At 50.6% G+C, this 60,948-nt stretch overlaps 1 long non-coding RNA gene across 1 annotated transcript; it reads right to left on the bottom strand.

The window, feature by feature from the left end:
- Window positions 1-18,218: 18,218 nt before the first annotated feature.
- LOC141976506 (uncharacterized) lies at window positions 18,219-40,959 on the bottom strand. The gene is made up of 4 exons (XR_012636109.1): window positions 40,867-40,959; window positions 39,297-39,496; window positions 21,377-21,546; window positions 18,219-18,957 (listed from the first exon to the last, which is right to left on the bottom strand). It is a non-coding gene; the product is annotated as an uncharacterized LOC141976506 (long non-coding RNA).
- Between the last annotated feature and the right edge of the window lie 19,989 nt (window positions 40,960-60,948).

Here is a 60,948-nt window from a genome sequence, read left to right on the forward strand (position 1 = left end):
GAAAGGCAGGCTTAGGACAGGTTTCCTGATGGTGGAAGCCAGGGGGTGGACACGGCCTGTTCCCCTGACCGCTGTCCTTTCTCTCTCTGTCATCTTTGTCTTCCAGTCCCCAAAGGGCTGCTGTGTGTCTGCGAACCCTATTCCTCTGAACACAGACACAAGCCACCTTCTGCCTTTATTGGCCCCTCAGGGCATTTGGCTGTGCTTTCTGTCACTACAGCTTGTACGTGGTGGGCTGCTTCTAGCAGATCAGGTGTCTCTACCTGATAGGGACTGCCTACAGAGCTTCCTTCCCAGAGAAACACACCAGGGGTATAACGTTCACTATTAATGCACCGCCCAGGTATGGCCAATGTAGTCTCAGGTAAGGTATGTTACACACAGCATCACCTAGTGGCCAAACAGTATAATACATTTTAGGATTCCGTGACATCTTCCCTCTTTAAGTTTTACATTCCTTTGCAATATTTACATGATCATGTGGTCTTTGAAGTTCACGACATAACGGTCTGTTAAGCATCTCTGAATCATACCGGTTTTCTAATTACACAACCCAAATGCGTAACCCCTCAGTCAGCCAGCTGTCGATAGGTTGCAATGACAGTCTCTGGTTGGTTTGGATCTTTGAGTCATTGTCTTCTTGTTCTGCACCCAAGCTTGCTCTGTTATTGTTCATTCTGCAAGCTGTTGATGGTTTCTGTTGAACTCTCCACCGTTGGTCTCGATCAAAAATGATCTGGGCGCTGAATTTTTTTTCTTTACGGCAGCTGGAGTTGTCCTGCCTTTTCCTCCATCCCATTGGGCACAAACACAGCCACCCAGTTATAGATCCAAACAGTGGTGGATTAGCCACTGCACCAATGAGGCCAGAGCCCAGGGGCCCCGGCCAATTGAGAGGCTCCAGAAAACTGGGTGTTCCCGAGCTCCGACCTGCTCCACCCACCCAGGGCTCCTGCCGGGGAGTCAGGGAAGGCCCCATGCCAGTGTTTTCCCCAGGAATTGAAATTAGGGGAGGTGTTGGAATATTCAGGAGTGGTAAGGGCTGATGAGGGTTGAGACCGTGAGGGCAAAGGTGGGCTGCATGGCACCAGAGTAAAAACTGAAAAATGTTTCACAGCCATTTTATTAGATTTAACTCGTGTTATAAAATCATCGCAAAAATTTAAAGTTGGCTACTCAAGCACTATATCTACATCCTTCTTGGTTTCTTCTTGTAATTTGGCACTCTTTAGTGTCCTCTTATGTGTCCATTACTTCCAGTCTTTCATGATATGCTCATGATCAGGCAGAAGGTGACGTCTTTCAGAACACAAAATTCTGTTCAATGAGGAAAAAGAACACTCAACTGGAGCCATTGTGATTGGGAGTAGCAAGAGATGAATTTCTACTTCCTTCATCCCAGGAAACATAGCACAAAGATTGGGTCGAACCACTAGTGATGATAAAGGAGTTGAAGTTAAATCTTCATTCGTTCATCGTATGCTATTCCACTCTTGTGTTCAAAATTCTCTGTTCTGTCCTGATCACATGGCAGCCCTATTGCTGGTAATGCCCCATTCCACTCAACTGTCGGTGTTTTATAAGACAGGCATCTGTAAAACCTACGTGGAGGTTGAGTAGAATCCAGAAATCCAGAGTAGATTTGTAACAATCAAGTCTGTTGTACTTTTTCAGCTGGCTTAACAAACACTTCTTGTCCTTTTCACTTAAGGAGTCTATATAAGTACCTTCATGAGTCAACTTCTGGACCAAAGTCTTTGCTTCTTGCAGTACATTTTCAATGGATATTTCTGATAGATCCAAGGGTAGCTTCTATTGCTGGACAAAGATCTACTACTCTTGTAGCAGACGCCTGGATGGCATTGTTTAATGACCATGATGTTGCACTCCATATGTTTTATGAAAATATGCTAATGAGTGTGAATATAATGTAACTGGCATATGCTTCATGCAAAAAGTCTCTTGTAAGGTATCATTACAAAGCTTATAATCTGAGTGTGGTCATCCTATTTGTATAAATGTATCATTCTTGTATCTGAAACTAGAAATATGAAATATAACTCTGAAGTCCTATTGTAATTATGCAAAGTGTGGGCCATGGTGGTTTGGAATCTTGATGGCTCCCATCAACTAGGGCAACTGGTTGTAAATGGCTCCGTTTACTTTCAAGCCTTCCTGTGAGTCAGGCCAGGGAGAATGAAGGCTTGGGGTCTCACAGGACATGTGACCATGTCACGTGGTACTGAAATCCATCTTAAACCTGGGGCTTTTCCATTTAGAAGGAGGGAGGGGTGAGATTTTATCTGAAATTAGTTTCTTAATGTATTAGGCTTAGACTTGCGCATTTTGCTTGGTAACTGACTTTGTTCTGTCTGTTATTACTTGGAACCACTTAAATCCTACTTTTTATACTTAATAAAATCATTTTTGCTTATTAATTGACCCAGAGTAAGTAATTAATACCTGGGGGAGAAAACAGCTGTGCATCTCTCTCTATCAGTGCTATAGAGGGCAGACAATTTATGAGTTTACCCTGTATAAGCTTTAGACAGATTAAAACAGATTTATTCGGGGTTTGGATCCCACTGGGAGTTGGGTGTCTGGGTGCTGGAGACAGGAGTACTTGCTAAGCTGTTTTCAGTTAAATCTGCAGCTTTGGAGGACGTGGTTCAGGCCCTGGGTCTGTGTTGCAGCAGATCAGCATATCTGGCTCAACAAGACAGGGTGCTGGAGGCCCAAACTGGCAGAGAAAATGGGCTCAGAGGTAGTCTCAACAAATCAGGTGGCAATCCCAAGGGGATCTCCGTGATCCAACCTGTCACAATGACCCAAGTGGTTTCAACAGTAGACTTACGAGAGAGAGAATGGCGATAGTCTTCTCTGAACTTAGTAACAAAAGTAGCTCACCAGCCTCACTACTTAGATCTGTCCTATCTCGGTGGATACTTTCCGAAGCCAGTAATAACAGCTGCAGTAATTTTCAAGACAACAGCCAAGAATTGCTCATGAGAAAGCCAGCAGGTTTTCCCAGGTTGGACTAATTTGAACTTCAATCCCAGTGTACCTTCAATTTGTTTCCAAGACGTTCAGTCGCTTTGGACTCTTGCTGAATAAAAAGTGTAAAAAGCCGTTAAATTTCTGTCTTTTGAAGATTCTGCCACTTGTACTAGCGCTAGCTGGAGTAGACGGCCTCTGCAGTGCGGATAGGAGAGATGAGGGTTACTCTTTTCTCTGAGCAAAGCTTGTGCTCCACTATATGTTCCAGAGAAGTTTGTAGCTCCAGCAAATGCACCAGGAGCCACCTGGTTGGGGTTCAGCTGACAGGCATTTAACTCGTCTAAGATGTCACAGATGCAGCTGATGTGTCTTCTATAACCTGCACATCTAGAGTGCATCTACTGGCCCACCACGGACATCAAGATAACATACGCAATGACTTAATACGGGATGCCTCTTTGCATTGGCGCATTCATCAGCCAGGTGTGCACATATTTTGAATATGGTGAGAGAGTTCTTCACTTTTTCAACTGCTGAGTCTTCCACTGTTGCACCGCATGCTTCTAAAGAGTCAGCTGAGTTTTTTCAGAAAGAGAGCGAGCATTTCCCAGTCTTGATCGAAACCCGTGTCCAACTTCAGGATTAACAAGTGACAAAGCACTTAACATTGGCCTCCAGTTTGTAGGGTGTGGTATCTCTTGCTCATATAGGAAGTATGATGCAACAGCCGTGTTGGTTCACATAAACTGAGTTGTGTCTCCAGCATTCTTAACAGCCTCGTTAAGTTCTTCTAAAATTGGCTTTGACAGTGATGGGCTTATAAGGCTTTCTGCATGTTGATGCAGTCCAGAGGCCTGGTGTCTTGTAGCCTTTTCGTACAGGTTGTCAGTATTGGCTTGGCTTAGATCAGTCTGGCAAACCAGGCTCCTCCACTTTTACTATATAAATCCATGATATGCCCACATCTTGAATACTGCATGCAGTTCTGGTCATCCGATCTCAAATAAGATATAGTGCCATTGGAAAAGGTATAGAGAAGGGCAACAAAAAGATTAGGGGTTTGGAACAGATTCCACAGGAGGAGAGATTAAAAGAGTGGGGACTTTTCAGCTTGGAAAAGAGATGACTAAGAGGGGCTATGATAGAGGCTTATAAAAGCTTGACTGGTGTGGAGAAAATGAATAAGGAAGTGTTATTTATCCCTTCACTTAACACAAGAACCAGGGGTCACCCAATGAAATTAACAGGCAGCAAGTTTAAAACAAACAAAAGGAAGTATTTCTTCACACAACGCACAGTCACCCATGGAACTTTGTGCGAGGGGATGTTGTGAATGCCAAAATTATAGCAGGGTTCAAAACAGAACTAGATACGTTCATGGAGGTTAGGTCCATCGATGGCTATTAGCCAGGATGGGCAGGGATGCAACACCATGCTCTGAGTGTCCCTAGCCTCTGTTTGCCAGAAGCAGGGAATGAGTGACAGGGGATGGATCACTCAATGATTTCCTGTTCTGTTCGTTCCCCCTGAAGCACCTGGAATCGTCACTGTCGGAAGACAGGATACTGGGAGAGATGGACCATTGGTCTGACCCAATAATGCCGTTCTTACATAAAAATAATTATAATAATATAAAATTTTAGTACAGAAACTCCCTGTAGCAGGGCAGTTACCCGGCTCTGGTGGAAAAAGGCCAGGCTGACTGGGGAAGCAGCCACAGGGGGGCCATGGCCCAATCAGGCCACAGCTGGCCCTATAAAGGGGCTGTGAGGCAGGAGCTGAGTCAGTCTCTCTCCAGCCTTGGAGGGAGAAGGACCTAGCTGTCTGGGAGCAGGGTACCGGGAGCAGAGCAGAGCAGAGCAGAGCAGAGCAGGGCTGGGCTGGGCAGGGCAGGGCAGGGCAGGGCTGGGCTGGGCTGGGCTGGGCTGGGCTGGGCTGGGGAAAGGCAAGAGGAGCTGGGGAGCTCCAGCCTGGCAACTCCCCAGGGTGAGGCCTTGGGTAAGGCCAAAGCAGGTACTGGGGCTACAGAGGTGTAGCCTGAGAATAGGCAGAGGCAGCTGGTCCTACCCTCTTGCCAATGATGAGTGACCTTTAAAGACTGCAGTCTGCCCCAGTGATAGGGGGCTAGATGATGACTGGCAGTAGCCACTGAGGCAAGGTGGGCATAGGGGGAGGGGGTTCCCTGGGGAGGGGAGACCCAGAGTGTGGGGGTACTGCTGGGGAAAGAACCCTGAGGAAAGGGGTATGGGGGCCTGGGGCAGGTGAGACATGGGCCAGCAGGGGGCACTCCAAGGCTGGAAAAGAGCTAATTCCCAAACGACCAGCAGGAGGAGCTGTGCCAGTGAGTCATCGCTCTGTTACACTCCCCAAGATAATGACCTCTTGAGATAGCGATGATGTGAGATAATGACCGGGGCAAATAATGCATTTTAAAAATCTTGGCCTACTAGGAAACACAGTTATATAAGTTTCCCAGGCACAAATCTAGCATTCTGGAGCAAAGTCACTAAAACATAGTCCCTGGCTGCTGTTGTTTGTCGTGCCACCGTTCACCCTACTGCTGCGTCCCCCGTGGCCCTGCACTGTCACCTTCTGCTGCCACCTGCCCCTGTGACCTCTGCGTGTCGGCCTCTCGCGGTTCCCCCCGGCTCTCGGTGCGGGAACCTTGCGGCTAGTGCAGGCTGGGCTGTCTCCGCCACAGAAACACTGTCCCGCAGCAGGTCTCAGCACTTACACCTGATTGTCAGTGATTCCAGCTTGAGTGGTGACTTATGGAGCCTAATCAGCTCTCTCTCTAAACAGGAGAGAGGGGCAGGTCAGATAGTGCCTGTGACCCTTAGGCAGAGCCCACCCCACCAAGGAAAACACCTGTCCCCACCCTCTCTCTCTGCACTAGGATCTGGCCTCCAAACCTCCAGCCTGGGGAGTGCAGTTCAGCTGAGGGTGACCAGGGCTTAATTTGTAACGGAGGAGGTTCCGGGGCTGAAGCACGTTTGTTACTTTCATGGCTGATGTGACAAGCCCAGAGGTCCCACGGCTCTGAGCGGCCGAGCCTAGAGGTGCTGGGGTCAGCCCTGGCAAGCCCTAGCACAAATTAAGCACCAAGGGAGACCCCCTCATTAAGTCAGGCTCAGCTCAGTTCTGCTGCCCTTTACTCAGACAATAAGGAGAACAACAGTTCATGACCCGCACATTTAATAGTTCAGTGATTGGTAACCAAACACCAGCCAGAATCGATCCCTTGGGCCGCACAGCTCTGGCTGCTGGATACCGAGGCAGAGTAGGTGTGTTCATGTAAATACAGTCCGGCCCTGAAACCTTTCCCCACACCCCTGGCTCATCACGAGCTGTCAGGGGGGAGCTCATGCAGACCTTGCTTACAAATCATAACTTGAAACGATTAGGTAGGCCAAGACAGCCGAAACGAATGTGCCGACATTGGCATGAACAACAGCTGTATGAGGAAGCTAGTCTAGAGTCATACTTGTCAAACCCATTCTGCTTTCTCAGGTACAAGGATTTTCTCATATACTGTAGATGCTTTTAAAGTGTGTATTAATGGTTCAATTTCAATTCAAATGTCCAACCAATGACTAAATTGGCAACACTGCATGTAACTGGGGGGGTGTTGGGGAAATTCGGGGGGGTGTACACCCTCCCTAGGGGGAGGTCTGGGGAAATCCCTGTCCTGTGCCCTGACTCCGCTCCCTGGCAGGAGCACCAGGAGGGGCGAGAGGTGACTGCAGGCGGAAGGGGTGGGGAGGGGCCCCCCACTTGCTCTGGCCCATGGCCCCACACCGCAGTAATCCGCCTCTGGATCCAGCAGTTCTCTAACCAAATGACATCTGTTTAAAAGAACTTATGAATTTATTTTACGCCTTTTTTATCGGATTTGGCTACTCTTCATGTCCAGCCGCTTTGGAGAGTGGAAAAGAATCTAAGTCAGAACAGTAGCTCTGAGTTAACTTCCCACCTGGACTGGATCCAGTAGCTCTTACCGGTGTTGATCTGTCACTCAGAAGAGCAAGGAATGGGTCTGCCTGCTGTAGAATTTAATTTATTTATTTATTTATTTATTTTGGCTGTCTGTTGAGTTCTCCTCGCCTGTCCTTTCACTTGTGCATAATGTGGGCTGCTCGGAGTCTGACCAACATCGTATTTCATTCGGACTGACAAACTCTGCGGCAATTATTGCGGTTCGTTGTCCATCACTAGCTGTTCTGCAATACCCAAGTGAGCAAAAGGGCACATCAGTTGCTTCACAACACTGCAACATGTTGTGTCTTTCAAGCACATTATTTCGGTATACCTGGAAAAATAGTCCGATACAGCAGAACCTCAAAGACAGGAATACCAGAGTTACAGACTGACTGGTCAGCCGGCTCCCATGTGGAACCGGAAGTAACCAATTAGGCAGTGTCAGAGAGAAAAAACAAACAGCAAATACGGTCCTGCAGGGGTTCGCAACCTTTTTCTTTCTAACGCCCCCCTCCAACATACTATAAAAACTCCAGGGCCCAGCGGGAGGGCCTCGGGGCTTCAGTCCCATGGCTCTGTTCCCAGCTTCGGCCCCGTGGGGGATGCTGGGGCTTGGGCCTCTAGGGCTCCCTGCAGTACTGCTCCCTGTTTCATCTGCAGCGCTCCCCCCATAGCTAAAGCCCTGAGCCCCGGCACCCCCCACGGGGCTGAAACCAGGAGCAGAGCCATGGGGATGAAGCCCTGAGCCCCAGTGCTCCCCCCTGGTCTTAAGCCCGGAGCCCCCCACCTGGAGCCCCAGCACCCCGAGAGTCAGACGCCCCAAGCCTCACTCCCCGACCTGGAACCCTGACACCCCGACACACACCCTGTGGCTGCAGCCCCAACACCTTCCCCGCATGTCTGAAGTCTGTAATGTTTTGTTCGGAGTTACAAACATTTCAGAGTTACAAACAACCTCCATTCCCGAGGTGTTCGTAGCTCTGAGGTTCTACTGTACACCTAGGTAATGATGTCCTCTGAATCTGAATAAGTCTGCAGCTAGTCTCTTCCCAAGGTCTGTCTCGTAGAGGTGGCGTTGTTTCGGCATTGTTTCTTGAGGTTATTTGTACTGGATCTCTTTTCAAAAGGCCAATATCATCAAAGCCTCCGTCGAGTTCTTCCACCTTTCTCACTAGGCCCATCACAGCTGCCACACTGTGACTGACAAGGTCATTGGCTGTTGATCCTTTGATCACATGGGCTTTGAATTCAAAGCTTTTTTCGTTGGAAGTTGTTTCTGTGGTCAACTGGCCCGTGCAGTTCAGATAACTCCAGTTCAGATATCTGTGTCAGGTGACTTCAGCTCTGGGAGGGGTTGTAAGTCCCTTCTGAGATGACTGGTCAACTCCTGAGACCATTTTAAAGTTAGTCTTACCATGAATAGTCAAGTTCACTCTCCAGTCAGTGCTGTACATCATCACCAGAGCTAGATCCCAGAAACAATGGCTCTCGGTAGTCTGTAATACAAGTCAACTCCCTGACTGCCTCAATGGGGCAAACAGCTGCAAAAATGTGCCTGCAGTCTGAAATACTTGGTAGCTCTCCTGGAATTTGTCCCTCTTAGCATCAGGGGTAATGACTTTTAGGACTGATGCTTTGTCTGTTTACAACTTCTAGGCTAGCTTTAGGGTTTTCATGTTGCTCATGACTTTTGTTCTGCTGTTTGAGTTGTTGAGATTGCTTTGCTCTCTGGACAGCTGTGGGTAGATTTAAGTCTGTCTTTAGCTGTAGTTGCTGTGAGAGGCTTTTGGCTGTTAACCAGCCTGTTTCTGATATTTTCATGTTTTGCAGCCTCCCCCCCACCCCACCCTGCCCAAATAAATCTGTTTTCAGCCAGTGTCTGCAGAGCTCTTAGACAAGATTCAACATTTTCCCTTAGTTCTTGAATTCTCCAGTGAAAACACGCTCTTTCATGAACCACATTTCTCGGAGGTATCAAGTATGCACCATGCACAGCCAGAAACTTTTCATCATCCTCTTTGTGACGGTCTTTGGCAAAGGCAAAAAGCTTTCAGGATCTGCTCGGCCTGCTTCCCCATACCATAAATGAAAGAAGATGCCCCATTATCTCCAGGGTCATGGCAGAGTTTTGTAGCAATGCGAAATGTTGCAAATTACAGCTTCCAATCTACCCATTCTGAAGGCTCATCAAAGCTGGGGGTCTCTAGGGCAGAGAAGAGTGGCGTGTTGATGTGAACCTGCAAGCTTTCTTGCTTTGTTCCTTCTGTTTGCAACCTTTGTGGCTGTTGTCCTTCTGTTTCTGCTCTCCTCTGGCACTCATTTACTTCTGACACCATGTCATATGCTGCTTGTACATGGTAGGCTGCAGGGCTGCTTCTAGCTGGTCAGGCTTCTGTACCAGGTATGGACTGGCTACTCCAGAGCTTCCTTCCCAGAGAGAGACACTAGATGTATGTTCACTATAAGATCCTTTAATTCACTGCCCAGGTTTGGCTGATCTATTGTCAGATAAGGTATGTTACACATAGTACTACCCCCCCCCTTTTTTTTTTTTGCGCCTCGGTCTTCACAGACCAGGTCAGCTCCCAGACTGCTGCAGTGGGCAGCACAGTATGGGGAGGAGGTGAGCAGCCCTCAGTGGTGAAAGAACAGGTTAAGGACTATTTAGACAAGCTGGACATGCGCAAGTCCATGGGTCCGGATCTAATGCATCCAAGGGTGCTGAGGGAGTTGGCTGATGTGATTGCAGAGCCATTGGCCATTATCTTTGAAAACTCGCGGCGAACGGGGAAGGTCCCAGATGATTGGAAAAAGGCAAATATAGTGCCCATCTTTTACAAAGGGAAGAAAGAGAACCCGGGGAACGACAGACCGGTCAGCCTCACCTCACTCCTTGGCAAAATCATGGAGCAGGTCCTCAAGGAAACCATTTTGAAGCACTTGGAGGAGAGGAAGGTGATCAGGAACAGTCAACATGGATTCACCAAGGGCAAGTCATCCCTGACCAACCTGATTGCCTTCTATGATGAGATAACTGGCTCTGTGGATATGGGGAAAGCGGAGGATGTGATATATCTTGACTTTAGCAAAGCTTTTGATACGGTCTCCTACAGTATTCTTGCCAGCAAGTTAAAAAAGTATTGATTGGACGAATGGAATATAAGGTGGATAGAAAGCTGGCTAGATTGTCAGGCTCAATGGGTAATGATCAACGGCTGGTGTCTAGTTGGCAGCCAGTATCAAAAGGAGTGCCCCAGGGGTCAGTCCCTGGTGCTGGTTTTGTTCAACATCTTCATTAATGATCTGGATGATGGGATTAATTGCACCCTCAGCAAGTTCACAGATGACACTAAGATGGGGAGAGAAGTAGATACACTGGAAGGTAGGGATAGGGTCCAGAGTGACCTAGACAAATTGGAGGATTGGGCCAAAAGAAATTGGATGAGGTTCAACAAGGACAAGTGCAGAGTCCTGCCCTTAGGAAGGAAGAATCCCATGCACCGCTACAGGCTGGGGACCGACTGGCTGAGCAGCAGTTCTGCAGAAAAGGACCTGGGGATTACAGTGGATGAGAAGCTGGATATGAGTCAGCAGTGTGCCGTTGTCGCCAAGAAGGCTAACGGCATATTGGGCTACATTAGTAGGAGCATTGCCAGCAGATTGAGGGAAGTGATTATTCCTCTCTATTTGGCACTGGTGAGGCCACACCTGGAGTATTGCATCCAGTTTTGATCCTCCCACTACAGAAGGGATGTGGACAAAGTGGAGGGCAACGAAAATGACTAGGGGCCTGGGGCACATGTCGCACGAGCAGAGGCTGAGGGAACTGGGGTCATTTAGTCTGCAGAAGAGAAGAGTGGGGTGGGGGGGTTGATAGCAGCCTTCAACTATCTGAAGGGGGGTTCCAGAGAGGATGGATCTAGACCATTTTCAGTGGTAGCAGATGAGCAATGGTCTCAAGTTGCAGTGGGGGAGGTCTAGGTTGGATATTAGGAAACACTATTTCAGTAGTAGGGTGGTGAAGCACTGGAATGGGTTACCTAGGGAGGTGGGGAAATCTCCGTCCTTAGAGGCTTTTAAGGCCCAGCTTGACAAAGCCCTGGCTGGGATGATTTAGTTGGGGATTGGTCCTGCTTTGAGCAGGGGGTTGGACTAGATACCTCCTGAGGTCTCTTCCAACCCTAATAGTCTATGATTCTATGGGCGGCGGATATAATAGACCAGAGGAGGCTTAGCCTCCCCAAACCCAGGCCATGGCTCTGCCCACACTCCACCCCGAGACCCCTGCCCTCGCTCCCTCTAAGCTGGTGGGGGCTCAGCTCAGGCTGGTGGCCTGGAGCTCAGGGCTTGGATCGGCCAGCGGCTCAGGCTGGTGGCCTGGAGCTCAGGGCTTGGATCGGCCAGCGGCTCAGGCTGGCCGGCAGCAAGGGGCAGCTCAGGCCAGCGCCACTCATGGTGCTACCAGGAACTAAACAGTATAGTACAGTTAAGCATTCCACACATTTCCCTGCGGGGAAGTAACTTGCTCTGGGAACTGCATTTTAGTCACTGAGGCTTCCATTCCAATGTGTCGATTCCAGCCCAGACAGACCCAGCAGCTCTGTCTCTGAAACACCGGATCTCCCACCTCCTCCAGCGGAAAACAATTCTTCCCCTCCCACGGTGGGGTAGCACTGCCTAGAGGTTAGGTACAGAGCTAAGTTCCCGCTAAGCTGCGCGGCTATCAAGGGCCGTGGGAAGAGGCACCTCTCCCCCAGCACAAGGTTGCTGTGGTGAGAGAGGGCTGGGGGGAGTCCTCTCCCCCCGTCGCAGCCCTGGGGCAACCTTCACCCCAAACCCTCATCTCTGGCCCCACCCCAGAGACCGCACCCCCAGCCAAAGCCCTCACCTCCCCTGTACCCCAACTCTTCCCAGCCCCGAGCCCCTCCTGCATCCCAAACCCCTTATCCCTGGCCCCACCCCAGAGCCTGCACCCCCAACCACAGGCCTCATCCTCCCCCACCCCAACCCTCTGCCCCTGCCCTGAGCCCGCTCCCACACTCTGAACCCCTCGGCCCCATGCCCACCACACATCACCTCCATATTGGTGAACATAACAAAATTCATTCAGCACATGGATATAAAAACTTAGAGGGAACATTGGTCAGGCAGATAGTTCATAAAAACATCCCCCTTTGTGGCAGGCCTCATTAGCCTGGCATCAGCCTGTCTCAATGTTGATACAAGAGCTCTCACAGGTGTTACAAGAAAGACTGGAAGCCCCCCGCTGATCTCAGGGCCCTGCTGTGAACGGACTCTGGGTTCAGTCCTGCAAAGCCTCGGAGCATCGGATCGCGACCGGCAGAACCCAGCTCCTCACTCGTTCCCAATCTAACTGGCCATTAGATTGACTCGAGCTACGACAGACTAGTTATAGGTGGTAACTATAAGACCATCTGCAGGACCTGTGTGTGTGTGTGATTGAATGCATATGCTAACTGTTGTATTGTCAATAAATGCGGCATATTGCCTTTTCCCCTGAAAAAGATCCCGTGTGCTTCTTATAAGCATAACACTTTTGGTGGAGAAATGAGAAAGGGGGAAGGTATGCACTGTGGTTATTGATAAATGTTGCTGAAAGCGCTTGATCTATGATGTAACTGATAACTGAGTCTATGTATAAATTGATTGAGCATTCAGGTGTGCACATCCCCAGCTGTAGAAGCCCAGGTAAAGAGAGGAGGAAATTAGATTTCTCGCTCCCCTGGTTGTAGAGTTGCTGGCACAAAGTAAAGAAGGAGGGGAATTAGATTTTTCGCTCCCTGTGACGGGGTCTGGGTCTCACCACCGCAGCGCCTCCTGTTGGTACCACCAGGAATTAGCTCCATCCTCTGCGGGGCGCCTTCTGCCGGTGGTGTCCCGTCCGTCGTTTGCTCTGCTGCTCTGGGGACCCGCGTTGCTCCCCGCTCGGCAGCACCCTCTTCAGGACATTGCCCTCCGGCAGTGCCCACTACTCCGGTCTCACCCCCTTCCGGGGGTTTGATATTATCAGCAGTCTTTGCTCTACACCCGCCCTAGTGGCCGACTGCAGCATCAAAGCCTAGCCCCTTTGCCCCAGGGGCCAGCTACAGCCTGTATCCAGCCACGCTCCTCCTCAGCCAGGTGTAGTACAAGGGAGAAGGGGGAGACCCAGGCCCACCCGCTACTCTGGGTCCCAACCCAGGGACCCTCTAGCAGCAGCCTCTCCGCCCTCCTTCTCTCCCCTCATCTGTCTGTCCTCCCTGGGTCACTTCCCCTCTGACTCCTTTGCACCCTCTAGGCCCTTCTGGTCAGGCCCCACAGTCTGACAGGTATCGGGCTGGAGCTCTCCTCTGCTCCCCCAAGCCTGCCCAGCACTGCGCTGTCCAAGGTGATGGTGTCCTTAGCTCAGGAGACAGACCTTCCCCTCTGACGGTCTGGGAGAGACTCCCTACTTCTCTCCTGGACAGCCTTTATATAGGGCCTAGCCTGGCTCTGATTGGCTGCCCTCTGCTCAGCACTGATTGGCTTCCCCACAGGCCCTTACTGATTGGCTGCTGTTCCGTGCAGTCGTTCTGGCCTGTTGTAGCCCAATCTGGCCGGGGGGTGGGGCACCACCCCACCACACTCCCCTTCACTTGGCAAGGGAAAAGAATTGTCTTAAAGGTATACACACCATCGGTCGTAGCAAGGTCGAATAAGGAGAGGGGTTTAGTATTCCACGCTCTGACCCAGTCTCTGGGGAATAATTTATAGGTGGTATACCCTCGGTCGTAGTAGGGTCGAGCCCAAAAGAATGAAGCCTAGCACCTCCCATAGGCGCCGACTCCATGGGTGCTCCGGGGCTGAAGCACCCACGGGAAAAATTGGTGGGTGCTCTGCACCCCCCGGCAGCTCCCCACCCTGCTCCCCCACCCCAGCTCACCTCTGCCTCCTCTCCTGAGCACACATAACAAGCTGTGGGAGGGAGGGGGAGGAGCGGGAATGCAGTGCACTCAGGGGAGGAGGCGGGGAAGAGGCGGGGCCGGGACGGGGATTTGGGGAAGGAGTCCAATGGGGCGGGGGGGGGAGTTGAGGGGACTTTGGGGAAGGGGGCTGGGGACAGGGGGGCACAAGCACCCACTGGTGCCAGGAGAAGTTGACGCCTATGGCACCTCCATTCTACCCTCACATAGGGTCCGAGGGGGACAAGACAAATAAGAGTGAGGATTATTATTAAGTCCCAACAGGAGATTGGGCATATTAGAAAATGTTTAAACCATTTTACAGAGGTTCCATGAACCAAACTGCTAAAGTCTAAACCCAGCAATAGCAAAAGTTTGAGCCTTCCCACCTATTTGGCAGAATGACCAACCCAGAGCAACAAGAGAAAAAGGGAATGAAGGAAAAGGAACCAGGAGGGGTGGTGGCTAATTGAGGAGTCCACCCTCCTTGCTAAATGGTTAGTGGGACAAAGCCTGTGCCCATGGGAAGGAAATGCAGGAATGTCTGTAAATAATCCAGGCAAAGAGACTCTCTGATTGAAATCATCTGATTGTGGACAATTTAGTCAAATTTGCTAAAAAGAACATGAGGGGGTTCTACTGAACTTAACTGCCACAAATGTATAAAGGAATGTAATCTATGTACAGCTACGTAAAAACAGAGCCGTGTCAAAGGGATGTCAAGGTAAATGGGTATGTAGCTATCTGTGCATGTAAATATGTGAGGTTCTAAGGACCTAAACCAACACACCTGGTTTGTAAAACTCCTGTTTTGTAGGTTTAAGATAAATTGGTTTTGTTTTGAATAATGCCACTAAAAATCCATTGGACTCTTTCATTCAAAGTTGCAAAACTGACAGACCTGTTTGCTAGACACAGATAATTAGTGTTGTTTGGCTTTGGGATTTGGCATTTAACCCTTAAGGGGTAACTCAATGCTTTACAACAGTTAAAATGTTTCTAAATAAAGACCAAAGTCGTGGCTGCAGCAGGGCAGTCAAAATTAGGAGAGCAGGAAGAGATTCTGGATTCTTTTTGTTTGTTTTTTGTAACAGAATAGCAGAGGAGAGCTGTAGTAAAAAAATAAGATATAAAAGACAGTACACCTCTAGAACAACAGCAGGGGTGAGGTGCACAAAGAAGCAATGTTAGGAACACTGAACCTAAGGTGGCTCTGAGAAATCAGACTGTCACTTTGATAAAGGTACTTGAAAACTCTGAGCACAAAAGAAACAGTTACACCTTATGTAAAAATGGATATGGCTAATATAATGTTATAAAAGCTACACGATGGAAGGAATGTGCATTTTCCCCAGGACACGTGCAGTGTATCTTGAGAAAGGGGTAAAAGAAATGCACGCAAATCATGCCACTTAATTAATTCAGCATCTGAAAAACAATATAAACATCAGAAAAGGCGTTTATCGAAAACCCATTTCACACGTACTCTTCAAAATGGGGAATCTGTATCTTGGGAGTGGCTTCTTTAGTCTCCATCGACAGGGTCTGTTTTTTGTTTTGTGTGTCGATTGTTTGGCGATTCGGCCTCTCTTACAACAGCATTTAGTGGTTGTGGCGTTTATGACTGGTGTCAAGGTTCCTCCCCCACTCTGAACTCTAGGGTACAGATGTGGGGACCTGCATGAAAACCTCCTAAGCTTACTTTTACCAGCTTAGGTTAAAACTTCCCCAAGGTACAAATTAATTTTATCCTTGGAATATCCACTGCCACCACCAAACTCTAACTGGGTTTACTGGGAAACGTAGTTTGGACACGTCTTTCCCCCCAAAATCCTCCCAACCCTTGCACCCCACTTCCTGGGAAAGGTTTGGTAAAAATCCTCACCAATTTGCATAGGTGACCACAGACCCAAACCCTTGGATCTGAGAACAATGAAAAAGCATTCAGTTTTCTTACAAGAAGACTTTTAATAGAAATAGAAGTAAAGGAATCACCCCTGTAAAATCAGGATGGTAGATACCTTACAGGGTAATTAGATTCAAAACATAGAGAATCCCTCTAGGCAAAACCTTAAGTTACAAAAAAGACACACAGACAGAAATAGTCATTCTATTCAGCACAATTCTTTTCTCAGCCATTTAAAGAAATCATAATCTAACACATACCTAGCTAGATTACTTACTAAAGTTCTAAGACTCCATTCCTGGTCTATCCCCGGCAAAAGCAGCATACCAACAAACACACAGACCCTTTGTTTCTCTCCCTCCTCCCAGCTTTTGAAAGTATCTTGTCTCCTCATTGGTCATTTTGGTCAGGTGCCAGCGAGGTTACCTTTAGCTTCTTAACCCTTTACAGGTGAGATGATTTTTCCTCTGGCCAGGAGGGATTTTAAAGGGGTTTACCCTTCCCTTTATATTTATGACAACTGGAAACACACTGCAGTTTGTGTTGTTGAGCACAACATTTGTCACATAAACGCAGTGCTTACCTGGATTTCTTAGACACAAGCCAAAGGGCAAATTGAACTGAAAAAACAGTTTGAAACTGACCTTGCTTATTGGAAAGAGGTCCTCAGATGGGTTGTTGCAGTTCTTAAGTTTCTGGCGGAGCATGAGCTTTCTTTCAGAGGAGACAGTGAAACTGTTGGATCCCCCAATAACGGGAATTACTTGGGGCACCTTGGAATTATTGAGTCACTTTGATCCTTTTCTAAATGAACATATTAAAAAATATGGGAACGCTGGTAAAGGAAGGCCTTCATGCCTTTCTTCAACGATTTGTGAGGAATTTATAACTTTAATGGGACAAAGGGGGCTTTCAGAAATAAACAGTCAGTTGCAGATTGCAAAGTACTTTTCAATTATTGTAGATTCCACTCCTGACATAGCCCAAGTAGACCAGCTTACGTTCATTGTGTCGCAAGAGGGGCAGATTTAAGAGCGTTTTCTTAAATTTTTCGTAACAAGAAGTCATACTGGAGAATTGCTTTGTAATTCAGTTTTGACAGTTTTGCAGGAGATGGACATTGACATAGCAAATTGCAGAGGTCAGTGTTATGACAATGCTAGTAACATGTCAGGGGCATACAACGGTCTGCAATCACGAATTCAGGAGATTAACCCTTTAGTAGAGTGAGTACCCTGTGCAGCTCACACTCTCAATTTAGTTGGGGTTACAAGTGTAAACTGCTGCTTGGAGGCAAACATGTTTTTTTCCTTTGTTCAGTCACTTTTTAATTTCTGCTCGAAATCAACCACTCGCTGGCAAATTGTTACCGCAGGATTAGAGCCAAATGACAAGAAGCTAATTGAGACACTGGAAGGTCTTTCAGATAGAAGGTGGTCTGCTCATGTCCAGACTACAAAAGCACTATGGCTGAATTATGAAAATATTCAGGAATCTCTCCGAAAACTAGCTGACGAGGCAAATCAGACACCAAATATGCGCAACGATGCTCCATCACTGGTCGTGAAAACGGACAAGCTGGAAATTGCTTTTCTTTGCAACCTCTGGAACACAGTTCTGCAGAGATTTCAAGCAACAAGCACTGCAGGCTGTTGACCTTGACTTTGTGACCGGGATCCCAGTGGGGGCCAGCTGTGGTCACTCAATTAGGGTGAACTGCAAAGAATGGGGCAGCCAAACCCCCAAAAGCTGGTGGATATTCCAATACTTAGATTTACCAAACTAGCATAAAACAGCTTCTTTATTACCTTACTGGTTACTCAGAAGTCTAAACAACACAGTTCCCTTAAAGTGATCCAGCCTCAGGCCTCTATCCAGGTACCCACATCAAATATGATGATTTCTGAAAATCTTATCTCATCATATAAAAAAAACAGGTTCTACCAATCCCAAAGGATCGGACACATTACCTCTGAGGTTAATGAATGTTTCAGATCTTATCCAAATACATGCTACAACCAATTCTTATTAACTACACTAAAATTTATTAAAAAACAAAAGAGAGAAAGAGTATGGTTAAAAGATCAATATACATACAGACATGAGTTCAGTCCATTGAGGTTCAGATTCATAGCAGAGATGGTGAGCTTTGTAGTTGAAAAGAGTTCCTTTAGAATTCAGTTCATGGGTCATAGTCCAATGTCCAAATCTCATATTCAGCATAACTGGGACCTCAGTCTTGCGACTCAAACTTCCCCTGATGAAGCCTAAGCAGATCTGAGATGACAGAATCAGGACCCAAGGATCTTTTATACAATTTCATGTCTTTGACAAGTTGGGATTTCCTCGGGGAACAAAAGGTAATCAGGATGACTTTGAAGGAGGTCCATCACCGGTACTTTAGCTATATGCATTAACGTAAGGCCATTTGCTTGTTCCTCCACCATTCACAGTACATTTCAAAGAGAGATGAATACCAAGATATACCGTGTTTACAATTCATTTAAATGCTAGGCTGTTCTTTTGACCTCTGAATTATCAGAATACAGCATAGACAGGGACTGTTGATTACATTGCTGACCCTACTCATACATATGTAACTACACAAAAACACAAACATCATCTCCCCACATGTCTTTTGAGGGTTATTTATTTTGCAGGATGTTTAACCCTTGTTGCAGAATTGCATCGCAGGTCTGAAGCATACAAAGACGTATGCGGCTACTTCGGATTTATGAACAATCTTCATCTACTTTCCTCATCAGAACTACATGATTCAGCTGTTAAACTACAAAACAAACACAGGACCGACTTCCAAGAGGATTTTGCAGATGACCTGGTTCCATTTCGGGTGTTCACAAAAAACGAGGGAAACAAAATGGCAAAGACACCACTTCAGGTTTGAAGACAATGGAGTCTGTGTTTCCCAATGTTGACATTGCCTTACGGATTTTTTTGATGCTGCCAGGAACGAACGCTGGAGGGGAACGATCGCTTTCAAAATTGGCGCTAATAAAAAACAAGCTGAGGTCAAGCATGGATCAGATGAGACTGAATAATCTGGCTCTGATGTCAATAGAGTATGATTTGCTTCATCAACTGGATTTCAGAGACATCATCGAGGATTTCTCAGCCCTGAAGACCAGAAAGAAACTAATATAACAGCTGTTTTAGGTAAGAAATAGGCTATTTTGAATGAACTTAACTAATATTCTACATGTTTTAAGACTGAAATGGTCTTTATGGACCGCTTTATGGTCATTAAAAGGCAAGTTTAGTATAGCGTTAATAGCCTCAATGCCAATTGTGATAATTTTCTATTAAATTAGGAAAAAGACTTGCATACATGGGGTCCCCACAAAATCTAATAGCCCCAGGCCCACAGGAAAGTTAATCTGGCCCTGCACACAATCCAACAGGATATTAGTGGTCAACAGATCAAGATTTTGAAAAGGATACTCCACTAGGCATGCATTGTACAAAGCATATCATCACTATATGAAAGTGGTGAATATGAGGGAACCAGGATGCTACTCTGAGGGACAGAGTGTCACAGGGAGCTTTCATTGAGATCAAATGGAAAGTTCTAGGTACGGCTGATATAATTTTCAAAAGCTCTGGCTCGTTAAGAAATATTAAAATATTTTCTCAGACTATTAAAAAAGCCTGGAGTACCCATCAAAGGCAAGAAAGCTGCCGGACGTGTGATGGAACTGTTTCCTGTGATCTTAGCTGAAAGGTGGGCGGTGTTTAATTGAGACTTAAGGGACACATTGTTACTGAAAACAAACAAAGTATCCTATTTAACTAGCGGTTTAGACAAATCAGAACCGGGCCTCCCTCATGCGCTGCCCATTTGACTTCTCTCATCTCAGTCCAAATGTCCACTGCATAGCTCCATTTCCTCTTCCCGGGCCATGGTTTGAACAGAAAACTGCTTCTCTTGCTTGCTAAAAGATACAGGCCCAGCAGCTGAAATTCATTATACATGCAGCAGATCTGCCAAGCAGACACTGACCCGACATTGCACTGCTATGCAATTTCAAGGGTTCTGGGCTGTATTTTAGAAATGGCCCTAAAATACAGCTTTATTGCGGCTGATTCTGATTTTATCTTGTACCTGTTCTTTTGCTTGGGCTGTCTGGTGTTTTTCTTTTCAGTGCTTAAAAACTGCTAAGGCTAATTAAAGAAAATGTATTCAAATATTTGCAAAATACAGCATATGCCGGTGCACATCGGCAGGTGGACACTTCAATCAGTCAGTTTTTCCATATGTTTTGGTAAGTGTAATAAACCAAGCTACACACACAGATGTGGGTGTCCAAATGTGCTTTCTGCATCACTGACATTTTTCCAAACCATGATGGACTGACTCCAACCTCTGTGGTCCACCACAGCTGGCCTCCATAACCAGTCTGGACTCCCGCGGCTAGGGGAAGAGTGGCACAAATTGACCAGCAATTCTGCAGAGGAATCTGAATTCAGCTAATGCAGTTCACGAGTGGGCAGGGCCAGATGGGAAAAGCTGAGGTCAAGCTGCCTGTGAGCTGATTTCATTCACATCATTTGTTGGAAAGACCTCAGCTAGGCAGGTTCCTGGAAATGACCAGCTGGGATGTCAGACTTCCCTTCCCAATAGCCGTACTGCCACCTGTCCTCCCTCACAATATAACTGACCCAACAGAAAGAAAAGGAGGACTTGTGGCACCTTAGAGACTAACAAAATTATTTGAGCATAAGCTTTCGTGAGCTACAGCTCACTTCACCGGATGCACGCCTGTAGCTCATGAAAACTTATGCTCAAATAAATTTGTTAGTCTCCAAGGTGCCACAAGTCCTCCTTTTCTTTTTGTGGATACAGACTAACACGGCTGCTACTCTGAGACCCAACAGAGATATTTGAGTCTCCCGTGTGCCAGGAAATGAATGGGACTCTAACTCAAGAGTTGTAAGTTTGAAAACTTTCCTTCAACCTAGGGCTAAATCATCCTTGCTCCAATTACAGCATCCTGAAAAAGCCAAAGGCATTCAGACAACTCCAGTTCTTTGTATGCTTCAATAAGAATCAGCACATCCAAGACCAGGATCGAAAAAGGATTAGTAAATTCTAAGGACAGAAGGGACCCTTGTGATCACATGACCCCCCTGGATAACCCTGGCTGGAAACCTGCCCCACAGTAATTCCTAGAGCAGAGCCTTTAGAAACCCAGGCCACCTCAATTTAAACATTGTCACTGATGGAGACTCTGCCACAACCCTCGGTAAATTGTTCCCATGTTAATTTACACCTTATTTCTAGTGTGAATTTGTCCAGCTTCAACTCCCAGCCATTGAATTGTGTTAGACCAGTGGTTCTCAACCTGTGGCCCAATCAGCACACAGCTGAGGCCCATGTGACATCCTCGGGGCCATGCAGATTGTGTATTGTGTGGATGCGGCCCACGTAACACATAGGGAGCTGCACAGAGAACCACGGTGTTAGCTCCGTCTGTGCCAGATTGAAGAACCCATTATTAAATATTTGTTCCCCAGGGTGACAGGGTGCTCCACTCACCACTTAGCTGGGGCCTCCTCCTGGCCGTTCAGGGGGGGAACGGCTCACCAGGTCGACACCGCGTCCCGCGGCTGCACACACCATCTCTCTGCCTCTCTGGGTCTGCAGCCCCCTTCTCTCACTCCACACGCTGCTGCTGCCTCTTCGTGACTCAGCCCCCGGCCAGGTCCCTACACGCATGTCATAAATATAAAGGGAAGGGTAACAACCTTTATGTATGCAGTAATATAAAATCCCTCTTGGCCAGAGGTACAGAATCCCCTTACCTGTAAGGGGTTAATGAATTCAATTTACCTAGTTGGCACCTGACCAGAAGGACCAATGGGGAAAGAAGATACTTTCGGGGGGGGGGAGGTTTTGTTTTTGTGCTCAGTGTGTGTTCTCTCCGAGACAAAGAGAGAGACCAAGCAAGTAATCTAGCTCCTACTGAATGATACATCTAAATTACAGGAATAGTAAGTAATAGCAAGGAAATGCGTTAGAGTATCTTTTGTTTTAGCTTGTGAATTTTTCCTATGCTTAGAGGGAGGTTTATACCTGTTTTTTCTAACTTTAAAGTTTTGCCTAGAGGGGAATCCTCTGTGTTTTGAATCTGATTACCCTGTAAAATTACCTTCCATCCTGATTTTACAGAGGTGCTTCTTTTACTTTTTTTTCCTTTATAATAAAGTTCTGGTTTTTTAAAGAATCTGATTGGTTTTAGTGTCCTAAAAACCCAGGGATTTGGTCTGTGCTCGCCGCTACCAATTGGTGAGGATATTATTCTTAAGCCTCCCCAGGAAAGGGGGTGAAGGGGCTTGGGGGGAATATTTTGGGGAACAGGAACGCCTAGTGGTTCTTTTCCTTGAATCTTTGTCTAACTCACTTGGTGGTGGCAGCGATACCGTCCAAGGACAAGAAGGAATTTGTGCCTTGGGGAAGTTTTAACCTAAGCTGGTAGAAATAAGCTTAGGGGGTCTTTCATGCAGGTCCCCACATCTGTACCCCAGAGTTCAGAGTGGGGAGGGAACTCTAACAACGCGTCTTCCTTCAGCAGTGCCCACCAGTTGTCCGTCCCCCCGTCCCCTCAGTGGCTGGCAGGGGAACCTGGGCGCACCCTCGATTCCGGGTCCCAGCTCAGGGACCCCCTCAAGGTCTGGTCCCTTTGAGAATGTTCTGCCTTCCCCCGAGCCCTTTCCTTGCCAGCTGGCACCTCCCCTCGCTGGGGTTCGCCAGCCTCCTAAGGGAGTAACTGTGGGCTACCTGTCTCTGCAGCCTCCAAACCCTACTCCCTTCTCCCAGGGAGCGTCCACAGCCTTCCCCAGCAGCCAATTTCCTGGGTGGGGGGCCAGGAGCCTGAGAGCAGCCTGCAGCCCTTGTCTCTGCCCCCTCCCGGGGCACGGTGGAGGATCCAGGACTCTCCACAGCGGCCCAGGCTCCCTGAGCGGTTCTTACCATGGCCTGGCTCTGGCTTCTGGCCTGGCCAGGAGCAGGGCCTCAGGGAAGAGGAGGACCAGGCGGGTGGGGCCTTATGGTGAGGAGGGGCTAAGGTCCACCTCAGGATCCGCCCCCACCACCACCACCAGGAACAGGCTGGTGCTGCCTCTGAGCCTCAGGCAGGGGTGGAGCAGCACCACAGGGAATCCAGGACAAATGCCATCCCGGAGTCTTCAGCCCGGGGCCGGGATTCGAACTCTGTCCCACCCAATTTGGAATGGGTGGTCACCGTAGGCCCAACAGGTGGAGCGGGACCAGGCGCTGTCCGGCTCCGTCCCAGCTGGGTGCCTGGCCTCTCCTACCCCTGCTCTGCTCCTTACCCCTCCCGGCTGGCTTGCTGCTTCCCACCAGTCCCCGGCGCTGAGAGGGGCCTGGCAGACAAAGCAGGACTGAGCTGCTGGCCGTGTTCAAAGCCACGTGAGGTGGTTACCACATTCGTGCGTGACCTGAAGGGAATGTTCTGCTGGGGCCCACCTGCCCTGCCGCCTGGCATTGCAGAGGGCGGCCTGGCCAGATTTGAGTGTGATCTCCGTGCGGAGCATTGCTCCATCCGGGATGGCAGGTGCCAGAGCGGCGCTCCGTACTGCTCCGGCAACACTACAGCCCCTTGCTCTGCGGGACAGGCCATGGCTGTGTGTGTGTCTGGGACACACTCTTAATAGTGTCTCGTGTTGTTCTCTGCTCCCCGGGTTGCTCTTCTGGCATTCCCGGAGCTCTGGTGTTGACTGCCCCACTGTAGCTTGCAGCTTGCTGACCCAGCAGGCCTCTTGGCGAAGCAGAAAGTAACACCCCAGGCTCCGTTCAGCGGCGAAGGCTCGGCCAGATTTATGGGCCAACAAGACATGGTATCAGCACCCTGGCTCGACGGCTGTGGGTTACGCTCACGTGTGTGCCCGCAGAAAGATACCTGCTCCATCAACATAACGGCGTCCCCAGGTCGATACAGAGATGCCCCTCCTTGCATTCTCCTTTTATACAATGATATAAACAAGGCACGCCTTACATTCCATATGGTTACCACCGGTAGGGGTCTGTGGCCGTCCCTCCCTGTCAGTTTGGGAAGGAGGCCACGCCCCCTTGCTACCACGTATTGATACAGGCAATCCTTAATGGGGAATTAGCAGTCTCAGCGTCTGATCCTCTGGGCAGGGCAGGGCAATAAGCAGTCTATAGGGCTCTGGCCCCGTGGCAGGGCACAGCAACACGCAGTCTATAGGGGTCCAGCCTTCTGGGCAGGGCAGAGCAGTGAGCAGTCTTTCGTCTGACCTCCTGGCTCAGGCAGACAGCGGATAAATGCTGGCCTCTTGGTCTAGGGTGGGTAGGCAGCCACCCCAGAGGTGGGGCAGCCGCAGGGGGTAGAGGGACCTGGGCCTCCTTACTCCACCGGGTCCCAGCCCAGGGCCCTAACAGCGGTGGATGGTCCCGCCATCGGGTCAGTGGGGATCCCACCCAAACACGCTGATCTGAATTCTGGCAACACAACCAGACTATTGTCTGGTGTCCATGGGCTACTTCCTACTACCCCTTCACAGTGTACCTCTGTCTTATGGGTTCCTCTGTCTCCCCGGGGTACACGGCCAGCGGCTCCTCTGAGTCCTCGGCACTGCAGAGCTCACTCTTGGGCGTAGGGCTTACCAGCAGGCAAGAGGCATCTGTCTCCTTCTCTGACCCTTGCACAACTGACCTGCAGGGTCTGCCTTTTAAACTTGCTGTCCCGAGGGCTCCGAATCTTGGCTAACTGCTCAGGTCAAAAAGGAGTAACAGCTGCTAACCCAGCGACCTATCGGCCTTGTCGGAGCACTAGGCATAGCTAACAGTGTGAACTGAAGTAAGGTCAGAATAGTAACACTAACCAAGTAAGCACATTCCTGGCCCAAAAGGATGATACAGGAACACTCAGAGTCTCCAGTAACTAGGTAAAGAAGTTCCTAAGAGGCTGGTACAAGAAAACACGAACCGTGTAAACATAAGGAGGTGATGACAGTATAATGGATGAGGATATTTTGTTCATGCTACAAGGCACAACGGTGGTGTAGCAAGAGGGCATGGTCTTTCTCTCAGACTGATGGAGCAGAGCCGCTCTTCACCCCCTGGTGGGCGGAGCCAGGCAGTCCACGCTCAGTCCATCAGAAGCGGAGGGGCGGGTTGTTTCCATTAGGAGAAAGTGATAATGGAGACAGGCCTGTCTCTGTAAATAAACAGGGTTGCAAAGAATGTACAAAGTCTGGTTCCCCTGAGTCCAGGAGGAATCAAACAGCAGGAGAGAGTTTCTTTGCTTGCAATTCCCAGCCTCCTTTTGGCCAGCAATCTGCCCAACAAGATGTCTCTCTGAGCTTTTTCTCAGGGTCACACTACCAGTGCATCTGTGGCTGGTGCTTCCTTCTTTGCCTCCTTTTGTGGTATTTCTTCTGTTTCTTGCTAACACACACACACACACACACACACACACCTCTGCTAAAACAATACCCAGTGAAGTACAAGTTCCTGAGCAGCTTCATATGAGCCTTTCTTTTGGGTGGTGACATGAGCCAAGGTTTTGGGTGGACGCTGATTTTATTTCAGCCACCTGGCTTCAGGGAGGAGGTTTAATGGCTTCATGCAACTATCTTAACTGTAGGGCAGTGGGGTGACATCTCCAGTTTCAATGGGATTCACGCCAACTCATAAAACCCCCCCATCTGAGCTTAGCCCATCATCCCCATACCACCTACAATGGTAACTGTCTGAAGAACAGAGACAGAAAGAAACAAATCGTTTAACTGGTTGCAGATGATACAATCAGCTACCTACATAATGTCTCTCACAAGGTTTTTTATATCACACAACAAAAACGCTTCCTGCGTGATTTCCTGTCGGCCAGCTCTGATGATGCAATAAACCCTCTCCTGAGAACGTAGACTTTGGCTATCATGAACCTCTTTCTTTTCCAGTCCATGTCCTTGGGCCAGTGCCACCTCCAAATCATAAGCACTAGTGTCTGTTCCCAGTATGGAAGGGACTTGACACATGCACAGGGCATGACAGAAGCAGTCACCAGAGCCATTTTTAACTCTGAAGATGCCACGTCACGCTCTGCTGACCACTGAAATGGTGACCCCGGCTCACTCGACCTATGCGCTGGTTTTGCACAATCCACAAATAAACCTTCTATTCTGGGAGCAGAGTCCCACAAAACCCGGCACATCTGGGAGAGTCTGGGGAATTGGCCAGCTCTGTCCAGCCTCAGCTTGCTTTCATCCTTGGAAATTCCCTCCTCTCCGATTGTGAGCCTGTGACAATCAGGGTCCAGATGCCCCAGCAGGAGAATCATAGAATCATAGAAGATCAGGGTTGGAAGGGAACTCAGGAGGTCATCTAGTCCAACCCCCTCCTCAAAGCAGGACCAATCCCCTGCTTTGAACAGGGGGTCTGAACCCCGCAAAATAAGCAATTGAATCAACTGATAATATACAATATTCCTGTACAGTAAAAGTGTATTGCGTGAGGTACCATATAAAGACCGGTGAGACGCTGGCTAGGCATGTCATTGCGCGCTGCACGGGCGGGTTGTGTAGGAAGAGTTATGTATGTGTGCTGGAAATACGTTCTTAAAATGTGTTTGGGAGGCCGGGTGTGACCCTAGCCTGCCCGAGACATACCAAAGTAGATTCCCCATCTGCCCACCTCACAGGCAAAAGGCAATGACAGGATAGTGATGGGCCAGGTGAACAAAGCCATTGTAACGAGACCTGTCTCTTCTCTTGCTCAGTATCACCGACATCTCTGTTTTCTGTTACAAAACTAATTCTTCTCCTAATACTAAACCATCTCTGGGCTGTTATATTGAAGTTCAAGTGGGGGTCCCCAGCTAACCCAGCAGGCTGGTGTGTGCATTGTGTCTTCAGAGGCAACCAACGTAACAATTTCGGTGAGCGTCACAGCGAGAGGGACTGGACGCTGCAGAGAGAGGTCTCCTGGGAACTCAGGCGCCAGGGTTCGCTGAATGTTGCCAGGCCAGGGTTAGACTGGCAGATTCTCGAGAGGTTTGCTGGTGAGGCAGCCAGAGAAGCGTGGCAGGATGCTGACACACAGTCTAAGCACCAGCAAAGCTCTCAGTCCGATGTTTTAGCACGCACCAGGATATCATCTAGGCGTAACCGACTGGCTGAGAGGGGAAGGCCAAGTCGTACCTTCTGCCATTAGCCTTACTGTGACCATAGTTCCTAAAGTAAACATGGGGCGGCCCCCCCCACCCCCAAGCTCCATGCCCCATGCTGCCCACTGAGCTCCGCACCGCCCGGGGCTGGGGCTGATGGCTCCCCCGAACTCCATGCCCCATGCTGCCCACAGCTGAAGCTGAGGGCCCGAGCCCTGTGCCATCCGCAGCTGGGGCTGGAGCTGACCCCCACCCCGAGCTCCGCGGCACCCAGAGCTGGCCCTGGGGTTGAGTGCCCAAGCTCCGTGCCTCCTGCGGCTGGGGTTCGGGCTGACCCCTCACCTCCACATTGCCTGGAGCTGGGGCTGACCCCCTGAACCCCGCTGCCCGGCACCTTGCGTCGCCGCCGCCCACAACATTGCTTCGTACCCTCCTGGGGGGTGCACCTGACTATTTTTTGGTAGACTGGGCCTTTGTTCGTTTGCTTTTGCCCATTTTTGTCTAAAAGGTTGGGATGGCTGGGACGGTGCTGGCTAAAACGGGACGTAAAGTCACCCTAATTAGCCTCTCAAATGTGGCCGGTGCATTGCACAAGCCGAAAGGCATCACTTCAAACTGCCACAGACAGTTTTCCCAATGTCTTTTGGATTCACTCCCACTTTTAAGATCCAGTGTGGGAAACCAAAGGCAACTGGCTACAGCATCCAGGGTGTCGTCAAGTTGTGGTCATGGAGACGAGCCCTGTACAATGACATCATTTAATTTCCTATATAGTGCACACAGCATCTGGTGCTGTCGTCCTTTTCTTAACCAGCAGGACGGGGGAAGCCCAAGGGCAGTTTGAAGGCACATATAGGCCTTGCTGATCCCTTTCCTCAATTGCCTGTAATCCCTCTTCGCTGCTGGTAACAGGTGAGGCGGCAGGTTAATGGGCTGGTTCCCCCCCCCCCGAATCACTTTGTGCTGGACCCGTGTGATACGGCCCATATCTGTGTTGAATGGAGAGCCCAGCTCCTGATTCCTAACCAGGAAGCCTTTGAGTCCATCCTGCTGCTTCTCATTTAAGTGTTTGCACTTGGCTGGACCAGGTCCAAGAGAAGTTCTGCAAACTCAGTTTCTTCCTCGTCCCCTTTGTAAGCTTCCTCCAAGTCAGCATTTCCACTGGAGTCCATTTGGAACCATGGCTCCTTTTTTAACTCTTTGCTGCTTGTCCGAAAGATTCAGCAAATGAACAGGGATGTTTCTGGCTTCGTTTCCACAGGTGCTTTAGTAGCTAAGATGCTCCCCCCATGACCCCGGATCTCAAAGCAGGTCTGAACCACTCCCCATTTTCCCTTGCTGCAGAGCTACTGCACCATTTGGCTGTTATAATTAGGGTGACAGATAGATTCTGGCCGGGACAGTCCCTTTTTTTAAGCTCCATCCCAGCCATCCTGACTTTTCAAGAGTGGGGTGTGGAGGAACATGCGAGGAGAGAGGGGGGACGAGTGGCTCAGGCCAGCCCCGTGCGAGGTGGGAAGAGGGACGGCTCAGGCTAGCCCCTGTTTTCCCTTTGGTCACCCTACTTATAATGGTTTTTGCCTCTGGGGGCAGGACAACTTGTTCTCTGCAAGCCAATTGCCTACCAGCCATTTGTCTGACCAGGCCACTTCTTTAAAAGGAATTTCCACAGACTGAATTTGCAAAACACCCTTTCCTGGCATCAACTGCCCAGTTTTTAGTCGTGACATCCAATTATTAGCTGAGCCACTGTATCGAGAAACATGAGAACGGCCAGACTGGGTCACACCCAAGCTCCATCTCGCCCAGTGTCCTGTCTTCCGACAGCGGCCAGTGCCAGGTGCTTCAGAGGGAATGAACAGAACAGGTGATCACCAAGTGATCCAGAGTCCTTGCTCAGACTCCAGAAGTTCAGTTCTCAGAGCCAGTTTCCCCAGTTTTTGGATGTGGGTGTCCTTGCCCCAGTCACTGTCCCCACTTGAGGCCAATTAGGTGGTTCGGTTTGGGATCTCCAAGCATTGTTAGCCAGTCTGGCCTAATAACTTACGTCTGAGCCCGTGCCAACGATTCCTGCGCACATCACAGATCCTTTCACATACTCAACAGCCAACAGTCTAACCCTGGCCTGGCAACATTCAGTGAACCCTGGCGCCTGAGTTCCCAGGAGACCTCTCTCTGCAGCGTCCAGTCCCTCTCGCTGTGACGCTCACCGAAATTGTTACGTTGGTTGCCTCTGAAGACACAATGCACACACCAGCCTGCTGGGTTAGCTGGGGACCCCCACTTGAACTTCAATATAACAGCCCAGAGATGGAGTACTTGTGGCACCTTAGAGACTAACCAGTTTATTTGAGCATGAGCTTTCGTGAGCTACAGCTCACTTCATCGGATGCATAGCATATTGTGGAAACTGCAGAAGACATTATATACACACAGAGACCATGAAACAAAACTTCCTCCCACCCCACTGTCCTGCTCGTAACAGCTTATCTAAAGTGATCATCAAGGGAGGGCCATTTCCAGCACAAATCCAGGTTTTCTCACCCTTCCCCCCGCCCCCCCCACAGACACACATACAAACTCACTCTCCTGCTGGTAATAGCCCATCCCTCTTTGAAACCTCTCTTTATAATGCGCATGATAATCAAGGTGGGTCATTTCCAGCACTAATCCAGGTTTTCTCACCACCGCCCCCCCCCCCACACACACACACCCCCCTCCAAAAACTACACACACAAACTCACTCTCCTGCTGGCAATAGCTCATCTTACAATGTGCACAGCAATAATCCAAGTTTAACCAGAACGTCTTGGGAGGGGGGTTGTAGGAAAAAAACAAGGGGAGATAGGCTACCTTGCATAATGACTTAGCCACTCCCAGTCTCTATTCAAGCCCAAATTAATAGTATCCAATTTGCAAATGAATTCCAATTCAGCAGTTTCTCGCTGGAGTCTGGATTTGAAGTTTTTTTGCTTTAAGATAGCGACCCTCATGTCTGTGATTGCGTGACCAGAGAGATTGAAGTGTTCTCCGACTGGTTTATGAATGTTATAATTCTTAACATCTGATTTGTGTCCATTTATTCTTTTACGTAGAGACTGTCCAGTTTGACCAATGTACATGGCAGAGGGGCATTGCTGGCACATGATGGCATATATCACATTGGTGGATGTGCAGGTGAATGAGCCTCTGATAGCGTGGCTGATGTTGTTAGGCCCTGTGATGGTGTTCCCTGAATAGATATGTGGGCACAGTTGGCAAAGGGCTTTGTTGCAAGGATAGGTTCCTGGGTTAGTGGTTCTGTTGTGTGGTATGTGGTTGTTGGTGAGTATTCGCTTCAGGTTGGGGGGCTGTCTGTAGGCAAGGACTGGCCTTTCTCCCAAGATTTGTGAGAGTGTTGGGTCATCCTTCAGGATAGGTTGTAGATCCTTAATAATGCGTTGGAGGGGTTTTAGTTGGGGGCTGAAGGTGACGGCTAGTGGCGTTCTGTTATTTTCTTTGTTAGGCCTGTCCTGTAGTAGGTGACTTCTGGGAACAAATAAACTGGTTAGTCTCTAAGGTGCCACAAGTACTCCTTTTCTTTTTTCTTTTTACGAACACAGACTAACATGGCTGTTACTCTGAAGCCCAGAGATGGTTTAGTATTAGGAGAAGAATTAGTTTTGTAACAGAAAACAGAGATGTCGGTGATACTGAGCAAGAGAAGAGACAGGTCTCGTTACAATGGCTTTGTTCACCTGGCCCATCACTATCCTGTCATTGCCTTTTGCCTGTGAGGTGGGCAGATGGGGAATCTACTTTGGTATGTCTCGGGCAGGCTAGGGTCACACCCGGCCTCCCAAACACATTTTAAGAACGTATTTCCAGCACACATACATAATTCTTCCTACACAACCCGCCCGTGCAGCGCGCAATGACATGCCTAGCCAGCGTCTCACCGGTCTTTATATGGTACCTCACGCAATACACTTTTACTGTACAGGAATATTGTATATTATCAGTTGATTCAATTGCTTATTTTGCGGGGTTCAGACCCCCTGTTCAAAGCAGGGGATTGGTCCTGCTTTGAGGAGGGGGTTGGACTAGATGACCTCCTGAGTTCCCTTCCAACCCTGATCTTCTATGATTCTATGATTCTCCTGCTGGGGCATCTGGACCCTGATTGTCACAGGCTCACAATCGGAGAGGAGGGAATTTCCAAGGATGAAAGCAAGCTGAGGCTGGACAGAGCTGGCCAATTCCCCAGACTCTCCCAGATGTGCCGGGTTTTGTGGGACTCTGCTCCCAGAATAGAAGGTTTATTTGTGGATTGTGCAAAACCAGCGCATAGGTCGAGTGAGCCGGGGTCACCATTTCAGTGGTCAGCAGAGCGTGACGTGGCATCTTCAGAGTTAAAAATGGCTCTGGTGACTGCTTCTGTCATGCCCTGTGCATGTGTCAAGTCCCTTCCATACTGGGAACAGACACTAGTGCTTATGATTTGGAGGTGGCACTGGCCCAAGGACATGGACTGGAAAAGAAAGAGGTTCATGATAGCCAAAGTCTACGTTCTCAGGAGAGGGTTTATTGCATCATCAGAGCTGGCCGACAGGAAATCACGCAGGAAGCGTTTTTGTTGTGTGATATAAAAAACCTTGTGAGAGACATTATGTAGGTAGCTGATTGTATCATCTGCAACCAGTTAAACGATTTGTTTCTTTCTGTCTCTGTTCTTCAGACAGTTACCATTGTAGGTGGTATGGGGATGATGGGCTAAGCTCAGATGGGGGTTTTACGAGTTGGCGTGAATCCCACTGAAACTGGAGATGTCACCCCACTGCCCTACAGTTAAGATAGTTGCATGAAGCCATTAAACCTCCTCCCTGAAGCCAGGTGGCTGAAATAAAATCAACCTCCACCCAAAACCTCGGCTCATGTCACCACCCAAAAGAAAGGCTCATATGAAGCTGCTCAGGAACTTGTACTTCACTGGATATTGTCTCCGTGCTTAGATCTGCTGCAGGACAGTGTTTCTTTGGAAGAGACAGCCCAGCCTGCACTAGCCGCAAAGTTCCCTCACTGAGAGCTGAAATGACTGAGCGCCGGGTGGAACCGAGAGAGGCCGACACAGAGGCAGGTGGTAGCAGAAGGTGACAGTGCAGGGCCATTGGGGACGCAGCGGTAGGGTGAACAGTGGCACGACAAACAACAGCGGCCAGAGCATTGGACTATGTTTTAGTAACTTTGCTCCAGAATGCTAGATTTGTGACTGGAAACCTTATATAAATATACATTTCCTAGTAGGCCAAGATTTTTAAAATGCATTATTTGCCAAGGTCATTATCTGACATCATCGCTATCTCAAGAGGTCATTATCTTGGAGAGTTTCTGTACAAAACTTCTTGATTATTATAATTACTTTTTATGTAAGAACTGCCATATTGGGTCAGACCAATGGTCCATCTATCCCAGTGTCCTGTCTTCTGACAGTGACCTTTCCAGGTACTTCAAAGGGAATGAACAGAACAGGGAATCATCAAGTGATCCATCCCCTGTCATTCACTCCCAGCTTCTGGCAAACAGAAGCTAGGGACACTCAGAGCATGGTGTTGCATCCCTGCCCATCCTGGCTAATAGCAATTGATGGACCTAACCTCCATGAACGTATCTAGTTCTTTTTTGAACCCTGTTCTAATTTTGGCCTTCACAACATCCCTGGCAAAAAGTTCCACGGGTGACTGTGCGTTGTGTGAAGAAATACTTCCTTTTGTTTGTTTTAAATTTGCTGCCTATTGATTTCATTGGGTGACCCCTGGTTCTTGTGTTAAGCGAAGGGGTAAATAACACTTCCTTATTCATTTTCTACCCACTGCAGAAGCCATCTACTCCAACTAGCACTAGTACAAGCTGCAGAATCTTCAAAAGACATTAAAAAGCCATAAATTTAATGGCTTTTTTATACTCTTTTTATTCAGCAAGAGTCTAAAAGGACTGAACGTCTTGGAAACAAATAGAAGATACACTGGGATTGAAGTTCAAATTAGTCCAACCTGGGAAAACCTGCTGGCTTTCTTATGAGCAACTCTTGGCTGTTGTTTTAAAATTACTGCAGCTGTTATTACTGGCTTTGGGAAGCATCCACCAAGATAGGACAGATCTAAGTAGTGAGGCTGGTGGACTACTTTTGTTACTAAGTTCAGAGAAGACTATCGCCATTCTCTCTTGTAAGTCTACAGTTGCAACCACTCGGGTCATTAAACCAGGTCATGCAGGCATCTGCCACAACAGTAGTAGATCTTTGTCCAGCAATAGAAGCTACCCTTGGATCTATCAGAGAGCTATCCATTGAAAATGTACTGGAAGAAGCAAAGACTTCAGTCCAGAAGTTGACTAATGAAAGTACTTATATTGACTCCTTAAGTGAAGAGGACAAGAAGTGTTTGTTAAACCAGCTGAAAAAGTACACAGACTTGATTCTTACAAATCTACAATAGCAATTTCTGGATTCTACTCAACCTCCACATAGCTATTACAGATGCCTGTCTTATAAAACACCGACAGTTGAGTGGAGGGGGGCATTACCAGCAATAGGGCTGCTATGTGATCAGGACAGAGTACAGAATTTTGAACACAAGAGTGGAATAGCATACGATGAATGAATGAAGATTTAACTTCAACTTCTTTATCATCACTAGTGGTTCGACCCAATCTTTGTGCTATGTTTCCTGGGATGAAAGAAGTAGGAATTCATCTCTTGCTATTCCCAGTCACAACACCTACAGCTGAGCATTCATTTACCTCATTGAATAGAATTCTGTGTTCTGAAACAAGTCACCTTCTGCCTGATCATGAGCATATCATGAAGGACTGGAAGTACCGGACACACAAGAAGACACCAAAGAGTGCAAAATTACAAGAAGAAACCAAGAAGGATGTAGATATAGTGCTTGAGTAGCCAACTTTAATTTTTGTGATGATTTTATAACATGAGTTAAATCTAATAAAATGGTCGGGAAACATTTTTCAGTTTTTACTCTGGTGCCATACAGCCCACCTTCGCCCTCACGGTCTCAATCCTCGTCAGCTCTTACCCCTCCTGAATATTCCAACACCCTCCCTAATTTCAATTCCTGGGGAAAACACTGAGTCGTTCAGAGGCCAACAAGTGGTTCTTTCATCTCCTTCAATTTTCTTAAACCTGGCAGTGACACTCTGTACCTCAAAATAGCATCCCGGAACCCCCATATTCACCACCGTGACATGATGGTGATGTGTATTGTACAATGTATGCCTTGAGAGGTATCACTTGAAAAGTCTTGATCTATTGAACATTAATATCCTATTGGATTGTGTGTACTACCATTGTATAAGAAGTTATGAAGAAGTGCTATATGTCTGTCATTGAAATATGTGGTAAGTCGAAACCTTACTTTAGTTCAGGCCTCAGGCTCCTCACCAGGCCTCTTATACAAGGCCTTATGTCTCAGGTTCTCTTTCTACTACAGCCCACAGCCAGCCTTTCAGTGGCAACAAAGGAGCAACTGACACTGACAAGACAGATTTACATCAAGATCAGCCAGACACCATTGATGGCCCATTAAGGAGAATCCACTCTCCCAAATGGTACATGATGGAGGTGGCCGAACCCCTGTGACACAGCAAGGCTCTCTCTAGCAGCTGGAAATAAGTATAAAAGAGGGACAGTGACATCACCTCTTGGCCTCTCTCCTCCCTCATCTCAACGCCTGGAAGATCACTGGGAAGACAAAAAGACTTTGAACTGGGCAGATTGGTCCCATGCTGAGAAGAGAATTCAGCCTGGAACCTGTCTGTGGGGTGAGAAAAGCTGTCTGATTCATGTCTTGCTTAGTCTGATAACGTTTAGAATTTAGACTGAGATTTTATTTTTATTTCATATGTAACCAACTTTCACCTTATGCCGAACACTTATAACCACTTAACCACTCTCTTTCTGCAGTCAATAAATGGATTTTAGTGTTTTATCTTTACCAGTCAGTTTCTCTACAGTGCTTGGGGAATCTGCTCAAGCTGGTGCATGTCCACCAAACATTACTGAGTTTGCCTTGTTCAAGAGAAGGTCTCGAGCAGAGTCAGATGGTACATCACTGGGGTGCAAGGCTGAGGCTGGGGGCATTGACTAGAGTCTCCCTGTTTATAATTCATGAGCATTCATGCAACTCAGCTAGGTGTGTGTCTCCACATGGCGATGGCCGAGCGATCACAGCACCTGGAGGGGTTTGCTGCTTCTCACTAGCATAGTATTGTGAGAGACAGCCCAGGCTGGAGAGTTTAAGGGGACTCAGCCATCCCACAGGCTAGGTTGTACCCCGGGGGATGGCACACTGACCATTACACATTTTCCCCCCATTGATCCTGTTACAGTCCAGTTTTTCTACTGTGGAAGCAAAGATGTTTGAAAGGCAATGGTCGCAATTCCAGAAAGTAACGTAACTAAATTTAATATCCCTGTGGCAGGAAAAACAACACAGTGGCCCCACAGTGTAGCATTTAATTTCAGAAAGGGGAACTAAACAAAAAGGAGGAGGTTAGTTAAACAGAAATTAAAGGGTACAGCGCCAAAAGTGAAATCTCTGCAAGCTGCATGGAAACTTTTTAAAGACACCATAATAGAGGCTCAACTTCAGTGTATGCCCCGAACTAAAACCATAGTAAGAGAATCAAAAAAGAGCCACCGTGGCTAAACAACAAAGTAAAAGAAGCAGTGAGAGGCAAAAAGGCATCCTTTAAAAAGTGGAAGTTAAATCCTAGTGAAGAAAACCGAAAGGAACATAAACACTGGCAAATGAAATGTAAAAATACAATTAGGAAGTCCAAAAAAAATTTGAGGAACAGTTAGCCAAAGACTCAAACAGTAATAGCAAATTTTTTTTTAAGTACATCAGAAGCAGGAAGCCTGCTAAACAACCAGTGGGGCCACTGGCTGATCGAGGTGCTAAAGGAGCACTCAAGGACGATAAGGCCATTGCGGAGAAACTAAATTAATTCTTTGCATCGGTCTTCACGGCTGAGGATGTGAGGAAGATTCCCAAATCTGAGCCATTCTTGTTAGGTGATAGATCTGAGGAACTGTTCCAGATTGAGGTATCATTAGAGGAGGTTTTGGAACAAATTGATAAATTAAACAGCAATAAGTCACCAGGACCAGATGGTATTCGCCCAAGAGTTCTGAAGGAAGTCAAATGTGAAATTGCAGAACTACTAACTGTTGTCTGTAAGCTGTCATTTAAATCAGCTTCTGCACCAGATGACGGGAGGATAGCTAATGTGACGCCAATTTATAAAAAGGGCTCCAGAGGTGGCCCCGGCAATTACAGGCCTGTAAGCCTGACTTCAGTACTGGGCAAACTGGTTGAAGCTATAATAAAGAACACGATTGTCAGACATATAAATGAACATAATTTGTTGAGGAAGAGTTAACATGGTTTTAGTAAAGGGAAATCATGCCTCACCAATCTACTAGAATTCTTTGAGTGTACTTAGATTTTCAGAAAGCCTTTGACAAGGTCCCTCACCAAAGGGTCTTACGCAAAGTAAGCTGCCCTGAGATAAGAGGGAAGGTTCTCTCATGGATTGGTAAATGGTTAAAATATAGGAAAAAAAGGGTAGGTATAAATGGTCAGTTTTGAGAATGGAGAGAGGTAAATAGTGGTGTCCCCCAGGGGTCTGTTCTGGGACCTGTCCTATTCAACATATTCATAAATGATCTAGAAAAGGGGTAATCAGTGAGGTGGCAAAATTTCCAGATGATACAAAATTATTAAAGATGGTTAAGACCCAGGCAGACTGCAAAGAGCTACAAGAGGATCTCACAAAACTGGCAACAAAACGGCAGATGAAATGTTGATAAATGCAAAGTAATGCACATTGGAAAGCATCATCTAACTATTGTGGCAAATTGCCGGCACTACTATGATGGGTCTCGCGCTTTCTCTTCTTGGCGGGGGGTTCAGGGCACCGTTTCTTGCCCCTGAACTGGGGTATTAACTGCCCCACTAGTGTCCTAGAGGAGGGGAGTGGAGAGGGAGGGACTGGGGCCTGCCCTCTACTCCGGGTCCCAGCCCAAGGGCCCTAGGGATAGCAGTAAAACACTAGAACTAGCGGTTTGTTCCCCAGGCTACTTCCCTCTCCTGCCATTCAGCTTGTGGGGCTTCCTGCCATCCCTCTGCACCAACCAGGTGTCCCTTTACCGAGGGTCTTGGTCTTCTTAGCCCATCACAGCACTTCTCCAAACTCTCCTCTGCTTCCCTTCAAACTGCTCTCTGCTCCAACACCAATCCACTCCACTTCAGCTCCTCCTCTTGTCTGATTGAAGCAGGGGGGTTTTATCATGTGACTGGCTTCAGGTGCTTTAATTGGCTTTAGGTGCTTTAATTAATTTATAGCAAACTTTCTTCCCTCTACAGGTTCCCTTCTAACACTCTCCTGCTGCCCTCTGACCATGCTGTATCACACTATACATATACAATGATGGGGTCTAAATCAGCTGTTACCACTCAAGAAAGAGAACTTGGAGTCATTGTGGATAGTTCCCTGAAAGCATCCACTCAATGTGAACAGAATGCTGAGAATAATTAAGAAAGGGATAGATAATAGGACAGAAAATATCATGTTGCCTCTATATAAATCCACGGTACGCCCACATCTTGAATACTGTGTGCAGATGTAGTCGCCCCATCTCAAAAAAGAGAGATTGGAATTGGAAAAGATTCAGAAAAGGGCAACAAAAATGATTAGGGGTATGGAACGGCTTCCATATGATTAATAAGACTGGGACTTTTCAGCTTGGAAAAGAGATGGCTAAGGGAAGATATGATTGAGGTCTATAAAATCACGACTGGTGTAGAGAAAGTAGATAAGGAAGTATGGTTTACTACTTCTCATAACACAAGAACTAGGGGTCACCAAATGAAATTAATAGGCAGCAGGTTTAAAAAAAACAAAAGCGGGTATTTCTTCACATGACGCACAGACAACCTGTGGAACTCCTTGCCAGAGGATGTTGTGAAAGCCAAGACCATAAAAGGGTTCAAAAAAGAACTAGGTAAATTCATGGAAGACAGGTCCATCAATGGCTATTAGCCAGGATGGGCAGGAATGGTGTCCCTAGCCTCTGTTTGCCAGCAGCTGGGAAGGGGCGACAGGGGATGGATCACTTGATGATGACCGATTCTGTTCATTCCCTGGGGCACCTGGCACTGGCCACTGTCGGAAGACAGGACACTGGGCTAGATGGACCTTTGGTCTGACCCAGTAGGACCGTTCTTATGTTCTTATGTAATTAAAAGAAATAAACCTAACCTGAGGTAAAACTAGTCCAGCCCCGGAGCACCCCGGGAGTCAGCACCTATGCTGTGAACCGCGTGCATGGGGAAGTGGGATCCACCAGCGTCACAGGGGTGCAGGTGGGGGTAAATGGGGCTACCTTGAAGGGTTCATGTTTAGTCCATCCACCTGGAAACAGTCAGGGCACACCCTGACCGTTGTGTAGGAGCAACACATTGCTCCGTCCAAGGACGAGGACCAGATATGAACCCTGGGAAGTTAATTAAAGGACAGTAATCGTGGGAAGCTTCCTTGGCCTGGCCTCAAGGCCTGAGAATTAGGATTGTAGTAGATAGAGGCTGGAAAATAAGAATATTAATCAAAGTCATGTATTCCTTTGTTGTGTCTTTTTGCGGTGGAAGTAGGTAATGCGCAGGGGGGAGAAATATAATAAAAGGGAAGGTGGAAAGCTGACAGGGAGCAGCCCATTTCAGCTGACCAGCTTGCTTGCTTGGATAAATCTGTGTTCTGTCTCATCATTGAACCGCCACACTACCTCATGACATATTAAGATGGGGTAAATAATGCTGCCTTGAGGGAGGCAGGGATAGGGGCAGCCAAAGGTCTCGAAACTGCAGATGGAGGCATAAAAAAAGCCTCTGTCTCACCACATATTTTGCAAACACCAAAAGACACGGGGTGAGGAGGGGCTGGAAGAGGAGGGGAGAGACCAGGTCACATCTGGGGGAGGGAAGTGATTGGCAAGGAAGAGGCGATGGGGGCTCCCACGATGGGGGGAGAGGGCGTGTGCGGGGCGTAGAGGACTGGGGGTTTCCTGCCTTTAGCAGGACAGCAGAGCCTCCTCCCATTTGGCGCCCCGTGTGCATCTGGGGGTGGCATATCGCTGGAGGCTGCCCCCATGGGTTGAGGCAGTGGGGATTTCCCCAGCCTGCAGGGGAAGGGCTGCGGGAGGATCTCCCCGGCTCCCTTGGCTGCCCGTGTCCCCCCCCCACCCCCCCTGCTTACCGTCTATGTTCTCCCCGTCGCTGACGGGCAGCAGGTTGCAGCCCGTGTCCTGGGGGCTCAGCTCGGGCTCGGGGCGGTAGGAGTGGGCCTATCCCCCGCGGCTCGGGGCTAGAGGAGACGCGGCAGGAGGCGGTGTTCCCCCTCTTCCTTCGCCGCCTAGCCCCGGCCGCCCGGCACGATGGAGAGGGAGCCCGGCACCGCTGGTGGCGAGAAGAAAATAACAAGCGGGCGCGGAAGAGCCAGCAGAGCAGAGGGTGCCCTGCCCTACGGGGGCGGGGGGGGAAGGCGGCTGCCTGAAAGTGGCCAGTAAAAAGTGATGGGGCCCTGCCCCCCCCCCCGCACCCCGTTCCGGCGCCCCTGCTGCCCTAGCATCGTGAGATTTTCCCGGGGTGCCCAGATTGGCTGGGGACCTTGGGCACGGCCCCGTGGGCCTGTGTGTTAATCTACTCCACTGCTCTAGCCCTCAGGGCCCAGCTAGGGTTGCCACCTGCCTAATCGCACAAACCCAAACACCTTTGCCCTGCCCCCCTGCCCTGTCCTGCCCCTTCTCCGAGGCCCCACCTCCCCACGCACTGCAGCCTCCTCCCTCCGTCGCTCGCTCTCCCCCACCCTCACTCACTTTCACCGGGCTGGGGCAGGGGGTTGGGGTGCGGGAGGGGGTGCGGGCTCTGGGCTGGGGCCAAAGAGTTTGGAGTATGGGAGGGGGCTCTGGGCTGAGCCTGGGGCAGGGGGTTGGGGTGCAGGAGGGGGTGTGGGAGGGGGCTCAGGGCTGGGGGAAGGGGTTGGGGTGCGGGAAGCGGTGCAGGGTGTTGGGCTCTGGGAGGGAATTTGGGTGCGGGAGGGGACTCTGGGCAGGGGTAGCGGGTTGGGGTGCAGGGGGGGTGAGGGAGGGGGTGCGGGATCTGGGAGGGAGTTTGGGTGGGGGAGGGGGCTCTGGGCTGAGCCTGGGGCAGGGGGTTGGGGTGCGGGAGGGGGCATTGGGGTGCAGACTCCGGCTGGGTGGCGCTTACCTCAGGCAGCTCCTGGAAGCGACAGCATGTCCGACAGCAGCTCCTAGACTCAGGGGTGGCCACGTGGCTCTGCGGACAGCCCCTGCCTGCAGACACCGCCCCCTCAGCTCCCACTGGCTGCGGTTACCAGCCAATGAGAGCTTCAGAGTCGGGGTTCGGAGTGGGGGCAGCATGCGCTGCGAAGACCCCCTAGCTGCACCTCCGCCTCGGAGCTGCTGCCAGACAGACCAGCTGCTTCTGGGAGCGGCACGGAGCCAGGGCAGGTAGGGAGCCGGACTTTTAGCGGCCTAAAATCTCCTGGATTGGCTTCAGTAGCCTCTGGGAGATTAAGCCTGATTCTGGGAGACTCCTGGCCAAACCGAGAGGGCTGACAACCCTATGCCCAGCATCTATCTTCTGTCCTTCCCACTAGTACACAGCTGGCTCAAGGCGTCCGGCTCACATCTCGCTCCCGCACACAGCTGGACCGTGGCCCTGCTGCTTGCAGGCTCAGTGAAATTCCCTCACAGCTAGAGCCTCTCCCCAACCCTCCTGCAAGCCGATTCCTTCCTGTTTTTCACCTTGTGCTTCGGCTCTTCAAAGCCGTTTTCTACCAATGCCTAGAATGGTTCAGCCTGAGGAGAGAGTTAAAGAATTCAGGAAAGATGTGCTCCATGTGGGCGGAGGGAAGTGATTTTGTACCGTTTTTCAGCCAAGGGCTTGACCATGTGAAAAAGGACTGCAGAGGCAGCCACATGAAAGGTTCGTGTCGGGTTGCAGCAACGGGGAAAACAGAAAACGAAGGGTGACGTGACAGCAGCAAAGCCCCAGCTCACAATTACTGGTGTGTATGCACGCAGAAAGGAAAACCAGACATACAGGGAAAAGATAGCACGAGATCGGGTGGAGGCCGGTGGCAGTGCAAACATCCCATTAGAAAAAAACGGACCATCCCAAAATGCGAAAATCCCTAAACGAGCATGTATGAAATGGGGGCTGTGTCCCACAAGCGAGTCCATCTTCCCCACGCATCTTTGAACTAAATAAGCAGCAACGGAGCGCTGAGCAGAAGGATCGGACAGTAGCTGTCATTGTGGATGGCTCTACAGACAGCCTACACTGGCACGTTGCAAATATTCTAATACCGCGGATGCAGGTTTCAGACGGCCGTCCAGCTGCTGCCACGCTCGTCGAAACGGTGGAGTTGGGACGTGTTAACAACTCCACAATTGCACGAGCTGTTACAAAGACCCTTCTACAACATGAAATTGACTTGTCAAATGCCGGGGCTTATGTGGCAGGTAATGCAAAATACCTGCGGACATCGTTCAAAGACAGGTTAAGAGGCATTTTAACCAACGGCTTTCCTGTGACCTTCTGGGCACACATGACAGCTTTAGCAGGTGAGTGCTGGCACCGTTTCTATACCGAAGTGGACCGTCTGTGCGCTCTCATAAGAAAGCTGTTTTGTGAACCCCCACTCAGATCTGCTCACTTTAGAGACTGCCTTATCGTCCAAGGAGTTGAAAGCCCGACACTACCTCCGGAACCAGTTGCAACAAGGTGGAACACTTGGTTTAAAGCCACAGACTACCACAAGCATTGTGTGGAGTACAACAAGGGGTTCGTTGCTCGGGAAATCGACGTGGAGGACACAACTGCCGTTTTAGAGGAGCTACGTGTTTTATTGCAGAGCCAATCGCTTGTGGCAAATTTAATTTACCCAAGCGGGAGCAGCTCCACTTGATCAGACACTCCTTACGTTTGAAGCACAGTCGACATTATCAAGAGCAGTGGACAACCTCGCATCTGATTTGCCAGTAATGCTTCAATTCACAGGACGGCATGCACTGGACAATCTCAAGTGTCAAGTTTTTCAAAGCCGTGCAGAGAAACTGCAGGGCACATAAATACGGACAAACAGCCAGCACAGGTTGCCCACGATGTGAGAATCCTTAATCTCAAGTTTGTGTACTCTCCCACCACTGCAGTGGCTGGGGATGGAGTATTTCGCTGCTAAGCTCTGTACCTGTGGGTGAGTGGGAGGTTTATCTGAGCATTGTAAATGAACTTCCTCGTACCAATGACATTTCTCTCTCCAGTTTTTGGTAAAAGCACGGACAAACGTTTGCCAAAACTTAGCCAGATTGCTCAAGGTCTTTTGGCGATCCCGTGCAATTCAGTTGATGCTGAACGTGGTTTCTCCAAATCTGGACAAGTGCTAACCCCGCAATGTCACTGTATGTCATTGGAAAGCGTGAAGGTGTATGGCCAAATGAGTTGTAATGTGCCCTAAGTGTGTGTCAATGAATATCTCTATGCTGATACAGGTGATATACCATAGAACGTTAATTTACTTTAAGCAGAAATGTAATTATGCCAAATTTCCCTGTGCTGTTAGAGCGTTGCGTAAAGCAATAACCCAACTTTTATTTTAATTGCAGAGTCTTGTGCAGCAAGAATTTTGTTTTGTGTTTATTGTGATGAAGATGATCACTTAATACATTTGTGATGTTCTAAAACTGACAATTTCGGTTGCCAAAAACAATTTCAAAAGTGTCTGTAAACAGTGTAATGCAGGCCACTGCATTTTGGTGCCATAAAGGGTTACGCATTGCTCAGGTTTGTTGAGCCATGTATTTTTGGTATTAATATAATGCATATCTGATATTTCCAAAATATACAGCTTTGAAAATCTGAAATTACTTTGTTTTCATTGCTGGAAAACACTGGCCCTACCTATCCGCAACAGAAATGGACAGCGCTGTTGTATTAATTTAGATGGAATATGTGGGCCAAGGATATTAACACACCCCAGTCACTGGCCAACATTAAACCGTGGCCAACAAGGTTTGGAGTTTGGTATACAGAGATGTTAGCCTGCTTCGTCGCATGGCAACCACGCCATTCAAAAGTCTTGTAACCTTTTATTAAAGATAAAGATGTCTTCTAAGAACAGTGACAGCATTTGCAATGTCAGGTATTAAATAAGGCTTTCGTTTTAACAGCATCCCTAGTTCCCCTTAGCAGGAGAGAGTTTTAGAAGGAAAAACTCCCTTCTTTGACAGTTTCTTAGATGGTTTGGAGTCCTGTTATAACTTCTTGGTTCCAGGATAAGAGAGAAACAAAGTGGGTGAGGTCATATCTTCCGTTGGTCCAGTACAAGATACACTTCACCCACCTTGTCAGTCACTTGGATGGTGTTGAGGATTCAGTCGGCACCAGCAGGGGTCACGGTGTCATCTGGGTCCCTCTCTCTGGCCCAGTCTGTTCAGAACATCTTAGATTTAGGGTGACGAAAGTCCAGAGTCCCAGGAAACGGGGGGAAGGGGGGCAGCCGCAGTGATGGTCTTCAAATATTTGAAAGGCCGCCATAAAAAAGATGGAGAAAAGTCGTTCTCCCCTGCCACAGAGGGCAGGACAAGGGGCAGTGGGTTCAAACAACAGCCCAGCAGATTTAGATTAAATCTCAGGAAAAACTCCCTCGCTGTACGAGCAATAGGAGAATGGAGCAGATGCCCAGGGAGGTTGTGGAAGCTCCTTCCCTGGAGACTTTCGAAAGAGGCTGTTTTGGATGGTTTAGACACATCAAATCCTGCATCTTAGACTAGGTGATCTTGGCAGTCCCTTCGAAGTCTAGAGTGACACTCACTCCAGTAGCCTCTGTCTGTACTTCCGTATTGTGCCCACAAAGTCTCTTTGTTTAATACCCCCTCCCCTCATTATTTTGTCCACCAATCAGGCAAGGGCACCACAGCAGCCGGGCACGGCACAGCTTCTGCTGTGGGGGGAGACGCAGCTGGCAGAATTTCCAACCCACCAATTTCGGTTCATTGGCTTCCAGATTTACATTTTCTTGGTCGTCGGGCACAGACTTAACCCAGTCCTGGAGTTCTATCAGGAGCTGTTTTGTGTCGGCTAATTCCGGTTTTCTGTCTCCTTGGTGTGTCTTTTCCCACCAGCTTTTGTGATCGTAAATTAGTGGGACTTCTTTGGAACGTCCTCATGCTTTTTACAGCTGAGCTCACAACTGGAATAAATATGCAGGCTCAGTTATGACAACAGTGGGGCCCACGCCTGGGGCATAGGCGCCGACTCCGTGGGTGCTCTGGGGCTGGAGCACCCACGGGAAAAAATTAGTGGGTGCTCTGTACCCACCAGCAGCCAAGTTCCCCCCCTGCGCCCCACCTCCTCCTCCTCCCCCCCTGAGCACGCCGCATCCCCACTCCTCCACCTACCTCCCAGTGCTTGCTGCCGCCAAACAGCTGTTTGGTGGCATAGCAAGCTCCAGGAGGGAGGGGGGAGGAGCGGGAACATGGCGTGCTCAGGGGAGGAGGCAGGGGAGAGGCGGCGCCGGGGCGGGGATTTGGGGACGGAGTCGGAATAGGGGCAGGGCAGGGGTGGACTCAGGGCGGGGCTGGGGGCAGAGTAGGGGTCAAGCACCCACCGGCACGAGTAGAAGTCGGCACCTGTGGCCTGGGGTGCAGAGGCGCTACCGTAATACACCTAATAAGCAATACTCACCACATGGGCGCGGGAAAAGGATGTCACTTGGCTGCTGCCAGCTGACTCTCCAGCCCGGGACAAGCCGGGCTGGGTCAGTCTGCTGCCGGGCCCGAGCCTCCGAGCACAATGTATTGGGTGAACGGAACAGTGGGCAAAAAAAAGGCAAAATCAGCGATTTCGTCTGCGATTCCCAGAGGCATTTCCCGCCCCTCCTGCAAGACCCTCCCGGCTCAGCTGAGTTCTCTTTGGCCTCCATAAGGGCCGGGTGCTTTCAAGCCATCCCCGAGCCCTAGCCCCACGACCTCTGCTGGGAGGCAGCCGAGCAGTCACTGGAGGGGCTGGGACCATCTCCCCTTAAAGGGCCAGTCAGCCTGTGAAATACCCTCCTCTCACACCGGCGCCTTCCTCCCCCCCAGGGGAAGCTCTCCCACCCACACCGTGACCCAAGGCTCAGTCTGCTGCCAGCTCCTCCTCCTTTCCTACCCGGCTCGGGGATTTGAGTCTCGAACTTAGCCAGAGACTGCTGCTGCTCCCAGCCCCCCATGTACCCCCCCACTCCAGTCTGGAGTGGGTCTACCCGCTCCAGCTGTGTACAGGGAGCAAAAAAGGGGATGAGGGGCTCATGCACCGGGTGGGGCTGCTGGTACTCGGGCAGATATCCTGGGCCACTCATCTCCCATCCTCCAGCCTGCAGATACCCACTCCCGCCCCCATCCCAGCCTGGGAAGACCTCCTGCCCACCACACAGGACCCAAGGAGAGCCCCACGGATCATCCCGCCTTCTCCCTGCAGCCCCGGGCACTGCAGGATATCCTGTCTGTCACCAGCGCTGTCAGAAGGAGCCACGGGTCGACCCAGCGCTGCTGCTGGGATGGAGAGCCGGCAGTCAGGGGTGCTGGGGTGTGAGAGGCCCTGGGGATGGTGGGGGGTTCAGGGCCTGGGGCTTGGGGGCAGGATTGCGGGGTAGATTAGGGAGACAAAGGGCCTTACAGCCTATCCTGGAGGGCAGTAAAATCAAGCTGTTCTCCATGGAGATCGCCCGGCCGCAGCATCTCCCCCCGGACCCCAGCCTGGCAGGATGGCCCAGAGGGAGAGGCTGTCTCTCAGGGAGATCCCAGGCCACTTAGGGCTTTGTAGGTCCAAACTACCACCGTAGCTTTCACCCCAAACGGCAGAGAGCTTCTAGGCATCATTTACTTATGGAGGAGGTACAGCCCAGGCCGGGCACTTTGCAGGCGGCTCCAAGTCAGAACGTTGTCCGCGGCATGTCCCCGGTTAACACCGTCTGGCCCCTCATCCTCCCCCGGGCTGGTCGTCTCTAGACTGCTGCGTGGGCCGGCAAGCTGTCTGGTTTCCACAGTTTCCGATAGCATGCACGAATCCGTCTCCGTCCGCTCGAGCCTCCTCTGGAATGTGCTGGAGCCCAGCCAAGAACTACAGTGCCGTACTGAATGAGCCGGGGTTAGGGGCCTTTCCCTCACCATATTGGGATAACAGCCAGAGGGCTCAGCTGAGATCGGGGTGCCACAGAGCCAGGCTCTGCCCGGACCCCAGCTGAGATCGGGGCGCCACAGAGCCAGGCTCTGCCCAGACCCCAGCCGAGATCAGGGCGCCACAGAGCCAGGCGCTGCCCGGACCCCGGCTGAGATCGGGGCCGCAACTGAGATCAGGGCCCCATTGTGCCGGGCGCTGCTCAGACCCCGACCTAATCAGGGCCCCCATTATGCGGGTGCTGCACAGACCCCAGCTGAGATCAAGGCCCCATTGCGCCAACCACTGTCCAGACCCAACTGAGATTGGGGTCCAATTGTGCTGAGCACTGCCCAGGTCCTGACCTTGCCAGTGGCTGCACAGACCCTAACTAGGATCAGGACCCAATTGTGCCGGGCGCTGCCCAGACCCAGAGTGGGAGACAGTCCCTGCCCCAAAACACTCACAGACAGAGACAGACGGGGTATTCTCCCCACTCACGTGAGTGTCACAAGAATAAACCATTAGTGCTTGCGAGATGCTTATATACTACTCTGCCGGGAGCCCGACAAACCGCGACAAGAACGCAAGGCAAGCCAATGAGCTGTTCCACTTCGGGCTGTTTTCCTGGCTTCCGACTCAATGCTGGGTGTGGTCACCGACTCGTGGGATGGGGAGGTGAGCCCTCTGCCTTATCTGATCTGGCTGGGGAGTTGCCAGCCCCCCAGCTGCCAATGCTGTGTTCTGACCTCCTGGCTGGGCTGTCTTCACCTTCTCTCCCCAGGGGCATTTTTTGTTTCCCACCTTGTAAAAGGGGCATGGCCTCGTCCCACTCCGGCACCTCCTACTGGCTCATCTGGGGATTAGCTCGCCACATGGTCGGATGCCCCGTCCTGCAGTTGCTGAGTCTGTCAGGCATCCAAGCTCCCCTCCAAGTGCAGCCTCTGGCTAATTGGCCTCTTTTGCCTATATTAACCCCTCCAGGGCTAGCGTGGGGGTGAATAGCCCCTGTTCCCTGACAGCACCTGTTCCCTGACCGTGGGGTGGCTGCCTCACATCACCCGTGACAGGCGTGAAGAGGAATCTAAGCAGAGAAGAGGCCATCAGCACCATGTCAGAGACAGGGCAACCAACGCCAAGACAGAGGGAGCGATTGAGCCTCGCAGGACACACAGACGGCATGAAGCCAGGACTTGCCCAGCCATTTCCAGCCCCACCAGACCAGCATTGGAGACATCATCAAGGGATCTCCTCCAAAGCCAGTGGAAGAACTGGTGGCTCACTGGGCACTTACAATCTCCCCAGTCTTTGCATCTCATCGGTAAAGCTTCTCCAGATGTTTGCCTAATGAGGCCCCAAGTCAACATGAGAGCCAGGATCAACCCACCTGCGAGAGTTGGGCGTGGACACCTTCTGTTACCCACACACTCTGGGACACCCCACCTTTACCCTTCCATGGGCTCAAGGCGTAACCTGGTTAATGTAGGCACCTCAAGCCTTACCCAGTTCCTAGGGCTCAGGGCCTTTTCCCAGTGAAAGAGCCTTACACAGTAATATCCGTAATCTCTATTTATTAACAATCACCAAGCAGAATACACTCACTAAGCACACAGTGCTCACGCAGCTCGATCACGCAGGCGGACTTTCATTGTTGGCCAGGCAAGGTCAGGCTCATCTGGGTTCTGGTCACAGTCGTGCAGAAGATTCTAGCAGTTCTGATCTTGGGCTGTGTCTTGAAGATGAGTTTTCCTTCTTCATCATCTTCCATGTCTTTCCTTCTTCTTCTTCTTCTTCTTCTTCTTTTTTTCTTTTCCTTTCTTTCCCAGCTGGACCCCAGTTTATACAGTGAAACTTGATTTCTGCTCAGCTCTCCCTGAACCAATCTTTTCCCTAACATCTTACGGAATTAGAGATTTCCCACTCACCCTGTTGATAAGTGATTCCTTGCCAGACAGAATGCCGTCAAACTAAGTTTTCTTTAAACGTCTTAAGATCTATTTCCAGAGGCGTCAACTTCCCCAGTTTCCGAGGGGGGCTCAACCGCCACTGCGCCCCTTCCCCCAAGCCCTCACCCCGCCACACGTCTTCCTGCCCCTGCCACGCCCATTCCTGCCTGGCCCCTACTTCTCCCTCCCCCACAGTGCCTCCTGCCCGCGGCTGAACAGCTGATCACCAGCGGACAGAAGGCGCTGGGGGAGGAGCTGATCCGTGGGGCTGCCGGTGGGTATTGAGCACCCACTAATTCCCTTGGCACCTATGTCTGTTTCTTTGTCTGGTGATGGTGGGTACTGTTAGTGTAAGCGGGGGAATAGTCCCGCGCTTGTGGGGAACTTTCCTAGCTTCTGCATTACCCCGGTTAAGTGGGCTAGCGAAAGGCTCTGAGTCCTCGCTCCCACTTCCTTTACCCAGTGGCCTCCCTGCCCTTGAGGACTCCCCTTCCACTCTCCTGTCTGGCAGAGTCCTCGTAACCCCAACAAGGCTGGGCCCAGGATTCCTGGAGGGCTTGACCCCCAACCCTGCTGTGGTCACCTAGGACAGGGGCTAGGGTGTCCCCACTCCGGGGTACTCTCTCTGCACTGGGCACTTCTCTGACCCACTGACCATTACATACAAGTTAAAGCAAATGCAAGTTATTTAATCAACAATTCATTTTAAAAAGAATAAGGAATAATGGGAAAGGTTCAAGGAAACACATCACCCTGCTCTGTGGCAGGGAACGTCACAAACAGCGTCTCTGGAACGTCAGGGCAGTTCACAGTCTGCTCCTTGTAAGTCCCAGGCCCCTTCTCAGGCCCTGGCTGGGCTGCAGGGAGGCTGTGGGTTGGACACGCGCTCTGGTGGTGGCCTGACGCTCTCAGGCTCTAAGTGCTAGGACCCTTCTTCCCAGTGTCGCCCCCGCCCTGTCGGGGTTACGATCCAAGTCTGGCCTGCAGAGCCTCTTGGCTGAGACGTCTCCCTGTGCTGGGCCCGCTGCCCAGGGTCCCCCTCGCTCACCGCAGCTGCTCACCGCACCCAGCCCCGCACTGCTCCAGCCCCAGCTCCACCACTCGGTCTCTGCACTGCTGCTGCTCTGCATCCAGCTCCCTGGGCTGCTGCTCTGGCCCCTCTGCCTCTGGTTGCTGCAGCTCTGCTCCCAGGACAGGGTCTGCTCTGTCTGGGCTGCTGTTCTGGTCCCTCTGGATCTGGCCCAGCTCTGCTCCCCAGCTCAGCTCGGGCCCCTGCTTTCTCCTTAGCTCGGCCCCACGCTGTCTGACCCCGGCAATTCCAGCTCACACGGAGGATGGGGCCTCCTGACGCCCTGATTAGCCTGCTCGCCCTGACATTCAGGCTGACCTGGAGCATTGGCCTCTCCCCATTGTTCCTGGGGGCTGTCAGTCTCAGGGTCCTGATTCCCCATATACCCTTCCCTCTTTTAGTACTGGGAGCTAGCCAACCAAAACACCCCACTGACTGTTAGTAAGGGGGCAACAGTCCCCTTACATTAGGACAGGAGCCTTCTAAACAGGCCAATTCTACACTGGTTTAGTGGGATTTAGGGAGCATGTGAGGATGTGACTTTCTGCTCTTTAGCTCATGGCTGCTGCTCTCCTATGGTAGCTGCAGGAAAAGGCCACAGGCCTGACATCTGAGACTGTTTCCGCTCTGGGTGGCCATCTCAGAGGGACATCAGCCAGCGCCCAGTCGTGTTTGGGGCCCCCAGCTGAAGCCACCTGATGTTCCAGATGCGCTGAGCACCCACCACTCTGGGAATCAGGCCCTTTTCAGGCAGCTCAAGCAGGGAAACCTGCATAGGCTGGATACACCCAACCTCACCAGATGCCTGTTGAGGACCTTGGCTGTTCTTAGCATCACGAAGCCCTGGGATGCGGCAGTGGAAAAGTCTTGTTAAACCATCTTGCTCCTGCCCCTGTCTGGGACTGCTCTCTGCAGTACATTTGCTACAGATTTTCCCTGGGGAAGGCCGCCCCCACTGTAAACAGTGTCTCATGATGTGGGGAACGTTCCTGTGGCACTCAGCTAACATTCTCCCCATTCTGCAGGACTCCCACTAGCTCTGAACCACCCATGAGTCTTCCTTCAAGCCTTCCTGGAATTTGCAGATGCCATGTATGTGTGTGTGTGTGTGTGTGTGTGTGTGTGAGAGAGAGAGAGAGAGAGACCAGAGGAGAATCGGGGCTGTGTGTGTGTGTGTGTGTGTGTGTGTGAGACCAGGGGAGAGTCGTGGCTCTGTGTGTGTGTGACCAAGGGAGAATCGATGCTGTGTGTATGTGTGTGTGTGTGTCTGACCAGAGGAGAATCGGGGCTCTGTGTGTGTGTGTGTGTGAGACCAGAGGAGAATCGGGGCTCTGTGTGTGTGTGTGTGTGTGTGAGAGACCAGGGGAGAGTCGTGGCTCTGTGTGTGTGTGACCAGGGGAGAATCGAGGCTGTGTGTGTGTGTGTGTGTGTGTGTGTGTGTGTGTGAGACCAGAGGAGAATCGGGGCTCTGTGTGTGTATGTGTGTGTGAGAGAGAGAGAGAGAGACCAGAGGAGAATCGGGCTCTGTGTGTGTGTGTGTGTGTGTGTGTGTGTGTGTGTGTGAGACCAGGGGAGAGTCGTGGCTCTGTGTGTGTGTGACCAGGGGAGAATCGAGGCTCTGTGTGTGTGTGTGTGTGTGTGTGTGTGTGTGACCAGGGGAGAATCGAGGCTCTGTGTGTGTGTGTGTGTGTGTGTGTGTGTGACCAGAGGAGAATCGGGGCTCTGTGTGTGTATGTGTGTGTGAGAGAGAGAGAGACCAGAGGAGAATCGGGGCTGTGTGTGTGTGTGTGTGTGTGTGTGAGACCAGGGGAGAGTCGTGGCTCTGTGTGTGTGTGACCAGGGGAGAATCGAGGCTGTGTGTATGTGTGTGTGTGTGTGTGTGTGTGTGAGACCAGGGGAGAATCGGGGCTGTGTGTGTGTGTGTGTGTGTGTGTGTGAGACCAGGGGAGAATCTGGGCTCTGTGTGTGTGTGTGTGAGACCAGGGGAGAATCGGGGCTGTGTGTGTGTGCGTGTGTAGAAAGCAGAACTGGTGTTAGGCACGTGGGTCGTGCTGCAAGAGGAGGAGCGTGTCGGCGTGTGTGTGAACACTGGGTGCCGTGGAGCCTGGCCATGTGGTGCACAGCTGGACAGTTTTGCTGAGTCAACCCCATCCTCGGCATCCGGGATCACTGGCAGCTGCTCTCCGCTGCCCCGTGGGCACAGGCACCTCGGGGGTCGGGTAGCGCAGTGGGGTTGGCATTGGGTGGCAGGGGGGAAATGGAGGGGGAGCTAGCAGGAAGCACTGGGGTTGGCTTGGTGTAGGAAATGCCGTTAGGTTTCTTAACGTGTGTTGGTGTCAGTCAGGTTCACCCCCTCCTGAGTCTGTCTCCAGTTCTGGGAGGGGAGTGGGGTCGAGTGGTTAGAGAGGGGGAGCTAGAAGCCAGGCTCCTTTGGTATGCCCGCCTCTGGGAGAGGAGTGGGGTCTAATGGGTTAGAGTGGAGGGGCCAGGAATCAGGACCTCTGGGCTCTATTCCTGGCCCTGATGGGTGACCTTGTCCCCTGTGGATGCCTCAGTTTCCCCAGCTACTAACTGAGGCTCTGTGGTCAGCATGGGATGTTCCTCCTGCCTCGGACCATCTGAGTGCTATGTCTCACCATCCCTGACCCCGATGTGGGATCCAGATTCCAGCAGCGGCTCGTCGGTCATTCTCCAGCAGACAGGACCCAACAGCTGTGCTCAGCTTCATCTGGACTCTTTTCAAAGCACCCCACCCCCAAGTCACTGATAGGAAACCAGGCCGCTTCCAGAAGGAAAGAGCTGCATTATAGAAACACCGCCACCACCAGCCAGCCCCAACCCCTTCTTGTGTAACCCCATTCCCTTTGCGAGCTCCGTGGGGAGCAGAGCCAGAGATGACGCAGAACCAGGGCCAGATGGTTCTGATAATGCAGCTGCACATGGCCAGAATGCACTATCTGCCAGGGAGTTTGGGGGCTCAGGGAGAACCCCCCCTTTGCCATCTTCAGCCAGGGGCCCCTTGCTTTGTGTCTTAAGGGATGGGAAACCAATGGAGTCATTGAGCCCCATGAACTAGCCAGCTGTGCGAGAGGGAGGCTTGCTGAGTAGAGAGAGCAAGGGGGATTGAGAATCAGGACTCCTGGGTTCTTTTCCCTGCTGGTCAGAGCAACAGGTTGGGATTCAGGACGCCTGGGTGCCAGCCCCAGCTCTAGGGCGACAGTCTAGTGGTTAGAGCAGAGGGATCAGCTGTCAGGACTCTAAAAACATACAATGCCTGGCACCATGGGTGCCTGGGCTAGGACCGGGCTCCTCGATGCTACCGTAATACACCTAATAGCAATAAAAACGTACAGCGCCTGGCACCACGGGGGCCTGGGCTAGGACCGGGGCTCCTCGGTGCTACCGTAATACACCTAATAGCAATAAAAATGTACAGTGCCTGGCACCATGGGAGCCTGGGCTAGGACTGGGGCTCCTCAGTGCTACCGTAATACACCTAATAGCAATAAAAACGTACAGCGCCTGGCACCATGGGGGCCTGGTCCATCATGCTTGGGGCCCCTCGGCACTACTCCAATACGAATCATTCACAGCACTGGTCGTTTCTGAATCTCAGCTGCGGTTTGGGCAGGCCCTGCCCTGCGCCACGACGAGGATGATGATGGCCCACGATGAGCAGCAGCTGCCCCCCCGCGGCTCGGCGCACGCATCCCCCTGGTGGCAATGGGGCTGCGGCGGCTGCTTTGCGGCAAAGGGGCTCGTAAGACGTTGCCTGAGTAGCTTGGGCCGGGAGGGCTGGTTGCCAAAGGCACTGGCTGGGCACAGGTTTGTCCTTCAACAGAAAAGCCTCAGGGCAAAAGGAAAAAGCAGCTCAACCGCCCGTCACGGGGTGTTACCCCCAGGGGCGCCCCCCCAGCCCCAGCTCAGCACCCACCTGCAGCTACACACACACACACACACACGCATGCATGCGGACACGGACAGACGGACACACGCACAGAGCAGGGCTCGCCCCCTCCAGCAGAACAGCGACACACACACGGACACACACACACACGCACAGAGCAGGGCTCGCCCCCTCCAGCAGGGACGGACACACGCATGCATGCACACACACAGCAGGGCTTGTCCCCCCCAGCAGAACAGGGACACACACACACACAGCAGGGCTCGCCCCCTCCAGCAGGGACGGACACACACACGCACATTCACAGGGCAGGGCTTGTCTCCAGCAGGGGGACACACACACACTCAGCCCCACACACACACACACACACACAGAGCAGGACTCACCCCCTCCAGCAAGGACACACACACACAGAGCGGGGCGGGGTGGGGCGGGGATAGAGACGGCAGAAGCCCACCTCGCTACGGCCACCTGCAGCTCCTCTACGCTGACCCCTGGCTGGCTTTTATAACCACTGGCTCCCTTCCCAGCTGGGCCTGATAACTGAACAGGGCTAGCTGGCCCCTGGCCTTCTGGCCCATCAAGCTGCAGAGACCGCCCTGTTACCTGGCTCCCATGCTGGGAGCTCTGAGGCCCGGAGGGCGACCCCTTGGTGGCAGGTATGGGGCCCTTCAGTGATGATTTATGTACATGGGGACCGGGGGGGCTGCTGCCTGCCCAGGCTGGATTAAATCAACAATGGTGTTGGGAACCAGTCACAGCTTCAGAGCGGTCCAGGGACGATGGCCAAAGCCATCAAGAGCGAAAACCCGCAAGTCACAGAGGGCGAACTGGGCGCATTCTCCTGCCTGTGGGACACAGGAGGCCAGACTGGATGATCTAAAGCGCCCATCTGGCCTCAAACGGGCTGCAAGCTACGGCATGCCTGCCTCCTGGGCTGCCTTGTTTGCCGGTGCCGGGGCCCGGCGCAGCTAACGGGCTAGAACCAGCCCCAAGGCTGCCCTCTGGCCAGAGCTTTAGAGCTGGGGCGGGGGGGGGGGGAAATGTCATCTGAAACTTGGTTGTGGGGTCTCGGGGGAAGGGGGTGGTATGAGGTTCGGGGAGAAGGGGCAACACTCTGCTGCCCCCTCGACTGGACCAAGGTGCCCCCCTCTGATTGCTCTTTCTTGGTCGGCCAACAGTCCCTTACTACATCTCCGTACAACAAGATCGGGAGTTCCCGAGTGGTGCAAAAAGCAGCAAGAAATACCCCTGGCCAGTGTAGGTGAGTCCTGCTTATTAATTATTATTCTTATTAATAGGAATGATATTGGGGGGGGCTGAGAAAACAGTCCCTTCTTTCTGAAATGCAATGTTGGCACCCAGGGTGGCCTGGTGCCTGATTTTCAACCGGACAGGGGACCTGACAGTGTCCAGTCAGATCTATGGACTGGACACCCAGAGTCCGTTTACTGTGAGCAGGGGAGGAGGGGAGGCACTGGGTCATCACCCCGCCAGCCCCTACTCAGCCAGGGCCACCTCCTACCTTCATCGGCTGGCCCCTCGTGTCTGCAGAGGTGCTGCCCGGAGCCCCCAGGAGGCTGCCCGGTGCAGGGCGCCGATCCCCTGCTGGCAGTGCCCGCAAACATCCAGGCAGCACATCCAGAAGCCACAGGTGGATGCTGCAGGCAGGAAGACACTGCTTTGCTCCCCCGCCACCGTCGATCTCCGCCCGGAAGGCTGTCATGGCCCCGGAAAAATGCCCCGGTTGCCGCACATGGCCCCGGTGACCACATGTGAGACGCACTGCACTAGATCATGATTCAGGCTCCGATTTAGTCACAGATATTTTTAGGAAAAGCCATGGAGAGGTCACGGGCACTAAACAAAAATTTACAGCCTGTCCATGATTTTCACTATAAATACCCCTGAGTAAACCTCCGCAGGCCCCCAGGGCGCTGCTGCTCTGGAGGGCCCGGAGTCAGCCGCACCGGCACCTGCAGCTGCGGAAGTCACGGGGGCCACGGAAATGTCACAGACTCCGGGACTTCAGCAACCCTGCATAACAGACCCGCAGCCTTCACTGGGATGGTCCCCGTGGGATCTTAAAGTCCATGTGTCATGACCCCCAGGGCACGAACCCAGCCCCACAACGTTCATAGGAGCACCCACCCGCCAGCCCCACGAAGCCCAGCCCTGCCCGATTGGTGGAATCCCGTCTGACTGATACCAGCAGATGTTCTGGAAGCTGTGCGAACAACTGGGCTCCACCCTGCTCCTTGATTTCCTGGCATCCGGAGCTGGCTTGACACCTGGCTTCTGACTTGTAGCTCCCCATATCCAGTTTTCCTCCTGAATCCAACGTGCCAGTGTCCTGATTCGCGACTGTGGTCTCTGGCTCTGACGGTGATGGCTGGCCGCCCAGAACCCAGCCTGCCACGTGGAGTCTATGAGCTGACAAATTCTGTTTTCCTGTTGAGCCTCAAATGAATTTTTCCGCTGGATTTTTCAGACTAGCAGCCATTGAACCAATCAGTCCGTCAGTCTCCTGGCTCTAGTTAGAGCGAGGGTGGGAAATCTGCCCTCGGGGACACAGACAGGACAGAGACACAGATGCCTGCTAGCGTGTCTCCCGAAATTAGGTCTTCCTAAATACAGACGTGTGTTTAAGCCTCGTGTTCTTTTAAGATCCTTTTCTCTTATGTTCCCCCTAGGTACTAAATTCACTGCTATAGACATAGCTTAAGTTTCATAGTGTATACAGCCAGAAGGCACCCATTAAATCATCTAATCAGACCTCATGTATGGCCCAGGCCGTTACGGCCCGGAAGCAGTTTTGCCTGATGAAGGAGGAGCTATTACGTGACCGTGGGGGTGAGTTTTTAGTTTTTGTGTTGCTGGGTGCTTGTTTGCTTGCCAGGTGCCTGCTTGAGATGAAATTCAGTGCAAAATGCAAAGTAATGCACACGGGAAAACATAATCCCAGCTCTACATACAAAATGAGGGGATCTAAATTGGCTGCTACCACCCAAGAAAGAGATCTTGGAGTCATTGTGGATAGTTCTCCAAAAAAGCTAACAAATGGAAAGGAAAGGATAATAAGACAGTAAATATCATATGGCCACTAGATAAATCCATGGCACACCCGCACGTTGAATATTGCGTGTAGTTCTGGTCACCTCATCTCGAAAAAGATATATTAGAATTGGAAACGGTGCAGAGATGGGCAACAAAGATGATTAGGGGGCTGGAACAGGTTCCACGAGCAGAGACATTAATAAGACTGGGACTTTTCAAAGAGATGACAAAGGGGGGATATGAGAGAGGTCTATAAAATCATGCCTGGGGTGGAGAAAATGAATAAGGACGTGTGATTTACCCCTTCACATAAGAGAAGAAGCAGGGGTCACCCAATGCAATTAACAGGCAGCTGGTTTAAAACAAACAGAAGGAAATACTTCTTCACCCAACGAATTGTAAACCTGTGGAACTCATTGCCAAGGGATGCTGTGAAGGCCAAAAGTATCACTGGATTCAAAAAAGAACTAGATAAGTTCCTGGAGGACAGGTCCATCCGTGTCTATTACCAAGATGCTCAGAGACGCAACCCCATGCTCTGGGTGTCCCTAAACCTTGAACTTGCTGAATCTGGGACTGGACAACTGGGGATGGATCATGTGATAATCACCCTGTTCTTTTCATTTCCTTTGAAGCATTTGGCACCAACCACTGCCGGAAGACAGGATACTGGGCTAGATGGACCATTACTGTGAGCTAGGATAGTTATGTTCTAAATTACATCACATCCATTAAATTAACCACTTGTCCAAAGACAGTCAATGAGTAAGTTGCAGAGCTGGGAAATGAACGCTGGCTCCCCAAGTCTGCAGCCAGTGCCTTAACCACAAGCCTTCCCTTCCATCCCTCGGGTCTGGGAAGAGCCTCCCAGGCTCTGCCCCCACTCCGGGAAGAGGTGAGTGGGATTAAATCCAGCTGCACTCGGGACTTTGCCAGCAGAGGGGAGCATGCTCTCAAGGACATCTGGGTCTCCTGGGACTGGTCCGAGCCACACTCAGATCAAAGGAGCTTGCTAGCAGAACGGGGATGAGTCTTGATATTAAGGCCCTGGCCTGGAATGCCGATGACTCATTTTCCCCTTGTGTCTCTGCCAACCACCAGATAACCCTGGGCATGTCCCTTCAGCCCAGATCCCAGGGCCACCAGCCAGGGACCAGGACCGCAGTGTGCCAGGCACTGTACATTTCCATTGCATTCACAGCTCACGAGGGGATATTGACCCCAGCTCGGGAAATCACAGCCCCTGCAGCTCAGCTCCCCTGCTGTGAAAGGGAGATTTCCACGCGCCCTTTTCCGCACCTGGCCTGGTTAGGCTGGAAGAGCTTGTCTGCAGGTGGAAGGCATGAGGGAGAGAGGGAATTTAAAGTGCTGGAGCTATTCTGAGATAAGTGTGTCCCAGGTGGGGAGGGGTGACTATTTCGGAATAGCTGGTCTAGGCAGAGCCTCTGAGGGTGGCCAAGGGTGCTAAATTGATCAGTATCCTTAAAATGCCTTGTGAGAACATAAGAACGGCTGTACTGGATCAGACCAAAGGTCCATCGAGCCCAATGTCCTGTCTTCCCACAGTGGCCAGTGCCAGCTGCCCCAGAGGGAATGAACAGAACAGGTCATCATCAAGTGATCCATCCCCTGTCACCAGTGGTGCAAGTGGAAATCATTTCTTGCTGGTACTGCATTCATGGGAGGGACACGGGGAGGGGATGGCACGTGACCTCCCCATGTGACCCTGCATGTGACTCCTCCCCGTCCCCATCCCCCCAGCCTGGGGCCCACATGCTCTCCCCGTCCCCTCTGACACCCCCCTTTGTATTTACAAACATCAACATGCTTAACTACTCACTTTCCCCCAAAATATGTAGTATTCAGTCTGTTTATATGAATTTATGGGAGTTGGGTGAGGAGCCGTTTCGGAATAGGTCTGACTTATTAAAAGACAAATTTTAGGTAGACCTGTATCCTAAACTGCATTATGGTATTGTACCCAAACATTGCATTTCAACGGGAGATTCAATTTCCTTTGTAAGAACCGAACAGACTCCTGAAACTCTTACCAGTCCACAAAAGTGGTCCATACTCATGCAAAGAATCCCATTGTCTTCAGTGGGATTGATCAAATGATTGAGGGTTTACAGGATTAGATTCCAAGTTTGTAAATTGTTCTCAATGCCTGAGCGGTCAGATCAAAAGGAGCGTCATTCGAATAAAGGTGGGCAGATGTGTGATAAGACTTAGCACCGTTGCGAAGATGAGGAACATATTTTCAGCCAAGTTCTTGGCAGATTCCTGAGGCAGCTGGTTTAAGGCCGTCCGTGTCCAGCATTATAATCTTCACTTATAGTTCTCTCACCCACAAAGCTGGACAAGGAGGCATTTGCTTTCTTTGTTTTGCTGCTCTAGTTCCAGTTAACAAAATGTACGTTAGACTAGTGTGGCTGTAAAGAAGAATTCTGTCTACACTGGGGACCACACCTGATTTCTGTTAGGCTGCAGAACTGGGCTCACATCAGAAACCAAACATCCCCTGGCCAGTGCAAGCAGAGGCATTCCTCTGCTGATTTGCACTTGATGTGATGCACTATGGATGTCGTGGATAATTCAGACCAATGGGGAGAAACAGAATCAAAAACACTCCTTAAACACCTTCCACACCCCTCCCCCCCCAACCCGGGGACTCCTGACCAAACAGCACAATACATATGCTAACAAACTTAAACAAAGCCTTTGTTTAAGTTTGTTAGCATATGTATTGTGCTGTTAAAGCCATTTAAAGAATGAATGTCCTCCCTAGCCACGTTCAGCCCCACCCCCACCCCCTGCGGAGGGCGGGTGGGCTAGCCCCAAGTCTTTCCGGTACTCCATACCTGCTAAAAAATTTCCTGACGGTACTGCACACTGGAGGGTACTTGCGCTCCTGCGTGTCACCCATTCCCAGCTTCTGGCAAAGAAAGGCTAGGGCAGGGGTGGGCAAACTGTTTGGCCCGAGGGCCACATCTGGGTATGGAAATTGTATGGCGGGCCATGAATGCTCACAAAATTGGGGGCTGGGGTGCGGGAGGGGGTGAGGGCTCTGCCTGGGGGTGTGGGCTCTGGAGTGGGGCCAGATATGTGGAGTTCAGGATGCGGGAAGGGGCTCCGGGCTGGGGCAGGGGATTCGGATGCAGGAGGGGGTGAGGGCTCTGGCTGAGGGTGCGGGCTCTGCAGTGGGGACAGGGATGAGGGGTTCAGAGTATGGGAGGGGGATCAGGGCTGGGGCAGGGGATTGAGGCGTGGGGGAGAGTGAGGGCTCCGACTGGGGGTGCGGCTCTGGGGTGGGGCTGGGGATGAGGGGTTTGGGTTGCAGGAGGGTGGTCCAGGTTGGCATCGAGGGGTTTGGAGGGCAGGAGGGGGATCAGGACTGGGACAAGGGGTTGAGGTGCAGGAGGGGGTCAAGGGTGCAGGCTCTGGTGGCGCTTACCTCTAGCGGCTCTCAGAAGCAGCAGCATGTCTCTCCTACGCGGCGGTGTGGCCAGGCAGCTCTGCGCACTGCCCCATCCACAGGCACCCTCCCTGCAGCTCCCATTGGCCTCGGTTCCTGGCCAATGGGAGCTGCAGAGCCGGTGCTTGGGGCGGGGGCAGCGTGTGGAGCCCCCTTGCTGCCCCTATGTGTATGAGCCAGAGAGGGGACATGCCACTGCTTCCGGGAGCTGCACGGAGCCACGGCACACGCAGAGCGGGTCAAGCCCCTGAACCTGCTCCCTGGTGGGAGCTTGAGGGCTGGATTAAAAGGTTTGACGGGCCGGATGCGGTCCACGGGCCATAGTTTTCCCACCCCTGGGACTAGGGGCACTTCAGAGCATGGTTTTGCATCCCTGCTCATTTTAGCTAATAGGTACTGATGGACCTATCCTCCATGAACTTATGTAGTTCTTTATGGAACCCTGTTATAGTCTTGGCCTTCACAACATCCTCTGGCAAGGAGTTCCACATGCTGACTCTGTGTTGTGTAAATAAACACGTCCTTTTGTTTGATTTAATTAATTTCATCTGGCGATCCCTAATTCCTGTGTTATGAGAAGGAGTAAATAACATTTCCTTGTTTATGTTCTCCATGCCGGTTATGATCTTATAGACCTCAATCATATCCCCCTTAGTCATCTCTTTTCCAAGCTGAAAGGTCCTAGTCTTATTAATCACTCCTCATATTGAAGCTGTTCCATACCCTTCATCATTTTTGTTGCCCTCCTCTGTAACCTTTCCAATTCCAATACAGATGCTCCCCGAGTTATGCAAGACCTGACTTACGCAAATTTGCACTTACAGAAAAAGTTCCATAAGCCAGAAATAGGATTTTCGAGTTGCGGAAATTTTTGCGTAATGTATGGGTATATGTTTCTGATTTACACAAAATTTGAGTTACACAAGGCTTTCCAGAACAGAACAATTGCATAAGTCGGGGGGGGGGGGGGGGGGCGTCTGTATATCTTTTTTTGAGATGGGGTGACCAGAACTGCATGCAGTATTCAAGATGGGGGCATACCATGGATTTATACAGAGGCATTATGATATTTACTGTCTTATTATCTATCCCTTTCCTAATGATTTCCAACATTCTGTTCACTATTTTGACAGCCGCTGCACACTGAGTGGAGGTTTTCAGAGAACTATCCACAATGACTCCAAGATCTGCACAGACACACCCCTAGAATCCCGAGCTATCCAAGATCTGCTA

Source organism: Natator depressus, chromosome 23, assembly GCF_965152275.1.
Source record: "Natator depressus isolate rNatDep1 chromosome 23, rNatDep2.hap1, whole genome shotgun sequence".
NCBI lineage: Eukaryota > Metazoa > Chordata > Testudines > Cheloniidae > Natator > Natator depressus.